General features: G+C 43.2%; 3 long non-coding RNA genes across 5 annotated transcripts; 1 reads left to right on the top strand and 2 right to left on the bottom strand.

Moving 5' to 3' along the window:
* Nucleotides 1–3,156: 3,156 nt before the first annotated feature.
* LOC120098248 (uncharacterized) lies at nucleotides 3,157–6,096 on the bottom strand. The gene is made up of 3 exons (XR_005496376.2): nucleotides 5,775–6,096; nucleotides 5,280–5,428; nucleotides 3,157–3,357 (listed from the first exon to the last, which is right to left on the bottom strand). It is a non-coding gene; the product is annotated as an uncharacterized LOC120098248 (long non-coding RNA).
* A 19,119-nt stretch (nucleotides 6,097–25,215) lies between these two features.
* LOC108348747 (uncharacterized) lies at nucleotides 25,216–35,515 on the bottom strand. Of its 2 annotated transcripts, none has more exons than XR_005496289.2 (3): nucleotides 34,933–35,515; nucleotides 31,369–31,556; nucleotides 25,216–29,331 (listed from the first exon to the last, which is right to left on the bottom strand). It is a non-coding gene; the product is annotated as an uncharacterized LOC108348747 (long non-coding RNA). The 2 variants fall into 2 exon arrangements; XR_001842041.3 differs by having other exon boundaries at nucleotides 35,288–35,513.
* Nucleotides 35,497–43,116, top strand: LOC108348847 (uncharacterized). 2 transcript variants are annotated; one of them, XR_005496288.2, is made up of 5 exons: nucleotides 35,497–35,738; nucleotides 37,306–37,483; nucleotides 38,089–38,313; nucleotides 40,356–40,497; nucleotides 42,272–43,116. It is a non-coding gene; the product is annotated as an uncharacterized LOC108348847 (long non-coding RNA). The 2 variants fall into 2 exon arrangements; XR_001842192.3 differs by lacking the exon at nucleotides 37,306–37,483 and having other exon boundaries at nucleotides 35,520–35,738.
* Nucleotides 43,117–72,089: the final 28,973 nt, after the last annotated feature.

Here is a 72,089-nt window from a genome sequence, read left to right as displayed (position 1 = left end):
GATACTAGGAACTAAACTCCTGTCTTTTGCAACAGCTGACAACTTAACTACTTGAACCATCTCTCCAGCCACTAAACATGAGACACCAGTGCTTTAATAAAATTCAGTGAGAATAAGCTATCTGCCAGTCATTTTCTATTGATGGTTTGAATAATTTTTAAAACTTCTTCATTAAATCTGTTTGACTTGTTTTTACTTGAATTGATTCAAGAAGATATTTTTGCTACATGTATAGAATCAGGGCATTGAGCAGGATTCTAGACAAAAAGTGACAGTGTTACGTCCCAACCCAGCACCAACCCATCACATGTATCAGTAGTTGGTATACAATCATGACAGAAAGGATCCTATCACCGGAGGGAAACGAAATCATCTCGTTCAGTTCCTTTCTTCTCAGAATGAGTACTCAAGGTTGTGAAGTTGGATCATCTGTCCCAGGATGTACAGCTGAGAGGAATGTCTAGTGAGGTTTGCATTTCCACACCATGAAGCAATGATGCCAAGGCCTCCTGCTGACCAAGATATGAAATATGGCCACAGTTCTCTTAATGTATACATTACAATTGAGACTGGCTTGGCTTCTTTAATGAGCCAATCCCCTCTTGTGTTCTGGAGACTCCCTAGAGATGCTAACACTTTCTTCAGCCTGTCATTGATGGTGCATGGCCTCAGCTAGCTGGTCATTTTGGTGGCCTGTCACTGGTGGCTCCAGCCTGTGTCCTTGTGTCCAGTGCAGTTGGCTTTCTGTCGATGAGGTTCTCAGTTCCTTCCCAAGCCTGTTGCTCATTCATTACATTACCTCGTGTTAGGAATGGCTCCAATCTTCCTGTTAACTTTTACATCATAAATTCTAGGGCCATCATATCATATTTTTCAATTTTTACTGAAAGTTGGAGGAAATCAGAAGGAAATCACAACATGGGAATATTAAAAGTCATTGCTAGGTGAGATTCTGTTAGGAGTGTAAGCTTCCCCAGAATATCCTTTACTGGGGATGCCCATGTCCTTTTGGTGTATCCCATTGGGAGACGTTCATTCATTCATTCATTCATTCATTCATTCATTTATCATTTGTTTCTTCTCTGGAGTGTGGGTCTTCAGACTTCACAACTATCCTCCCCCCGGATAAATATATAAATAAATAGGACACTATCTGTTGCTATTATCACGTGGGATTGCAAGGCTTTTGTTTATTCTCCATAACCCGATGGAGTAATGCTCTGTTGATGACAACATGATTTTTTTTCTGTTACTGAGCATGGAGAAACCAAGCTGGCACCCAACTAGGAGCATCACTCTTACTAGCACCCACGCATGCTACTGCAGCAGAAAAAACAATTATCAATATCATCCAGCTACAAACTCCATGACCTGCATAGCTATGTGCCTGCAAGATATACTAGTGCAGTAATGCCACGAATGTTATGGGTAGCTGGCCACTTTTGGCATGGATTTAAGGCCCACTTCATGAGCTGGAATTCATATTTGATACTGCCAAAATGACCAAGAACCTGAAACTTGCCAGGCCATGAACCCTGGGAGGAAGCTACTGTGAGTCTTCTAAAGGAGCATAGCAGTAAAGTGGCTGCTAATGCTATAATGCTGTTCACCAGAACATTTCTCAACCCTCATTGGAGACTCCTTTTCTGCAGTGGATGGTAAGTAGCACAGAGATCCAGGACAAGACAGTGTGTACAAAGTGAGAGGCTTTGGAGTGTCCTTATCTCTCCCCTCAAGGCTCAGGGATGGTTTGAGGAGGCAGAAAGGTTGTAAAAGTCAGAGGTGGTGGCTAACTCCAAGGAAACAGTGTCATACAGAAGCAGCAGGACTAGGACTGATGCCCATTTAAACTCACAGAGAGTGGGGCAGCATGCACAGAGAAAACGCCATCACAGAGCTAAAGAGGGAGACACAGAAAGCCACCCTTCACTGCGAAGTGATCTGCAGTTGATACCTGCTGGGAAAAAGAAAATCAGTTTTCTCTAGTGAAATGCCACTGGGTATATTAACCACAGTTTATTCAGGCCCAGTGCCCAGGAGTAACTGGCAAGCATAAAATGGATAACGTGTTTATTTTTGTATGCTTTTTGTTTTGTTTTGGGTATTTTTATCTTACTATGTTTTTGTTTTTAGAGTTTTTTTCTCCTTTTTAATTTTACTTTTTTTTTTGAAAGAGAGAAATAATAAGACTTTGGGTAGGTAGCATCTGAAAGGAGCAGGGGATGGGAAAGAATATCATGGAAATATACTGCATGAAAAATTGTTTTGTATGTGAGGCAGTGTCAGATCCAGGTTCTTGCAATATATTTAGTAATGTTTCTGCGCTGGGGTCAAACTCAGGGTTTTATGCATGCTAGGCAGGTGTTCTACCATTTGCACTACCACCTCAGCTTCCACGACTTACAAAGAACACCACTTGTGGTGGTTTGGATGTGAATGGCTCCCATAGGCTCATAGGTCTGAATTCTTAGTCACTGGGGATGGAACTGTTTGAGAAGGATTAGAAAAATTAGTAGGCATTTCCTTGTTGGAGGTGTGTCACTGGGAGTAGGCTTTGCGGTTTCAAAAGCCCGTACCAGACCCAGTGTCTCTGCCTGCTGCCTGTAGATAAGTCTATAAAGCACTCAGCTACCTCTCCACCACCATGCCTGTCTTCTTCACACTGTGATGACCATGGACGCCTGTCTTCTTCACACTGTGATGATCATGACGCCTGTCTCCTTCACACTGTGATGACCATGGACGCCTGTCTCCTTCACACTGTGATGACCATGGACGCCTGTCTTCTTCACACTGTGATGACCATGGACGCCTGTCTTCTTCACACTGTGATGACCATGGACGCCTGTCTTCTTCACACTGTGATGACCATGGACGCCTGTCTTCTTCACACTGTGATGACCATGGACGCCTGTCTTCTTCACACTGTGATGACCATGGACGCCTGTCTTCTTCACACTGTGATGATCATGGACGCCTGTCTTCTTCACACTGTGATGACCATGGATGCCTGTCTTCTTTACACTGTGATAATCATGGACTGACCCTCTGAACTGTAAATAAGCTGGAAGCTAACTGCTTTCATGAGAGTGGCCTTGGGCATGGTGTTATATCGCAGCAATAGGAAACTAAGACAACAACCTTATTGTTTCTGTTCATTAAGTGTTTATAATAGGGGTGGGGCATTGTCTGGAACCAGACAGATGCCCAGCAGTTAAGAATACGGTTGCTCTTGCAAAGGACTTGGGCTTGATTCCTAGCATTCACATCAAATGGCTCACAACTGCCTGGACTCGAGTCCCAGGGAAAATGATGCCCTCTTCCAACCTCTGCCAGCACTGCAGTCCACATATTACACTGAAATAAGCACAGATAAACACACACTTATACATAAAACTTAAAAAATACACATCAAAAGAAGAAGGAAGAAGAAGAGGAGGAGGAGGACCTAAACATATAAGAGATTTATTTATAAAACAAAGAATCCTAGTGGATTGTATCTGCATAAATGTGACCTTATTAGAGTAAAATTTAAAATGTAGTGTGTGTGTGTGTGTGTGTGTGTGTGTGTGTGTGTGTCTGTGTCTGTGTCTGTGTGAGTGCAATGTATATGTGTGCAGGCGACTGCAGAAACCAGAAAAGGGGGTTGGATTCCATGGAACTGGAATAAGAGGTGACTTGTGGTCCTCTATAAGAACAGTAAGTGCTCTTAACCATTGAGTCATCTCTCCAACCTACTAGGCTTACATAACATTATAAAAACTAGGGGTTCTGGTAGTTAGTTCTAAGACGCACTCATTTGCTTGAATTACTCAACATGAAATTGTAAATGAAAAGGGTTATATTCTCCAGGTTTGAAATATCTTGACATTTTCCATTTCATTTTATACTTTTACCCACAATTATTGACACAGTGCTACCTTCCTGTTTCTGAGTTCCTACTGTGTGCTGACTATTGCACTAAGTGCCTGTTGTACATATCTGTTTCATAGTCTACAATGAGCCTATGAAATACAAAGGTTAATAATAGCCTTGCTCTTTGCCCCAGACACCTTTATATGCAAATGCTCATTGCAATTAAGGATGTTTAGACAAAAGAGTATACTGTGTGACACAGTGTAGTTTGTTTGTCAAGATTTTTGTTGTAGTTTTGCTTGTATGTTTTTGTTTTCTTTTGCAGGGGAGGTCGCAAGGACGGAAGGCACTTACAAAGGAAAGAGGCAATGAGTTGGATTGGGATACCTTATGTGTAAGCCACAAGGAGTTAGTGAAAACTTTTTTCAAATGTCTTGCTTCTAAAATGAGAAGATTAAAGTTCAGAGATGCTAAGTGATTTTGACAAGGAAGCACAGCCAGGAAATTATGTGGCAAAGGTTGGAAAATAGGTCCGAGTGGACCAATGCTCTGTCTATTTCCACTATTAATATGTCATCATCACAACTGAAAATCTGCTTGTCATGACAGTTGTGGGGCTGGCCTTCATCCAGGACTGTACTGCCAGTGTACTGAGCACTTGAGATGTAGCTTGCTTGAATCAAGATATTCCGAATGTATAAAATATACACTAGCTTCCTAAGACTCCATACAAGAATTCAGAATGCAAAAACAAGACCCTCATTAGCTATGTTTTATATTGATTACTTGTTAAAATGGTGCTATTTTAGACAGATTAGATTAAATAGTACATCTTATTAAAATCCATTTTAGCTGGTTCTCTTTATCTGCCTTGATGTGCTATTAGAGAATGTAAAATTGCATAATTGGCTCACATCACAGTTTCCATTGACCTGATGTAGAGGCTTCAGCTTGAGGAGACCTGTGGAGGTGCTTCAATGCATGGGATAACTGCTTTCTTTTAATGTCAGTTTACAACTTCTAGGGACAATTCTGCACGAAAATATCAATGTGTCTAAAATGGCTTGACCGAGTGCTATAACAAGAACGCCTTGTTTTAGATTTTGGACTTTTGTAATCCCAGGCACATGCTCTTCTTGCAAATAACTACATTAGTAAGATAACCTCTGTATACTCCTGAAACCAAGACATGGAGTTGGTGCCACCCAGGACTGCTCTGGAGTGAGTGCTGGGGTAGCAATCACTTTTCTTATCGCTATAACAAAACACCTAGTGAGAACAACATAAAGGAAACAGGGTGGTTTTGAGTCCAGGCTAAAGAAAGTACAGTGTCTACCATGTCGAGCAGGCAGTGTAGTGGGAGGGTAGGGTCATGTTGCATGCCCATTAAAGATGTGGAGAGAGATGACTTCCGGTCAACTTACTTTCTCACTTTTCATTCATTCCAGGACCCCAGCCTATGGGAGGGGCAAATACTGTTCAGGGAGAGTCTTCTTGCCTCAGTTAACCTCTCTGGAAATGCCTTCTTGGATGCCCAAGGAGGTTGCCCCCTAGGTGATTCCAAACCTGAAAACTGACAAAGGAGATTAATGGTCAGACCTGGGAACCCACAAAAGCTTGCCTGGAACGACCAGATGCTGAAGTCGGGATGATGGAGGGGCAGCCCTGCTCATTGAATTTGCTTTGACTTGTTCTGTCTGTAAAGGAGACAGACAGCCTTGTAGATATTGGCATATGGAGTACTGCAAACATTGACTTTTATTATTGGTTTAACCAGTTCACTGCTAAGAAATCAAAATGTGTAGGGCTTCTATATAGCAGGCCAAGAGGAATTACAATTTTCTCTTTCTCCTAAAAGGCCAGACGTTGGAAGCCCTGTCTAATAGCACATGAAAAACATCCTTTACAATACAAGGTACCTCCTCTGCCATCAGCTTCTCCCAGCCACATCCTCCTAGCTCCACAACACAGATGCGAGGAAACAAATCTTTGGATAATGGAAGAGACTGCCTTTGCTGTGATGCTCTTGGCCCTAATAAGAGAGAAACAGCTAATGATCCCTGCAGATTCATTTTAGTCAACTTCAGTAGAGTGAACAGAGCCACCGAGGAGACAGCAGGGCTAATTCAATTAAAAGAAATAAAGAAATACAGCCTCCTGTCAGGTGTGCTGCACCCAGTTGTAATCCCAGAAGGATCTTGAAGCCCAGGTTAGCCCTACCTCAAAACAACAACCAACGAACCAAACAACAACAAACAAGTAAGAACAGTGCCTTTTTAAAAATTAATTAATCTATTTATTTATTTATTTATTTATTTATTTATTTATTATTTAGTTAGGGTTTCACTGTTGTGAAGAGACATCATGACCAAGACAACTCTTATAAAGAACAACATTATTGAAGATAACTTACAATTTAAGAGGTTCAGTCTATTGTCATGGGAGAATTGCAGCGTGCAGGCAGACACGGTGCTGGAGGAGCCGAGAGTTCTCCATCTTGATCCGAAGGCATCCAGGAGGAGTCTGGCTTCCACAAGCAGTGAGCAGGAAGGCCCCTTCCATACTGGGCAGAGATTGAGCATAGGACCTCAAAGACCACCCCCAAGTGATGCACTCCCACCAAAAGGCCACATTTCTTAATGGTGCCACTCACCATGGGCCAGGCATATTTAAACCACCACAGACAGAATGAAGAAGGGAAGGGAGAAAGGAAGGCAGGGAGTGGAAGAAAAAGGCAGCCTCCAACACTTCTCCTTTCTGGGTCTGTGGAAGTCACTCTTGGATTCCGGGTCTGAGTCTTAGGTATGTCTCTGAGTTCAAGTTACGTTGGTACTTATTTGACCAACAGGTCCACACTCTTGACTAAGAAGCTCACACTGGTCCAGACTTGTCAGCAGTGACTTTCCAAGGAGCAGGGGAGACAACACAGCTTCCCCCAACAGAGGTGAGAAGAACGCCTCCTCTGTGCTGTTCTCCTTACACCAAGGCTTGCAAAGTCTTGCCCAGTCTTTTTTCATTCCAGTGGCTGCTCAACCGTGTAATAAACTGGGCTGCATTGGAAGCTCCTGCTTGGTGTGAGGCTGGAGCTGGGTCAGGAATATATATTTTTCACAAACATTGGCAGAATGGCTGAAATGTTCAGATTTTCAGAGTCCTCACTAAGTTGCTTGTAAGTGTTTCTGTTAGGATGAGAAAAAAATATTTATGGGGGATGTATAATGAGTAAGAGGAGCCTGGCACAGAACCATAATCTTCCACAGGTCCACAAGCAGAAGAAGATGCAACTCGGCTAGGTGTATGGGCTCAGGCGAGGGGGAGAGAACTCAGGCGGGGAGTGGGGACAGCTTTTGCCGCGTCTGCTGCTGGTCCTTCTCCTTTCTGCCACTTCCATTGCTGTGGCTGGGCTGAGCCAGCAGGAGCCTTGACTACCTGGTAAGGGGTGATTTGGGGAGAGCAGATCTCTTCAGCTCTTATGACAGAGGCTCTCAGATGATGGAATAATTCCTGTACATTTTTAATCCTGAACGCGATTCTTAAATACAGTTTTTGGATGGGTCAGTGCCTGACAGCAGGTGCTTCCTATTGGTTTGACCTGAGAGCTTGGGAAGACCTCATCTACATATTTGGGGGCGTGGTCCTGTTTCTATGACTGGTCTGTCTTGAGCCTACCTGACCTGTGGTCAAGTCCTCACCTGTGGAGGAGGGGCTTGGCACTCTTCCCTAAGGACTGTTCTTTCTCAAACCTCTCTACAGAGGTCAGTTGGGGGCTGCAGCTAGTGAGGCCTTGATCTCCTGGGAGACTGGGAATGCACATGTGGATTGGACCTATTTCAACCAGGAATCAGGGTACCTTTCACAGCCAGCCATCCCACATGTGTGTATGAAGGTCCATGTATGTGTGTTTGTGCATGTGGGGACCAGAGATCAACCTCGGGTGTTGTTTCTGAGGCCGTCCACTGAGAGAGAAGGAGTAAAGGAGGAAGAGGAACAGGAGTAAGAGGAGGAGGAGAGGTGAGAGGAGGAGGAGTAAGAAGAGGACGAGGAGTAAGAAGAGGAGGAGGAGGAGAGGTGTGTGGAATGCAATGTGCACACGTGTTAGGTGTGCATGTTTTTTAACATTTGCAAAGACCTGAGGAGGATGCTGTGTGTCTTGCTGTTACACTCCACCTTGTTCCCTAAGATGGTGTCTCTCATTGACCCTGGTATTGGGTTACCATCGGTGATCCTCCTGTCTCTCTGTGCACAGCACTTGGAGTGTGGATGTGATGACTGTATATAGCTTTTGATGTGGGTTTTGTAAATTTGAGCAGAGATCCTCCTGACTGTAAAGCATGTGGTCTTACCAGCTATGCTATCTCCCCGGTCCAACTCCTTTTAAAGAGGCGGAGTCTCTCTCTCTAGAACTTGCTAAGTAGGTTCAGGGCCAGCTGAGCAGCAAACCACAGGGACTCACTGCTCTCTGGTTCCCTAGGGCTGCAATTATAAGCTGGTACCATGGTGCCTGGCTTCTGGGAAACCAAGTCAGGTTCTGGGGCTTGTGCAGAAACACTGTGTCAACTGAGCATCTCCCCAGCTCTCCATTCAACAAAAGTAACCAGATTCTAAGGGAAATCCAGTCTTGCAAGGGCTGTTACATCTGTTTATTGATTTAAAAAGTTGTCCTGTAAAAGACATTCAGAGGACCTTTGCCAGTGGTTAGATGATCTGTGTGTAGAAATTACTGTCTGTGCCTCCTGCCTTTGCGGAAAACAAACAAACAAACAAACAAACAAACGAACCCCCAACAATTAGGCAGCCAACCAACCAGGGGACTGCAGAGATGACTCAGAGTTAAAAGCACATACTTTATTATTATTATTATTATTATTATTATTACTATTATTATTATTACTATCATTATTATTACTATCATTATTGTTGTTGTTTTATTGGATATTTTAAATTTACATTTCAAATGTTGTCCCCTTTCCTGGTTTCCTGTCCATAAACTCCCATCCCATCCCCTCCTTCTGATTCTATGAGGGTGTTCCCCCACCCATCCACCCACCCCTTTCTGCCTCCCCACCCTGACGTTCCCCTACACTGGTGGATTGAGCCTTGGCAGACCAATGGCTTCTCCTCCCATTGGTGTCCAACAAGGCCACCCTTTGCTACATATGCAGCTGGAACCATGGGTCTGTCCATGTGTACTCTTTGGATGTGGTTTAGTCCCTGGGAGCTCTGGTTGGTTGGTATTGTTGTTCTTATGGGGTTGCAAACCCCTTCAGATCCTTCAATACTTTTTTTAATTCCTCCAATGGGGACCGCATTCTCAGTTCAATAGTTGGCTGCTAGTATTCGCCTCTGTATTTGTCATGCTCTGGCAGAGGCTCTCAGGAGACAGCTATATCAGGCTCCTGTCAGCATGCACAACTATGGCATCAGCAATATTGTCTGGGTTTGGTGACTGTATGTATATGGGCTGGATCTCCTGGTGGGGCAGTCTCTGAATGGCCATTCCTTCAATCTCTGCTCCAAACTTTGTCTCCATATTTCCTCCTATGAATATTTTTGGTTCCCCTTCTAAGAAGGACTGAAACATCTGCACTTTGGTCATCCTTCTTGAGCTTCATGTGGTCTGTGGATTGTATCTTGGGTAATATAAGCTTTTGGGCTAACATCCACTTATCAGTGAGTGCATGTGTGGGGTTTTGTTTTGTTTTGTTTTGTTTTTTGCGATTGGGTTTCCTCACTCAGGATGATATTTTCTAGTTCCATCCATTTGCCTATGAATTTCATGAAGTCATTGTTTTTTAGTAGCTGAGTAGTATTCCATTGTATAAATGTACCACATTTTCTGTATCCATTTCTCTGTTGAGAGACATCTGGGTTCTTTCTAGCTTCTGGCTACTATAAATAAGGCTGCTATGAACATAGTAGAGCATGTGTCCTTGTTGTATGTTGGAGCATCTTTTGTGTATCAGCTCAGGAGAGGTATAGCTGGGTCCTCAGGTAGTACAATGTCCAATTTTCTGAGGAGGCTCTAGACTGATTTCCAGAGTGATTGTACCTGATTGCAATCCCACCAACAATGGAGGAGTGTTCTTCTTTCTCCACATCCTTGCCAGCATCTGCTGTCACCTGAGCTTTATATCTTAACCATTCTGACTGGTGTGAGATAGAATCTTAGAGTTATTTTGGTTTGCATTTTTCCTGATGACTAAGGATATTGAACATTTTCCAGAGGACCTGAGTTCAGTTTCCAGCCCCCATCATTTTGAGTAGCTCATAGCCATGTACCTGTTTCCAGTTTCACGATTTTCCATGCCCTCTTCTGGCCTCTCCAGGTACCCACACTCATATGACAAACTTAGTATTCCCTCTCTTCCTCTCTCCCTCCTTCCACCTCTCTTCACAAACACACACACACACACACACACACACACACACACACACACAATGTATGCATAAATGCACACAAGCAAGATGCCAAGAAATAGAAATAAAATAACAGCAGGACTAAGGGCAATGTAGAAAACAGTCACAGAGTGAGTAGGAGGAATGCAATGTGATAAGCAGGTGAACCAGATAAAAGCACAGGTCAAAAAGAAGACATAAAGGATAGTAATAATAAAAGAAACAAGGCAGGAGATGTGGAGCGAGTGAATGAATTTTCAAGAAACGAGTTACATACAGCTGCTGAAGCATGTGGTCGTAGAATGACCAGATACCCAGATCAGGGGCTGTTGGCCCAGTGGCTTTGTCTGCCCAGTGGAGAAGCCTGTCTATACTTTGCACCCTGCCAGAGTGGGTTTCACTCAAGCTGGTTCCAGCTGGTCTGAGGCAGGGTGGTGTGCTCATGGGGAAGGAGATGTGTACTTTCCCTTTTCTAAATGTTTAGAGGAAGCTTCCTTCAGACACATTCTTACACAGACTCCTGTAGCAGGCAGAAAGAACAACCCCTCCCCCTGTCCCCCAGCTCTGCCCAGTTCAGGGAGGGGTGGCCCTCGGACTTCAGCTGTTTGCCTAGAATCCCAGGCACAGCTGTTGAGCCCACAGAGTGTAATTCACCCAGGAGGCCTCCTCTCTGTGGCCTAAGTAGGAGATGACCTCATTAGCTCAGGAACAGCTGCCACTGTCAGGACCACTCATGAGGGAGACTGCCTTCTTTCCTTTGAGTCAGAGAAGTCTATTACAGCCCCCACACTCCTTGGCACCCAGAAAGCCACATGGAGGAAACTGTCAGCAGAGGACATCTGGGCTGTAAGGCTGTCATGCACATGTGTTTGTCTACACTCTTTTCCCAGCCTCTTGCTCCTATGTGGGTCTGTACTGAATCATCAATCCCCAGGAGGGCAATGGCCATTGACCAGTTGATTTTGGTTAACTAGGCAATGACATTGTCACAACACCCATCACTCTGTTCTCTCTTCAGTGCAGGGAAAGGCTGAATCACAGAGTCACCCTTAATGGACTTTGATTTCCTTCCGCAGCCCTTTTCTGACTCCCTGCCATGACCAGGCCCTTGGTGTCTGCTTCTCTGGAGTCCTCACAAGGAAGGGCAGCAACAGCTACACTGCCTCATGACTACAGATCGGCCAGCGACGGTTGGATTCCATAGACATACTGTTGTCTGCACCAGGCAGAAGGCTAAGTTGGTCCTCAGCAGATGCCCTTGAAGATAGGTGGGACCTATAATGTGCTTCTTAAAAATTGAAGCCGTCCAACTGATGGGATGTTATTACCGTCAGTGGGCTGTGGTCTGAAGGCATTGTGAAGTGTGCTGCTGCAGAGTATGCTCTCTGTTTAGTCGACTTTCTGTTAATGAGACACTATCCTGGGTAGGTTTGATCTAATTAGATGATCCCTCTGAAAGTAAAGGGAGAGGTCAAAGGTGAAAGAAGCCAGTGAGTCTAGCACCTCCTGGCCTTGAAGATAGAAGCTATCACAAATTCTAGAGTGATGAAGAAATGAATTTTGGGCAACTACATGAGCATGGAAACCACAGCCCAGACTTCATGCCTGCCCAAACCTTAATTATAGTCAGCAGCTGAGGACACCCAGCCCAGGGGTTGTACCCAGACTCCTGACTCATAGACTGTGGGATGACACACACTAGTGTCTGTCACTAAGTAACAGGAAAAGCCAACAACAGAAAGAGCTATGCATCAACAGCAATGGAGATGACATCCTCTGAAGAAGGAAGGAAGCCATCGTCACAGTCTATAAATAGTAACAGTAGAGGAGATGGGGCCACTGCTTTGACATTATAGTTGGGGCCTCCTATATGTGATCTCTAGCTCTTACAACTACTTAAGCAGGACAGATCGTTTAAAGGGGATACAAACAGCCTTGATAACGTTCAGTGGTATTTATACTTTGTCAAATGCTGGAGGTGTGGTAGCATTGGGCAACAGAGATGCTTCCAAAGTCATTGCTTTTGTGAGAACTTTCCTTGGCAACAGCAAATGTGAGATGGACAACGTCCTAACTATGTTTATATAAAGCAGTTAATAACTATAAAACTTTCAGAATACCCCTGGCCACCTGGTCAGAAAAACATCATCAGTTACATACATGAGGTATCATACTTCTGAGTCAATGTTCTTGGTAGTGGCCATGGACAACAGCACATTATTGTATTAATTTACTTCCCTGGCAAACACAAATACAAAATCCTTACAAAGTGTGTACACTGTTCCTGCCATTGTGGTGGATGCTATTAACACAAGTGAAGGACCAAAGAAACAAAGACCTTAGCTTGGCAGAGCTTTCTCTCATGGTAGATGTGATGGCTACTCTCAGTGATCATCCTGGTGAGATCTGGAATCACCTGGAAGCCTGGCCTCCAGGCATGCCCTTGGGAGAATTATCTTGATTAGGGCGACTTAGATGGTAAGACTTGCCCACTATAGGTGGCACCATTCCCTAGGCTAGGATTCTGGACTGTTATAAGGAGAAAATGATCTGAGTGCTAACATTCATCACTGCTGGTCCAGTGTGAGCCTGCTGCCTCAAGTTCCTGCTGCCCTGATTTGTCTCCATCATGGAATATTACCTCGAATTGTAAGTCAAAAATAAACCCTTTCTTCCTGAAGGTGCTTATGTCAATGTATTAAGTATGTTACCATAACAGCCAAAAGAGTAACTAAGACACGTGTTTATAGACAGTAAAGAAAATGCATGATAGGATACCAGCATTTGTTAGTCTGCTTCCTGATCTCCTGCTGTAGATAGAGAATATGGGATCAGTGAGAACCTAGTGAGAGAGTTTGCAGTGATCCCACACAAGCAAGAAAGGATGGTGTGCTAGGTGCGTTATGTGACGATACATGAGAAACACTTATGAATGAATGAGGTAACAGCTGACTGTTGTAGCAGAAAGGAGACCCAGGTACCAGAAGGTGGACAGAGAACCAGAGACGAATAATAACAGTATACACTCCCAGAGGCCTCAGGGCAGTGCCAGCTTCCTTCCTTTGTCCCCCAAAGTGGTCTCATCCTGCACAGGTCGAGGCCACAGGCAGAGCTGGACTAATGTTAGCACACAGATGTTTGCTTGGGAGAAACTGTTTAAAGGCTTACATTCCAGTTTGAATAGAAGTGACTTCCCCAGTAGCGGAAATCACAGTTCAGGTTTCACTTCTGATCTGGAAACAGCCTGTACCTTCGGGGAAGGAAAATTTCATAATGAGTATTTTGTCAAAATGTAAAGTCACATGCTAGCATAACCAAGTCCAGGTTGGAAGTCATGTTTTGTGTGTCTAGAAGATAAAGAAGAAAGCTCACTCCAGGTCAGCTTTCAGGATGTAGGTACTTCCTTTCTTGGGTGCTTTTAGGCTGTGTGTGTGTGTGTGTGTGTGTGTGTGTGTGTGTGTGTGTGTGTGTGTGTACTTTCCTGTGTCTGTGGAGGCCAGTGATTAATGTCACATGTCTTCCTTTATTACCTTTCACTCTGTGTGTGTATCTATCTGTGTTTTGTATGAATGTGTGCATGTGTACATGAGTGGCTGTGCTTGTCCCTGCAGGCATGTGTGTGGAGGCCAGAATTTGATATCCCAGTGCAACAGGGTCTCTCTCTGAACCTGGATCAGCAATTCAATCAGATTGGTCAGCTAGCCACAGAGCTGCTTATCTCTGTCTTGCCTTCTAGAACTGAGCTACAGTGGTGTGTTCTACATGCGTGTGAGCTATATGAGTGCTGAACCTCAGAATTTAAGTCCTATGTAAGCGCTTTACCCACAGATACACTGTTGACAGATGCACCTTATTATAACCAAACCACGGATCCTTCTTTGGAAGCACCCCATATTCAGTGAGGGATCTCAGAGCTCAAGCAGCTCCACCCACCTGTGAACCCAAGTTCTCACCTGGTCCTTTCTCATATCAAGGGCGTTTGATTCACTGATAATGGATTTGATCATTAGAGCTTGTTTCCTCCCCGTGTAACCTCAACCTGCTTCTCTATCGTTTCTATTCATTCTTTTCTCTGGACAGTAACTTGGACCTTAAAAATGAAAGACTAGAAAAACAAAATATTCTGATGGACCTCGCATCTGATCTAACTTTTATTTGCAAACCAGGGAACCTTTTGAGTCTGTGCAGGGGGAGAATGATCAGAGTTGGTATTAAATACATAGGTTTTGAAATTGCCTTAGAAGTTTCATCAAGTTAAATCAAACCTGTGGTGTGAAGTGACAGCAAGAGGGTTTAGAGATGTCTGGGCGAGCTGGGATGAGATTTCCTTCTTCTCTCCCAAGGTGGTTGTCAGCTAACAACATTTCTGAGGTGAACTTAGCCAGTTTATGTTCAGGTCTCCTGAGCCAAAAATTGATATAAGAAGCCCTTCCCCTTTTGTTAAATGAAAAATAAGTAGCCGTCCCATTTAGAAGGTCTACCTCCTTCCCCAGCCTTCCTGCCATGTCAGGAGACCCTGGGAAAGCATTTACTCCACTGGATCAGTTAGACCTAGCTGAGAGAATTGCAGATTCCACAGTAATTGATGGAGATAGAGCTTTCTGGGTGTGGGTACAGAAAAATCGTCCATCCTAGGATACAAGGCAGGAGGGAGGGAAGGAACACAAAAGGGGGAGGGTAGGGAGGAGGAAGAGGAGACAGAGTAAGGAAGAGACTGGACCTCAGTAAATCCATTTCAATAGACTACGGGCAAACTAATGTTACAAATACTATGTATATGTTTATTAGCTACCATGGAGGTCGGGGTGGGTTTGCAGTCCTATGTTGAGACTTGTATTGGATTAGTTATAGGACAATAGTTTTACAAAACAAATTTTGTTTAGTTGTTCGCAAACACACACAGACACACACACACAGACACACACACAGACACACACACAGACACACACACACACACACACAAGCTTGTAAGACTGCAGGCAAGTGTGCATGCACAGGTGTTTGTATGCATGTGGCAGCAGGAGTACAACCTTGCTTGTGCTTCCCCTGGAGCTATCGAGCTATTGACATTGTTTACTGAGACAGGATTTCTTCATTGGCTGGGAGCTTGCCAATTCGTCTAGGCTGGCTGGCCATGAGGTCCTTATCTCCCTATGCTGGGGCTACACGCCGGTGTCATCGCACCTGGGCTTTTTTCTCATGGACTCAGGGATCAAACTCGGGTTCCCATACTTGTGTAGCACTTTACCAATGGTGCCATCTCTCCAACCGTAGCGTCCTCCTGTGAAGAAATTCTGGGTGTCGAGTGCATGGAGAACACTGTGGGTCTCCAAACCTGGCTAGGTGCAGAATGCAGGCTGTTTCCTTTAGTGAGGAGCGAGTGACTATGTCAACCTTCCTGTCCTGTGACCTTCATGTTAGGTAAGCCTTTTATTGCAATTTAAACAAAGATTCTCAGGACAAAACATTTTATCTTCAAGGATCTTTGGAGGAACCAGGAGGCAAAGTATTTTGCCCTCAATATAAATGAGCCTCTCTGGCGGTTTATTGGCAGATGGATCTAGGTGACAATAGATTTCTAAATTGAATATTCTGCCTTTGGAATGGCCTCTGATATGCATTAAGATCGTATTGTAATAACCACACCTCTCAATTTGTGCACATACACTATCCTGATTACATTATCCATCAATCTGCAGGACAATTGTCAGACGAGCCTGCTAGCTGAGCGGGGAGACTAAATGAATGTTTCTTGGCACAACCCTGACTAGTTAGGCAAGGAGAATCTTTTCCAGCATCCGGGAGGATGCATCTGACACTGCACCATTAGCACTTCTCTCTAAGTGCTGTACGTACTGAATTCCTTTACTCTTTCGGAGCTGCAGCTTCTAGACTTTTCCACCATATTGTTGGCATGTGTAAGGATTATTGGAAATATAGATTTCTGATGTGTACTGTCGTGTATTTCCAGGGGTCCTTCCCTCTTCTCCCCCCACTTGCTTTCTATCTCCTTCCTACCTTCTTGTCTTCTCTTCACTTTTACTTGACTTTTGCAGTACTGAGGATGGAACCCATGTCCTTGTGCTTGCCAAGTACGTGTTCAACGACTGTGCTGCACCCCAACCCCTTCTCTTTCTACCAAGGGCGGGACAAGTGCCAGTTGCTGTTAAGTAACACCAGTGCAGACTCTGCCCCCTCTGTGAACTTGCAGAGAAGTGTGACATCTGTCTGACCTCATCTTCCTCTGTCTGTACTGTCTGTAACTTAGCCACCTCTTCACGCCTTGGACCTCACAGGCACAAAACAATCTCACCTGTATCTAGGCATGGCTGGACTGTCTTATATATCCCTTTGTTATTGTGGAAATTAGCATTGTTCTTCTAGGAACCACACTGTGTGTGTGTGTGTGTGTGTGTGTGTGTGTGTGTGTGTGTGTGTGTGTGTGTGCATTCCTATGCTCATGTGTGCAGAGTCTATACAGATGTATATGGAGGCCAGATATTGAGGTTTGACGTCCTTCTCAGTTGCTTCCCACCTTATTTTAAGAACAAAGTCTGGACAGTATTTTCCTATTGGCGTGACTGTGTAGCTATGCCAGGAGCTCTGCCTCCCAGCAATGCATCTGGCTTTTTAACATGGGTGCTAGGGAACAAGACTCTGGTACTAAGCCATCTCCACAGCCCCACGCTGGTATTCTTATATGTATCAGCTGTGCTTTGAAAGTATGTGTGGACTAAATTTAGAGTATCTGGCTTACTACTGAGAGCATGGTCCTTCAGTTTGGTCCTTCAGTTCTTCATGGCCACAGTTCTTCAGGAAAGCAAACAAAACTATAGGGTCTTTCAGTGTCTGCAGTGGATTGGGTTAGGGACTCTCTCCAATGACCCCAAATCTGTCGCTAGCTGCTTATTCCTTCTAAAAATGGGTTAGTGTTTACACATAGCCTATGCGTGTTTTCTCTTGTGCTCGAATCATCTCAAGATTCCTACATAACCTAACACAATGTCAGTGCTATGGTGATAGTGATTACAGGATGCCATATAGCCAATGACGGCAAGACAAATAGACTGTGCCAGTTCAATAGATGCATCTTCTTCTGAATATTTTCATCTCGAGGTTGATTGACTCCATTGGAGGAAACAACAAATGTAGAAAGCCAGCTGTATATTCAAATCACAGCAAAACTCTTGATTACTCTTGAAATATTTTTTTATTTTATTCTCTTGCTAATTGGCTTTTAAATTATTTCCCTTTATCTCCATAATTGGGTTATTGGTCATACCTGTTTGTTTCATATATAAATGGTTGCAATAAGATGTACTTTTTCCATGTTTAATTTGCCCCAGTCTTCTTTGTACAGCATTGAAGCTCTTTATGGGTAATGGGAGAACCAAACAATAATATATCTTGCTTTCCCTTTATAGTTCTTTGAGCTATTATCATATATTTTATTTTAATCCAATTACAAGTTACATACTAATGGTTATTATCATTAGATTGCTAGTTATATATTAAACGGGCTTAAGGGTATAATTTATATTTTTATCTTTTAGGTTGACATAAATGGAATTATTTATAGGGTATGATATTGTAATTTATAGACTGGGCATGGTGGCATATGACTTTAATTCAAACACTTGGGAGCCAGAGGCAGGCAGATCTCTATGAATTTGAGGCCAGCCTGAGTTCCAGAACATCCAGGGCCATACAGTGAAATCCTGTCTTGAAACACATGCACACACACACACACACACACACACACACACACACACACACACACACATAACACACACATTATATCTATATCTATATCTATCTCTATCTCTATCTCTATCTCTATCTCTATATCTATATCTATATCTATATCTATATCTATAATCTATATATGGGGCTGGGTGTTCCCATTGTAGATTAAGACAGGTTGGAGCTGGGCATGGTGGCATGCACCTCTCATGGTAGCAGTTACAGAGGGGAGCAGGAGGATCAGGAGCTAATGATTTGTGGGTTTGTGGACCCCTCACACTTCACTGTGTGGAGAGTTTGAGTACAGCTTGTTCTGACATGGCGTAGTCTCAGAATCCTGGACAAACAAAACAAAGAATATAGAACAAGACAGGCCACCTGAAGGGGAGGAGAGTTGCTTCCTCTAGTCTGTGTTATGTTTGGGAGGAGAGGTAGGAGTAGTGAACAAATTGAAGTGAGCAGTACATGGCAATAAAGTTGATCTGAGTAATAGGTCAAGACTTGGCGAGAGAGCTTGGAGTCTGGGAGGACTCTCAATGGGCTCTACCATTGAGAGAGGTGGTTTACCACCACTTCAGAGGGTTTTGTTGTTGCTTTTGTTGTTGCTTTGTTGGTTTCCCTTTTCCGACTTCCTTGAATTTCAAGAGAGTTAGAGGAAAGGACTCAGGTCCGTTTGGGAATGTCTCTCCAACAGCACGTCTTGCTTATCCCTCTGGATTGGGACCCAGTTGCATTCAGGGCAGAAGCAGCTGGGTTTTTGTTTGTTTGTTTGTTTGTTTTGTTTTGTTTTGTTTTTTTGTAAACATGGCAAAGAGCATGGTGAGACTGGCTGGGTAACGTGTTTGAATTTTGAGTACAGGGGTGAGTGCTGTCAACTCTCCTTTCCTTGCAGATGTGGACTCTGTGGGTGTGAGAGGCCATGTTCAGTGACAGCTGAGGAGACTTTCTCCCCGTTCAAGCATAGTTTAAGATGTGTTTCCTGCAAGTGAGCTTTCACATCCCATGTTGCATTCCCACCCACCTATAAGTATAGGTAAAACTATACTTTTTGTGATCCTGTGATCACATGTGGTCCCAGTGCGATCAGTGAGAACCAATTGCAGTGAAGAATACCGGTGAATGCAGCTTGGATGGAATTCCTCACAGTTAGGCATTTGGATCAAGAGATAAGTGTCCTGCTCATGAAGCCCCATGACTAGGCTAGCAATCGGTGTGCAGGTAGCTGAAGTTGTACATGTATCATCATCAGCAACTGCATTAGAGAAGCCATCATTTTGAGGTCTCCCAAGAGAGGAAGTGATATATGGCAAGTTCAGCTTATTGTTCAGTTAATTTTGAATATGTCCTGCTTGCACACAGCTGCTACAGTGGCCTCAGGTTGAAACAACAGTCTCCTGGACAGCCAAGCTATTTCCTCTTCTTCTTTCCCAGGATAGGGAACTGTTACACTGTGTTACCCTGTGGAGCACAATCGGACACATTTGACTGGGGGAGGTCTGTTCACCTTTGCAGCATTTGGCCTCTTAGCAACTATGACTTTGTTGCATTTGTGAACTCTTGTAGGTTTACTTAAGTTTCTATTTTTACAGGGTAGTGGAAATGGCTCAACTGTCCTGACATTTGAAAGCATAGAGTCCAAAGATGTCCTCCTGGCAGGTCGCAGGAGTCAGAGTCTCTCCATCCTGGGCAGTTGATGAGCTTCAGGCATCAGATGGTCATGTGGCAGGTGATGAAGACAGGAGTGCCAATGCAGTAGAGGCAGCAATGGGGACACTTAGAGGGCAAGGAAGCCTCTCACAAGGGCTCCCTGCCTAGAGAGTTTGTGGGACCACTCGGGACCACCGGTTCCTGTAACTTTGAGTCCTGGTGTCTGGTTCCTAGGAGGTAGGGTAGACTACAGAGTGAGAGTGTGACATTATCAGGACTAAGCTTTGATGGTGCCGGGGTCTCACCAAGCTCCCTGACCCCTGATGTGTATGTTGTCAACCCTGTATCCTCTGCTCTATAAGCAACTGCCCGTTCACTTCATTGTTTATTGTTGTTTCTGAATGTTCAGTTTTTCTTCCCTTCCACACTCAAGTATTGTCTGGGCATGGCGTGTTGAATAAAGCTCTCCACATACATCCTGTTAATGAGGGGGCTTTGTTCCTTTTTTAAAAATGCTATTCAAATTACAGCCCTGAACAATAGGGCAGCATACATATACCAGGTCCCCATTAAATTATTATTTTTTAATAGTGGAAATGTTTCTGAAATTGACAGGTGCAATGTACACACCCTGTGTAGTCATACATTATTACTTTGGGGTAGTGGGAGGGGCTGAGAATATGGAATAAAACAGTTCTCAGACCTCAGCAGTCTATAGTGAGGGCTCTAAACATGTACTTATGCTTTTAAAAAAAAATCTAGAAAATGTAGTGATGATGGGGGCTGAGAAAATTCACCTTGTAACAGTGACTAAATTATTACCATTGGCAGGCTATTTGAGAGAGACACACATCCCCAAAGCTAGCAGTATGTTGGTTGCTTTTTGATCTGGAACGTGTCCTTTGTCCATCCTTTCCCACATTGCAGAATTTGCTAGGTGAAGATAATGACTTGGAAATTTGAAAATCACCCTGAATAGCTGCCCTCGGGTCAGTGGCACCTGGTTAAGATGAGAAAGAAATTGACAAAGATCAAATCCCCGACCTCAGCCTTCAAGATGAATGGCTGCGTTTCCCGGCTTGCCTTGCCTTCCCAGATTCTTCCATTGCTCCCGAGTGAGATGCTCAGTCCGATAAATCACAGGCTGCTCACCAGTCACCAGAGCAGGCAAAGAGAGCCATATGGAAGGAAGCGAGGATGGCCCTCTGTCACTTCTGGCTGATTGCCATCACCTGGACACTCAGCACTCTTTGCTGAGGGAATGTCTCTGTCTTGCTTGCATAGAGGGCTGGCCATCCCAGAGCTCTCCAAGCAGGATACAACATCGAGCCATGTTGTCATGGTTACTTAGCCATTTCCCCAGAGTTGTGACATCAGTATCTCCAAGGGGCAAGAGCTCTACCTCATGCATATGCATGTACCCGGCAGGGGCCTGGCCACATCTGAGCATCTTACAATGTTTCTAGTAAAAAATGGCGGTGAGGAGGGAGAGGTGACATGGAGAGTGGAAGCAATGTGACTGGAGCACACGTTGCTAAGTGAATAAATAAAGGTGTTTGCTGCTTGCTTTGGAGCAAGGCAGGAAAGGTTAATGTTGAGTTGGGATTTTTTTTCTTTTTCTGGTTTTAAAATAACCATCTGATGGCTCACACTGGGCCCTCGCACTTTCAAAAACCTTATAATTTCTAGGGCAATTTTCGTTCCACTCCCAACACACCTCGTGGCAAAAATATGGTTGGAGAAACCATGGTGTGTATCTGATGGGAGATGGAGCTATCCTGAGGCTCACAGTCAGTCATGAGGCTTAAATGGAGACTGCTGATCTCAGCTCCGAGCCCTACGCTTGTCCTGTTTTGAAGGGCTCCATTCTCTAGGATACCAAGAACTTACAGGCAAAAGACAGGGACTATTCACTGGAAAATGCCACATGACTGCCTTTTCTAATGGGAAGTGGTTTCTTCCCATGTGTGGAGATTGCCAGGGTGGTGCCTGCATTTACAACATCTTGAGTGTCATAGTAAATATCGAACTGAATACATTTTGCATCCTGGGGATTCAAAAGAAGGCAGACAGTCTCCGTCCTGGACACTGCAAATTTAGCAACAATAAACTGAGAAGTTAACATTTTGTCAAAACAAAACAGAGATGCTTAAAGAATGGGCACTGCGGGGGACAGTACACTCTAGGAGATGTCATGATGCTTTAAATGGGTGACATCTCCCTGGCCTGGTAGCCTGTATCCTCATGACCATGCCAGTTAGAACCACCCAACATGGGCTCATCTGACAGGAGCCGGGTGTGGGTGGTGAGGAAGGGAAGCTGAGAGCCTGGGAGCTACCGGGCCGCAGCACCACAGCATTGCCAAATAGAGCAAATCCTGCAATTGTTTCAGAGTGGTTTAGCAGCTATGGAAACAGAAACTCATAGGGAGTCAGGAACATGACCTCCAGGTCACATGTAGGTCAACTATCAGTGTCAACAGAAACAGCCCTCAGAACTTCTGTGATACCCTGCTACTGAAGCTAGCCCAATGGGAGTCTTGGCTTTTTATACTGGTTTTCTGCTGTGGCTGTAACAAATTGCAATACACTTAGCAGCTTCAAACAACAAAAGGTTAATGCTAGACAGTCCTGTACACCAAAGTACAGTGCAGGAGTTCTTTACGATAGTTGAGATCAGTGGCTTCCTGTTCTGCATTCCTGCTAGGTGATCAAGGAGACCAGCTATTTCCTCATTCATTTGGGTTTTGGGGGAAATTTGGGTCTGCAGATAGACATTCTCAGCTTGTGGAGACACCCTCTGCCTTAGCTCATAGCTTCCTTTATCCATCCTCACACATGATCCGGTAAAGTGATTCTCACATTCTGAGTGGTTTCTCTGTGCAGCCCATTCCTTCTCTAGCTCTACCTTTCACCTCTGCTGCTGCTAAAGGCTTGTGATTACTACACAGGTAACCTAGAAGGATTTTTCTATCTTAATATCTGTACCCTTAATTCCATCTGCAAAGGCCCTTTTTTAAAAAAATAAATATTGACTCTCACAAAACCTGTGGTTTTGTTTTGTTTTGTTTTTTGAAGATTTTTATTTATTTTATGTATACGAGTACACTGTTGCTATCTTCAGACATACCAGAAGAGGGCATCAGATCCCATTACAGATGGTTGTGAGCCACCATGTGGTTTCTGGGAATTGAACTCAGGACCTCTGGAAGAGCAGTCAGTGCTCTTAACCACTGAGTCATCTCTCCAGCCCACAAAGGCCCTTTTGAGCCACATGTCACTAGCATGCTCACAGGTTCTGGAGTGTCTTGGAAAGGTTGTTATTCTGTGCGCCATATAACCTTTCATTTGTGAGCAGAATGATGACACAATGGAACAGTGACCTATTGGCAATCATGACTTCACAAATGACAGAATGCAAAATAGCTTTGTCATTTATGACATCAGAAGCTGGGGGTGAGAGAAGCTGGGACATTCCCAAATGAGGATGACACTGTTGTGAAACGGGCTGGAAAAGAATGAGATGATTTTCCCCTTTCCTCTTTAAAAGGAAGCTTCCTTTTATACATGATCTTGTTATGTAGCTCAGGCTCGACTCCTGGCAATTCTCCTGCCTCAGCTACTGGAGTAGTGAGATTATAGGCATGTGCCACCACACTTGGCTAGAAGGAAGCCTTTTTGAGAAGGAAGGAAATCAACTCCAACATAAACAAAGATTGACAGAAACTGCTAGTACCCCAGTAAGTACTTGATTCTGGGAGCTTTGCCCATGTATCCAGGGACAGGATCAGATCACATGACTACAGCAACTTCTTATACACACTTTTGTGCACACATCTGGGTTCTTTTTCCTGTAGTGTTATTTAGTAGAGGCTGTACGTGTCCAAGACAAAGGTCAGTCAAAGGATGATGGATTGAGGTGAATCCAAATATGTTTCTGGGGAGAACAGTGTTCCGGAGTTCTAGCTGTTGGTAACTCACGTGGATGCTTGAACTGCAATGAGCCACATGGGAAGGGACCACATGGATGCCAAGGCCATTGTTTCAATGGAAGATGCTGCCCCCTATGGTGTACCCGACCCTGAATCAGATGATAAGATAATGCCTGTGTCTGCTCCTAAGAGGAGCATCTCAGATGGGATAGATGCACCTCAACCCAGGAAATAGGCTGAACATGGAATATAGCCAGTTCTTCTTTTGCTGCTTACATTAAATAAAATGTATATGCAGAATATTGTGCAAACAACCAGCGCAGGGCTCGTCGAATCTTCACAAATGGCACAATCTGTAGAAGCAGCAGCCGGATCAGGACAAAAAAACTTTGCCAACAAAGGGGACTATTCATTTTCCAGTGTCCACCATCACTGTTTACTCTGCCTGGGATCTGGAGTGCGTACCCTGGCCACAGTATGAGTGAGTGAGTGAGCTGGTGCTGAGGCCTTGGAAGCAAGAACACTACATCCTCCAGTTCATTGGAGGATGTTCATTGCCACCTCTGGTGGGAAGCACACACACAGTTTTCATTTCTTACGAGTCATGACTATCCCAAAATATAGCAGGGAGTAAACCAGTCAACTTCCATTTCAAATGATGCTCCAACATTCACTGTAGAATATAAGTATTAGACATGGTTCTTTAATAATAATTTACTTAGGATACACAAAATAATAGAGAACTAACATGAAACACTGTATGAAAATATACATGAAGACGTAAGCCAGAGCTTTTGATCTTGAGGTCTTTAGAGGTTTATCTGAAGTCGTTCTGGTGGTCTTGAGAAAAGTGGGGTGTGCCTGCCTTCCCCCACAGATACATGCAAAGAGGCTCTCAGTCATCTTCTCAGCATACCAGGGTCCAAAGAAGACATTATGTGGAAAGCAGGATTTGGGGTGAGTGGCACCTGGTGGCACTGGGGTTAACTGGGTGATAAAGGCAGTAACATTTCAGTGGGTTCGTTGCAGGGTTAAGCAGGGGATAGCCGAATTTAGGAAGAAGAACAGAGGAACACCTTGAAGCAGCCTATGAAGAGGGAATCTCTGAGGCCTCTGAGCGCTATGAGGACTAACTTCCCATGTTCATCCAGGCCAGGCAGGGTCATTCACAAATGACCCCAGACCGAGAACTGCAGCAGTTGAGAAGGCTGGCCCTGTTTCAAGGAGAACCTGGCATTTAGCTTCACTGCTTCTTTGATGATTTCAGCCCAAGGAAGATGGATGGATATTCAGAGAGATGCAGACTTCAGCTCACTTAGGTCAACTACCCTGATCTTTAAATACTGGCTCACTGGTTAGCATAGTCCTTGAAGGGACTAGAGGGAGAGTTGGCTTTGACTATGAGAGACATTGAGCAGTATGTCACTTGTTAGAGTGACATAGAAGCCTGCTGCACCTGGGTTCGGTGCCTCCCCTCAAATTGACACGTAAATATGTTTTGATCGGAACAAGATGGCTTGATTAACTGTGGAAAAGCACACAATAACTATTTTCTTAACAAACAATCAAAATCTGCTAAGGAAAAAACATGCCTTCTTCCCCTTCCTGATCCTGGGGTTTCTTGTATTTGTAATGGCGGTGGAGGGTAAGTGGTGTTTTCCTCTGTAACTGGGACTTGCGTTGCCAGCTCTGAACACCTACACAGCTTCCCGAGGTATTGTCGCTTTTGCTTTGTTCCACAAATGCTGACTCCCCGCTCCCCCTGGCAATGTATGAAAATGTTCCTAAGGATTACTGATAACCAAAACACTATGCCACATACCCGGTACAAAACTGATCATTCCAGTAAAAGAGGGTCAACAGTATGGTGTGGTGGTACATGCCTGTAAATCCCAGCACACCGGAGGCTAAGGCAGGAGGATTGCTGTGAGTTTACCACCAGCTTGAACTACATTGCAAGGCCCTATCTCAAGCTCCCATATTCCCAGTGACAGAATCCATGCCATCCTTTTGAGGAGTAGGGAGCAGCTGCTTGGTCTGTGCTCCCGGGCTGCAGTTTGTAGAGTCCAGTGAACTACTGAGACCCGAGCGCTAATGACCCTCCAGGAGCCCACTGTCCCGGCTGTCATCCTTTAAAGCCTGTACACACATAGACAGAGCTGCAGAAAGATACCATTTGCTTTTCCATATGAAACCAACTTGGGTTTTATCAAACATGACCCTGTCCATTATACCTGTAAGTGAACTGCACTCTAGTAGGCCTCCAGGCTTAAAAGCAACCTCCGCCAGATCCTTCCAACCTACGAACAGCAGCAGCAGCAGCAGCACTGAGAGCTGCCCTCTTCCCTCACCAAGACCCAGAAGACCTTAGGCATAGAATGAGCAGATGGGGCTGGCCTCAGATGTGCAACAGATGACTAATTTATGTTTTCTTCCTTTAACTGGAAAATAGTTCTCCATTAGAGACACACTGCAGTTCAATCTGCCTTCCTGCTTCTCCCTGGCCATGATCAGACCATGTCTTACTTACTCCTTGGCTTGCCTACTCTCTGACTAATGTCTGTGGTCACACACAATCTTAACCCCTAACAATTGTCTTCCAACACTGTTGTCTCCATTCCTCCTAACACCTACTGGGTTGGTTCATCTCTTTCCTCATTTCAGAGCACTCAGGACTGTGGAACAGGGTGGAGTGAGTCATGGTTTTTAATGACAAGAACACCTGAATGCTGGGAAAGGAAAAGCTGTGCACTCATATTTAGTTTTAATAAACTTCTACAATTAGTGGAAATTTGATAGAAAGGGACAGCTTGCGATACATAAAAGACGTCCAGCTGACAAAGACAGAGCCGATGCCCATTACACTAATGTCTGTCTCCTCACCAACATTGGATTCTTCACTGTTTTGGCATTTCAATTACAATACACAATGGTTTTATAAAATTTACACATCTGTGTGGTTCTTTCTTGTTCTTCTGAAAGCTTGAAGCTTTTCACACGCATCCCTTGTTTCCCCAACATGCACACGTGCTATGATTTCACCAGATTTTCGAAGAGTTATGTGTTTGAGTGCCTGTACTGGATCATAGCATCTAAGGATGGATGTATTTCTAAACTGGGTAGTAGACAAAATAGATGATGTTGGTTGGGAGATCATAGATAAACTCTGTGAGAATAAAGGCCTAGTTGATCTTGTTACAACAATCTCCATCTGAAACAGCACAAGTTTTGATAAAATTGAATAAATGAACACATTAAAGATCACTTACAGAGACAGTAGTCTGGTGGTGATGACCTCTGTAGAAATGTCCATATCTAAATCCTTCAAATCTGCTACTATGATCTCAGTTGGAAAAGATGTCTATGCATATGCCATTAACTTAAGGATCTGAAACTGAGAGCAGCCTAGATTATCTGGGTGGACGCTGAATCTAATGACATGTATCTTTCAGAAGGCGTCGTGGAGCATTAGACTGAAGTTGAAAGAAGGTGCTACAAATGCAGGCACCAGCCAAGCACTGCTTGGAAGCTAGTGGAAGACAGACTCTTTCCCAGAATCCCCACTGACATCTTGATTTCATAATTCTGATCTCCATAACTGTGCGAGGATACATCTCTGTGGCTGTAAGCCGCAGGCCATGGTAATTCCTTATGGTAGCCGCAGGAAACTGAAGCATGAGGCAGGGAGTGCTCTGGAAGATGGTCCTGGCAGGACTGAACACCGTCTGGTGGATTTCCGGTGAGATCGTGCGTTCCCGCATCCCTTTCCAGTCGAAGCAAGGAACGGCAGAGGCATCTTTGAAGTGTCCTAAAGGAGTAGCTGTTTAGGCGTGGGCACACAGGCTGGTGGTGTATAACTGTAACTCCAGAACTGGGCAGGCAGGAGCTAAGAGACCTCCAGTTTGAGTCCAGGCTTGGCTGCATAGAAAGTGCCTGCCTCAGAGGACCAAACAAAACCAAGGAACCAAAAAACACATAAAAGAAAGGGGGAAAAAAGAAAAACGGAAAGGAACACGGAGTCGGGGGGAAAAAACCTAACTCTTGACTCTGGTAAGTCACGCAATGCTCAGGTCTGGGCCGAGAGCTGGCACTGTGTGCAGAGGGACCTGACCCTCCCAGCCCTTGGTAAATATGGAACGCCTTTAATTTCTAGAGCTCTGAGAAGGGTAGAGTCGAAGAATCCCTTTTTCAGTTGGAAGGGAGACTCACGATCATTTTCAAAGCTAGATAAATACGATGGACTAAACGCACACTCCTTTCCAGAGGAAACACTGGAAGGAGGCAAGACTGCCCCAGCCAGGCGGCCACACAAGACAGCTTCACCGGAAGTGAGAAGGATGTCTTCCTGACAAAGGCCTCTTCATCATAGTTTGTGTGCAACCCCAGATACCTGGATGCTATCACCGGAATCTTTCCTCACTCCTCGATAATGGTAGCGTTTGGAGAGAAGACAAAGGGAAACAGACAGACCCGGCTTGGCTTTGTCACCTGAGGCAGCCAAATGGTGCAGGCATTGGCTTGTGACCAGCGCTGCGGAGCCCGTGGTGTGCTTCTGGTCCAGCGGGACTGGCTGTGCTCTAGAGAGAGGCTGTGAGGCGCTTGTTTTTCACAGGGGCTTTAGCCTACAGTTAAGTGCAAACACCTGCTGAAGTACTGGTAATTAGTAGGTAATTAGTAGTTAATGTTCTTAGAATTTAAAAAGAAAGCTTACATAAGTAATTACTTAGTATTTCTTATAATGTGCTGCTTTTCTTGAGATTTCATATCCCCAGAACATTTGCCAACTTCCTAGGTTCCTCAACACACTAAATTGTTTATTAATTACACACGTATATTGCTTTCAGGGAAAAAAAAAGAAGAGAAAAAAATACATTAAATGTTGGAAATAGGAATGAGTTATCTTTTGAATTACAGGGAAAAAAACCGCTCATTTAAAATTATAGAATTTGTGATGGGTAATGACTCTGGAAAGTGGCCTTGATTTAAAAGAAAAAAAAAAGGTTGACTGTGTCTGGGAAAGAAGAGATATGTAGAGAAAAAAATCCCAGACCATTTAATAAAACACCGAGTGTTCAACACAGTTCACAGAAGGGATCTTTCATGTCTGCAGAAGTATGTCTCTGTTTTAGCTTGTCAGAAAGACCACCAGGGCTCCATTCTGAGGGGCGAGGACTGCCAAGCCAGGCTAAGTGGCAGTAACAATTTTAGACTCTCGAGGTGACTGAAGTGGAGGGATGTCGGAACACGTTAATTAGTGCGCTGTAACTATATTTTTGAAAGGGTTTTTTTTTTTCTTTAGAGAATTTAAAGCTGCAGACTCTCAACCTTGGAGCCTCTCTGTGCCAACTTGAAGTGGGCATTCAGTCACTGGTTTTGTTTAGAGGCCCGGGCTTTGTGGATTATATCCGAAGTCTGTTCTTCACTTCGGGCAGACTTGGAGAGCTCAGTTAAGCAATCTGACAATTTAAGTTTCCTTGTCCGTAAGTAGAACCAGCAGGCCTTGCTTCCCTTTCTCTTTTCCTGTAGCTTCTCTATACACAAATAAATCATAAATCCCTCTTATAGAAATATCTAAGTGCATAATGTCTTCAAATCGTGGCGAGGAGTTATGGGGAGGGGCTCCCACCGCATCTCTCTACTTACTATCACCGTGCCTAACGGTAGACTTGTATCCAAACAAGCTGGTAAAATGTACGTGCTGCTCATTGTTTATTCCAAACAATGTGTGTGTGGCTTCATCAGATTTCAGCTGTTTTTCTCTATAAAAAAACCCAAGTGAAAACAATCTTCTGAGAAATTAGGAAGATGGGGTATCAGAATGAAATAGAAATGATGAAAAATATATTAACAATTCTAAAGCCCAGATCTGAGGGGGTAGTTCAGTCTGTAAAGTGTTTGCTGTTCAGACATGATCTGATTGTCAGTTCTAGAGTCCATATAAAAGCTGGTACATGTTGTAAACCCAGTACTGGGACAGCAGAGGCAGGAGGACTCCTGGGACTCAATGGTCAGCTTAGCCCAGTCACTACCCTGGCTCCCAGTGTGAGACTTTGTCTCAGACAACAAAGTGGCTAGCTCCTGTGGGGTGAAGCCAGAGGTGGACCTCACATGCAGAGACTCCCACACAAAGCCACAAATGTGCGGGTGTGCATGCGTGGACACACACCTAAACCTCTACCCAGAGATTCTGAGTGCAGAAAGGCAAGCATATCAAGTCCTTGTCCACTTGATGCTGTAACGGGCCTTTTTTTTTTCCTGTTAAGGGCCTTCTTGTAATTGTTTAAGGGGACATAGGGAGAGAAGGAAAATAAGCAAGAGGGGAGATTTAGGGAAATAAATAGGTCCTGAACAGGCAGACACTTTAAGAATGATGTTTGTGTTGGCATCTGAGAAAATAAGCCAAAGAAAAGACAATCTCTCCTTAATAACAACTACCAGAGGAGAGGTATTTAACTCTGGCCTTTTATGAATGTACACCTTAAAATACTTGACTAACAAATTTTACACAGTACTAATCTCTCTCTCTCTCTCTCTCTCTCTCTCTCTCTCTCTCCCTCCCTCCCTCCCTCCCTCCCTCTCTCCCTCCCTCCCTCTCTCTTTCTCTCTCTCTCTCTCCCCTCCCTCTCTCTCTCCCTCCTGTATGAACATGCACACATGTAGGAGTGTGTGCCTATGTGTGCTGTGCATACAGTTAAGACTTTTTTTTTACTGCATTCTCCCCTGCCAATCATTATCATTTGTTTGCTGTTCATTGCTGTTCTAACTCGTACTAGATACCAATCCTCGGTGCTAATGAGAACAGTATCTCCTGGCAGATTCTATCTAGTAATAGTCAAAAGCAGAGTCTTCTGCATCGGTAGAGTTTTGGGCATATTGTAATCAGTTAAATGACATAATTCGTGGAATAGGATCGAGACTACGACGGAGTCCTGGATGCATCACAGACACTGCTGAACTTCTGTAGCCAATGTTTGCTCATAGACTAATGAAGAGCATTCAAGATCAGTCCGACAGGACAATGGCTTTCACACTGTTCTTCACTAGGTACCGAGTCAACTCCATATCCAAGTGCCCCAGTGGCTTTCACAGACACTGTACTTAGCCTATGCTGTGGCTTCTGTTGTCTTACAGCAATCCATGGAATGGAAGACACAGGTCAGGCCCTGCAGGCTGGCTTGGTCCTATCTTCCTGCCAAGCACATCCTCTCCAGCCTTCCATGTCTAATTTCTCTGATAATATAACCTTTGAGGCACGTGTTCTCATTTTATAATAAATATGCAGAATTATCAGCATCAGCTATTGTATATAAAGTTATACTAAGTATATATATATATAATGTATATATTTATTTATATTAAAGGAGGCAATGAGATTGTATTTTTAAAAGCTTATAACTAAGCCATCAGGTAGAGATTTCCCAATCACAGTAAATACTGCAACCTTCGCTATATGCTGTTATCAAACATATTGACAAGGAAATACTTGGAAGAATAAGCATGAGTGAAATATTTTGAAGAAGAGAAGATTGGGAAGCAATTAAGAAGTAAGATTGGTACTTAGAAAAAAATATTTCTTCTAGTGATCAATTAATGCAAATTGGAATGATTTGAGGCAATTTTGCTAATCCACTTGGCAAAGTTGTGAAGATTTACTGATTTTTTTTCAGTATCAGAAGACCTTCTGATTTATATCTGTTCTTGTTTTCATTTGAGTTTTCAACTTCTTTGGGAGTTTATCTTTCTTAAATTTATTCACCCTCCTTTCTAACACTTTATCATAGCTATTTCTTTTTTACCTTCAAAACCGATGACTCTCTTGTGGGTTGCATTAATACTCATCACCCAGGACATTTTTAGGAGCATTTGGCTGCATGCCTGTGGTTCATTTATCCCTTACATATTCTGCGTTCTGTTTTCGCCTCATGCTGGACATCTGAATTTGGAGTGAACTTCTCAAGAAGTTTCGAGCGTATGTGCATTTGTTCTAGAAAGGGAGACAGACAGATGCAATTTGACTTTTAATGTGTTGTGTGGAGAGGGACTTGGCACATTCACTTGAACCAGAAGACTCAGTGTCGTCCAAGTGGAAAACGCCTAGTTTTTGAGCCTCAGTGCTGTGCAGACATGCTTGGAGGAGCCCCATTTCACAACCAGAAGAGGGACAAATGTGCCCTATCTGTCTTCAACTCATGCTAAACTGTAGTGGCACTGCTCCAAGTTGCAAAGAAGTACCCTAAGCCTGTGGTTCTGTTGGAATGTAGCTGTCTGTGGCTTTTATGGTGCTGAGATTGCCTGAGCTTATGATTCTCTAGAGTGTAACAAGGACCCGAGGAGTTTCACGCTGTGGCTAGCGCTGTTTGCTCAAAGCCATCTTGGAAGTTCATGGAAATGGGGGCCAGATCTTTCTATCCTGGCTGCCTAGGAGTGGGGGAGGGGGATTGCTCACAAACACTAATTGAAACGAACGACTCAGAGACAGTCGATATAGATACAGTTTTAGAGCAAAGTGCTGCATCATGTTCAGGATGAAATTAGTGCATGAGGCTTCATTTACTACTTTTAATAAAGAACAATAGCAGCTTTTTCTGCTGCCTGTTCCCAGTGAAATAGTCCATGTATAGAGTTTCCCTTTTCAACAGCAGTTGTGTCTACAAATGCTATTCTCAAAACGACAGCTATTCTCAAAGCCACCAGGCGTGCTATTGCCCGAACAAAGAGGTGCATTAAAAGAGTCTTGACAATTTCAGCTCCTAGAAACACAGGGGTCACAAATCTGCCAAGTTGAAAGAAAACAAATCACTAGGGCAAGACATTTTATTTAGTTCTAAACAGCACCTAGCACACGGATAGCATTCAAAAGCATTAATGCAGCCATAATGCAAATCAACACGGGCCTGCAGACCAGGAGCTGAAAGAAGTTAGATTAAACCCTAAAGAAATCAGACCATGGGTAAAGAGGAATTTCAATAAAATGATCAAGCGTTACTCACTAGAGTGGCAGCCAGTCGAGCATGTATGGCTTGTATACTGGGGTGAGTTACAAAGGAAGTCCATGCTCATGGCTAGAGACTTAGACTGTAATGAATACAGGACAAACAAATAAACAGAAACAAAAGAGGGGTGGAAACACTACACCATGAATAATTTCAGCTCTATAGAACCAGGGAGAATTCTGAGTATTTATGGAAGTAGGAAGGTTGCTGCTGAGTTAAAAAGGAGACTTCTGCATGAGGGTGTGAGGTGTACTTCTGTTATTAAACAATCATAGTGTACCTCTGTCATTAAAGTAGATAACGCACACACACACACACACACACACACACACACACACACACACACACACACACACACACACACTGTGTGCACATGATGTCAGACAAAGCTTCAAGTACGCAGAAAGCACCCGCAAATTCTAAGACTGACTCGGGGATTAGGCTAATAGGACCTAGAGCTTACTTTTTCTGATTTCTTATTTCCTTTACTATTAAAAAATGACCCATTTTGTCTATTATAAATTATGCTAGGCACTGAGGAGGTACAGAAAAAGGAGTCATGCTCAAAGTCCTTAGGAAATGTAGTCCAACAGTTGAGAGTCACAAGGAAAGCAACTCCAGGGCTGAGCACTCCAAAATGGGGGGAGGAGGATGTCAAGGGCTTGGTGGTATCCAGCAGTGGAGGTAGGTCCCCATGGCCATCCAGAGCCTAAGGCTCAGAGAGAAAGGGAGACAGTGACAACCTGTGAAGGACGCTAAAAGCTCAGCTCCCTGTCTTAGAAATCTCTCTGCTGGGTACCCAGCTAAAGGAAATAAGCCCAGCACTTCTGAGAGATCTTTGAGCTCCCATGCTCTCTACAGTATCCCTCACGATGGCTGTGATATGACGTCAGTGTATGCATCTGTCAGTGGATGAATAGATAAAAAAGTTATGTACAGCGGCCAAAGGTTCCTCAGTGGCAAAGCACACGATCAGTATGCAGAAGGCCTTGGGCACAACTCCTAGCTCCAAACAAAACAAAACAAGGAGTTGCTACAATAAAATAGGAGCATTCCCCTCAGTGAAGTATTTATGACCCAGCCTTCAAAAGATGATGTCATTCATAACAATGGAGTTGAACCTAAAAAAAAATTCTCTGCAGTTTTATTTTAATGCATAATCTAATGAGAAGTAGGGAGAGTTTGAAGCAGGGTAGAACAGTGTTTTCTGGAGGTGGAAATGAGAGAGACAGTGAAAGTGTGGATCAAAGGAGAGACGTTTGTCATAGACAGGAGGGATGATGGGTAATCTTCAGCCTGTCTGCGGTCAATATTGAACAGATTTAAGTGCTTTGACCAAGATACCTGTTAACTTGATTGACACTTTAAATACTTTGACACTTTTTGACATTTAATTTGACACACTTTATATTTACAATATAAAGTTACAATATAAAGCAAAGCTTGCCTACAGTCTCTGGTCCTGGTAATATAGGCCATTAGAAGGCTTAGGAGAACAAAGAGAAGACCAAGAGCAGATCGGGGCAATCCAGAAATGTTCAGGGACATTGCACTTGAATGGCATGTCTTTATATTTGTGAATGTTTTAAAATTATTAGACTTCCTTTTTATGCATTGTTTCCTCTAGATTTCAGTTTTATTTCTTTCTGCTCATGCCTAGCCATGTTTGTCTGAATTATGGATGTGTGAATGTCTAGGGAGCTGTGCCAGGTGCATTGAGGAACCAACTCCTGTCCTTGGATTTGGTTCCCTCCATTTGTCTAATTTGTGGCCTCTCTGTTTTGATGGGAGCTGCCTTCTTTGGATTTCGTGGAGCCACGTCTACCCTGGGAGTATTCTGTCTCTCATGCCCTAGTGTTTCTGTTTTGTGCTTGTATGGGTAGAAGGAAATGCTGCATTCATGGAGAGCTAACTGCCCACCATTGCTCTGTATTCTGTACAGCAGGAGCTTTGGTTTATGTAAGGACAGATGATGGTCGCTCTTCTAGTCACCAAATAATGCAAAACAGAGATGTTATGCTTGTACATGAACTTCTAAGTTCTTCGATCTTTAACTCTTCTCTGTAAGGGTAACAGTTGACTTGATCCTCATAAGGACACAGAGGTATAGAGAGGCTTAAAGTACCAGGTACTGTAGTGAACATTCCTCATTGTTGTGACCAAATCCCTGACAAGAACCAACCTAAGGGAGAAGGATTTATTGTTGCTTTGTAGTCTGAGGGAGTACAGTCCATCACAATGGGGAAAGCATGGCGGGGTTGCTGTATATTAGAGGGAGGAAGGGAGGGAGGGAAGGAGGGAGGGAGGTAAGGGAGGGAGATGAGGGACGAAGGGAGGGAGGGAGGGAGAATGTGGCAGCTTGCTTACATTTCCGTGGTCCAGGAGAGAGAAAACTGCATGTAAGCGGTGGTGCTCCGTATTGTCTATGCTCTTCCTATCAGTAACCTACCTCTTCTAGGTAGTAGGTTTTTGCCCATAAGGCTTCACAATCTTCCAGGGTGGCACCATGACACATGGGACTAAGTGGTAAAATACACAACATTCATATTCATAGCATAACACATCCAATGTATGTGTGGACAGAGTAGAATCCAGGCTCAGAGAAAACAGATTGAAAGTTTGGACTTATTGACTCTGCAAGGCATTAGATTTCAGTCTGTCGGGACATATATTGCCACTTTAAAAAATCTTGGACTGATTTGATCTTAACCATATCACACACCTTTCCAACATAACATTCCAGCATTGGGCAGCATAAAAAACGCTGAGGTGTTTTTTTCTTGTAGAAAACAGTGGTCCACTTCTTTGAAGTACCAGTCTATTCCATTGACTTCAAGCTTTGAGGCCAGCTGTCGAAGCTTGTCTGACCCTTTCCCAGGATAACAGGCCTTTGGGATGTGAAGGATGCTCTCACAGTGTGAGCTTGCAGAACTCTACATCCACTTTCTACATTATGACCTCACCTCCAAGTGACCACCTGCTTTTTCCAATCCCCTCTTAAGAATGTTCTTCCTGGAATGGAATATGACTTCTTAAGTGTGGTTTGGCCAAAAGAGACTATGTATCTGTCACGGCGGTTTTCTTCTTGTAATAGACATTAAGATCCTTTAAGAATCCCTGGCCTTTGTTGAACTCAGTGCTCTGGTTTTGTTGGCCCAAGGAGATACCAAGAGGTGGGATATAAATGAATCCAATGCAGGGGTTGTGGGCGGTGAGATGAGAGGGCGTGGTGGACTTTAGAGCTTATGTGAGTAGATTGAGAAGAGGCTGAAGTGTTCTGAGAAAGGGAGTGACCCCAAGCAGAGTCGTTTTGGGGTTCTCTGGGCATGTGGTGTTGGCTCCCTTCACCCCATCAACATTCAGGATGGGAACAATAGAGAAGGCCCAAGAGTCTTCTGTGGGCCCATAAAAGGGTTTTGGCTGATAGGTTTACTGTATCCTATCTGTGAGAGGCTCATAAATAAATGATGATGAGACAGATTTGGAAAAGTGTGCTGGAGCTTGAGGCCAGGTACTAGGCTGAGAGTCAGCCATTGTGAATTCTTTTCTAGACATGGTCTGATATGTGGTTTTGGGGTATGTCTACTTGCCCTTCCCATCTCTTCCATCAGACTCACCTCTTTGCACAGTACTTTGCCCTCTTTAAATAAAATATGTTGTAAAACATTTAAAGATTTATTTGCCAAAGATTTTAAACTAAAAAGATAATACAGAATTCAGCATTTGTGAGGTAAAGGTAAACTGATTCACCATGTCAAGTACAATCTCACCAAAAATTTTTAAGCAGTAAACTCTCGAAGGAGGAAGAGGAAGAGGAAGAGGAAGAAAAGGGAACAGAATTATGGTGACAATGATGGTGACAAAGCCATGGCTGAACTTTATGTCATGTGCTGAGTATTTGGGGAAGACTCTTCTCATTTAACTGCCACCACAATCCCACAAGGAAGGCTCCTTTGTTTCCCTTGCTCTACAAGAGGAAACCTGAAGCTTGAGGATACCCAGAGTAGTAGAATTAGAGATGGAGGTGTAAGACAGAAATCCAAAGCTGGAAGGCTGTTAAAATGGAGCTTTGAAAAGTGGACAGTTCTTAAGCTTGTCTAAATCCAAGGGCAACCTATAGTCATTATTAAAGCCCATGTCACTCCCTGGAATTTCTATTTCTTGGGGCTGGAACTTAGAAATACATTCATTTAGAAACTCTCTTCATTCATTCTTCATTTGTTTAGAATAAGGCACGTAGGAGTTAGCATACTGGACAGAAGAGGTAGGCAAAGAATTTTCTTCAAGGAGCAAATGGCAAATATTTTAGATCCTGGGAGACATGTGGTCCTGGTCGTAGCCATTTTCCCCCAATTCTACCTTAGATGACACAGAAGTGAATGAACACAACTGTGCTGTGTGTGCTTTATTAAAGAAGACAGTAGCAGTTTGGCTTTGTCCTGTATTACTGGCTGCTCTGTGCTGTCTTAATTTTCTCTTAAATAATCCTCTGGTACATTCCTGAATACTGTCTGAATACTTTGCATGGGTGAACTGTATATGGTTCCATTCAGAATGAAGATGACTTTATGGGTACAATTTTATCCCATCCCCTTATTATTTCTTTAGATTTAGTGTTTTCTAGAGAACTGGAGATAAACTCTGGTCCAAGGGACCTCATTCTCTGGTTGGTCAAGGGCTCACACTGAATTATATACAATCAACAGAGTTAATACTTATTAAATGTTCATTATTTACCAGGCATCATATTGGACTGAGTTTGAGGTTGAGATGGCCAACAAAGTCTTGGAAATGCCTATATAGAAAAGCTAAAAAAGGAATCAAGAATGAAGACCTGGGATCACAGAGGGCTAGATTGATCCATTAGAAGAAGATTGTGGGGAGAACTTTGGAGAAAGGCAAAACCAGAGCAGTACAGGTAAAGTTCTGCTATGTAGAGTCCCAAAAGGAAGCCTCTCATTAGATGCTAGAAACTGCATGGAGACCTAATTTCAAGAGAAATGGACTGCTCTGCAATGGCAAGTACAGAGAATCCCAACAGGACAGGCATCAACCATGAGGAATAATTTTCAGAATGTTATTTAGAAACATAGACCCATGACCCAGGTCCTCTGCACCAGAGTCAGAGTACAGAAACAGAGAGTTAGCCAAGGTGGTAGATTACAAGGTGGTAGAGTTCTTGGTCATGATGGAGTTCAGGGTGGTGTGTATGACATAAAGTGAAGGGAGATGACGTTGGTTGGAAGTAAGGGGATGAATAGAGGATAGAGCACAGTGAACAAAATGGCAACCCAATGATTAGTTTCTTCCAGAGGGAGAAAAGTGTTCGGAATGTGAAGGGAGCACATAGGGAAATCGCATCACCAAAGTCATCCCAGGCTTCTGAAGAGAAGGTCTGTGAAATGCTGTGTCAGCACAGGGACCAGGAAGGGTGGCCTTTCATAAACTTTTATGGATGAGACCTGAGCTTAACGATAAAGTTTGAGGTGTGTTTTTTATTTATCTTATTTTCATCTGCCTTAGTTTCTGGCTAGGTGACCCACCACTTTCAAGAGGAAAACAACACAACACGACACAACACACAAACGTCCGCTTCCACCTCTCACAAGCAGACGTTGCTTCATGGAGACCCTGTTGTTTTCAACAGACCACGCTGTGCTGGAGATGAACTTTCTGTTATTTGAATGAAAATCTTGGTACTTGAAGAGATCAAGAAAATGGAAATACAAGCATAGCCACATTGTATAGGTAAGCATCAGGTCAAATGCCTTGCTCAGTAAAGTCAAGAAGAAGGGCTAAGGCAAAGACTGAAACCTCTGGAGTGAGTGGGAGGAGACACACAGATGTTAATGTAACATCTGCAAGAGACAGGTCTACAGAGAGCTGTATGCTCAGGTGAGGCTTTGCATAGTCTCTCTCTCTCTCTCATATATATATATCACTATATATATATATATATATATATATATATATATATATATATAATACATGTCCTCTTATCTATCCTGTCTTCTAACATCTATATCTATCATCTACATATCTATTCTCTATCACCTATTACTTACTTTTATTATCTTTGTACCTTATAATTAATCCATCAACCAATCTGTTGTATATGACTTATCTAGCTATTATCATTCTACCTGCTACTTAAGTATTGAAGAAGATGCTATCTAGTTATCAGCCTCAGAAAGCAGTCAGAAGATGGATGGATTGACCAGGGTAGGGCACAGGAAGAGAGAAAGACTGAGAGAAAAAGTAGAGAAAGACTGGAGAATTCTGGTTCCTTCTACACAAGATGGCAGATGTGTGCAAGGGTCCAGTGAATACTCTGTTTCTGAGAGGAGTGGTACACAGCCTGGCCCAGGTTTCAGCAGCCATTGTGATGACGGTGAAGTGATCAGGTAGGCATAGCACCTTGCCAGAAGTTTTCAATGCTCTCTATGTGCTAGAAACCTGCACCCACAGCCTTTGCAACTTGGAGGCATACATACTTCCTGCAAAACTTTATTGAAATGATTTTCTTTTTTTACTCAATAATTTATTTATTTTATTTAGTTTACACTCCAATTGTAACCTCTTTCCTCTCCTCCCAGTCCTCCCCCCACTTACAAATCCCTCCAACCACTACCCCTTCTTCTCAAAGAAGGGGAAACACCCTTTGGGTACTGTCTTACCATGGAACATTAATGATAACCCCAGTAACTGTGAAAATCTTTAATTTCCACTAGAATCGTAGTGGAGTTGGAGAGGTTGCTCAGTTAAGAGCTCTTGCTGGCAGAGGACTAGGGTTCAGTTCTTAGCACCCATGTGAGACAGACACCAGTTCTAGGAGATCTGATGCCATCTTCTGGCCTCTTAAAGCACTCACATGCATTCTCACGGACATTGTATAATAAGTATTATACATAAATATTATTGTATAAATAAATATTATAAATAAATATTATATATATATATATTTTATATGTTTACCATCACTTCTCCTTTAACCAAGTGACAATGTTTAGAGCAATAGAAGTCACATAGTGCAAGCAGAACATATTTCTATACCTCATGCTCCAGCAACCAGTGCGTGATAAAGAATTCCTGCTGCATATAAAAGAGATGCACATAGACAAAGAAAACTAAGTTTCAACCCAGTACAGCTCCATGAAAGCAAGTAACCAACCAAAGCAGTTGTTTGTATTCAGAGGAACTTCATGAACACATAATACAGGACCTGCAAAAGATTCAGGGGTCCATGTCAAAGAAGGCCAGGCAGGGAAAACAGACCCAAGGCAGGATCAACTGGTTGGTGGTTGGGTAGGAAGAGGTAGAAATGTCTCAGAGATTTTCTTCATACAACAGCTGTTATAATTTTGAACACCAGTGAAAATTTATTTGAATCGACTTATCTGAATGTATGGTAAATATCAATAAAATGTAAAGAATTGTTTTGATAAAACGCACCAAATTTTCTCCACTATCTTTAATAGTTGCAATCATTTTATTCCTTACAAACTAGTTGGCTTTCCCCATCCCCAGTGTAACCTTTCCTCACACTTCTGGAACTTTCCATGTCGAGAAGAGTTTTGTGAGGTGATGGGTCTGGATTATCTACCTCTGTGACTTGAATCCTTGGTCTTCTCTCTGAGCTGTCTGGAGTGAACAGTGTAAGTGTATCTTCCATGCAAGGTGTTTTGGAGGCAATGGTTATCTGAACAGCTTCATATCTAGCAGTGCTGAGCTCTTAGGAGGCACTGGGTACGCTGGTGGCCAATTGCACTCTCCTTTCCTGCTGTTACCAGGCAAGGAGAAGACTTCACTCAGGTCTCCAAAACGAATCATAGGCTCATCCTTCTTGAGGAAGCAGAAGTAGAGACTCCCACATCGAGAGCTTGGTGATGAACGAGCACAGCCCAGAAGTGCACGTCTCAAGTCTGGTAGCTCGTAAGTTGTTATTATCCGTCCTACAATTTCTGAAGCACTGCTTATTGCTTTAGCTGTTTGATTCCCATTGACTTCCAGCTATTGCACATTCCCATAATGGAAGCAGTTTGTCCACATGAATAAAATGCCAATCAGGTGTATGTATAAGTACCATTTAGGAGGAAAAAAAACAGACACGGTAAAGCCTACTTGTATGCAAAAACAGGGAGGCAAAGGGAACAATTTTCCCGTTAACAAAAGGTTCTCACCTAAGTAATGTCTCAAATCATCCCCCTGTATCAAGCTCAAATGGGGACATTGTACCCGACATGCTCAACAAAAAGCACAGTTACCCATTTGGAAAGTGTGAACCCCCTAGATAGTATTTTTGTTATAATGAGGTTTTCATGTTTTTCCTTTTTAAAATTGATTTTGAAGAAGGGCATGGCTGCCGGAACCTCTGGACGACCTCTCTAACCCCTGAGCAGGAGCTAACAGCTGGCAGCCACAGCTGGCTTTCCTTCCATCCCTAACAGCTCTGGCTGAAATGAACTCGGCTGAAACACGGGCCGGGGCTGCCAGTAGTCCAAAGACAAATGATTGGTTTTAAGAAAAATCCCAGCCTCATACAATGAACATTTGGATTTGGATTTCAACTTCGCCCAACAAGCAAACAAAACAAAGAACTGTTGGAGAGATGACGTTTGAGGCTGCCAATGTGCCACTCATTATAGAAGCCCCCGTGTCCATGGCACTAGAGTGTGCAGCCTGGAAGAGAGGAGAGGCAGAAGAGGTGACACTAGCATACAGGCATGGTGACATGCAAAATGGTGACTTGGAAAATGCAGTGCAGACTTAATGTGCTTCCCTGGCGTATGTGCTGGACATGGCTCATGTGCTCAGATTCTGAGCAGTTATTAGCGTCTATAAAACACAACTTCTGTTCTCAGGAGCTTAATATCTACCTAGAGAGCCAATGAGGTCGCTCAGCAGGTAAAGACACTTGCTATCAAGTCCTCCAAGAAGGATACCACCAACTCCGCAGTTGTCTTCTGAGCTCCACCCCTGGGTTTAAGCACACAGCACACAGCACAGACATGCACATACATACCCAGACATGCACACGCGCACACACACACACACACACACACACACACACACACACACGCACGCACACAGAAAGAGGGAGAGAGAGACAGAGACAAAGAGACAGAGACAGACAGAGAGATGGAGAGAGAGTGTAAAATGAAAATTTAACTTAAATCTACCTAAGAAAGCAAGGCTTAAATACATAAGAAACAACATTAAATTAAAATTCAATATTATTTTTTAAAAAGGTGTTTTTTGGCTGTTTTGCCTCAGTGTATGCCTGTGCACCTCATGTGTGAAGTACACATGAAGACCAGAAGGAGGGGTAGAATCTTCCAGAACTGAAGTTACAGCCAGTTGTGAGCTGCCATGTGGGTGCTGGGACTGAACCCTGGTCCCCTGTAAAAACAATGTTCTTAACTGCTGAGTCATCGCTCCAGTTCCAAATTCATTTTTATAAAGTCCTGGCTATGTTATACTACCTGGTATGTTTAAAAATGAACACATAAGTATTTACATTGCACACACAGGAAATCCAGCAAATCCAGCAGCAACCACAAACCAGTCATCTCGTTTCGCCTGGTATTTCCTTCTAAGTCATTGTTCAGAGTTAGAGTCTGAATATTTGCAGGCTTAAACAATTCTGTTTGTTTGCTATCCATCGCCAGATAGGAGAACCACTTACCCATATCAAAAATTGTTTCAGGTAAGCTGTCTAGGCAGTCAGTAATGCCTAGGAAGAAGTCTATCCACTGGCCATAGAAGACTTTCTGGAGGGGAGGTGGAAGAGTCACGTGGGCAGCCGCTCAACCTGTAGACTGGAGGTTACAGACAAGTCACAGAGCTGGACTCAGCGGAAATGCTGAAACTGGAGCGTTTGAATCCTCGGGTGCTCAGACTCTGACCCCGCCCTTATGTCACGCAAGGGGCAGAAAGGCATTCATTACATTTGTCTTCTCATTGCCATGACAGGAACACTTGTCTTCTCATTGCCATGACAGGAACACTTGACAGAAGTGACTTAAAGGGATGGCAATTTTAGCAAATGGCTTCAGGGGAAGTCGCCCATCATGGAGGGAAGAGGGGACTCCTTCCTGGTCAGTGGGAGCATGACGGCGGCTGATCTGGGAGCAGAGAGCTGGACCAGAACTTGAAATGAAGTCTAAATGGTTTATGGGTTCCCAAAAGACCATCACTGGGTGGGGACATGGACGTCTTTGGGCACCATTCTGATTTAAGTCACAACAGATAGGATGGTTGGAATGAACAGAGCTCTGAACCTTGGCCCCTGTGTAAACCTAAAAAGTCGGAGTTTTTTTGGGGATGACATTAAGTGAAGGACAGCTGCCATCTTCTGTCATCCTCTGTCCATGCCAGTCAGGAGCAACATAACTGTAGGACAGACCACTACTCTCTTTGCAGTGACAGCAGAGCAACTTCCCCCAAACGTACGCTTACCCCAATATTTGTGGTAAGAGAACAAATGGAGCCCCACGGGCTAGAGTGTAAATGTTGAATGCATCGTTAAATAAAATATGCCCTGGCCACTTACTTAGTCAACTCTTCTTTCCTAATGACTTTGTAGATCAGGTTTGAGTATATGTGTTTGGATTTCAGGAAGCTCTACAAAGGATTTCCCACAGGCACCCTGTGCCAGCCGCACCCCCCTTTTTTCATCTCCCTGAGTTTTGTCCTGCTCCACCAGAGGCTATGCAAGGGCGCCTGACATCACGTATCTAGTTCCATCTCTAGCTCAGGCAAATGGTGGCTGCTTGGCTATCCTAGAGTCTAGGGACTCCTGTGTGTGCTAGCTATTCAGAATTTTGCAAAGCTGCACAGTGTGTGTGGACTCTGGGTCCTCATTATTGAAGAGAGAGCCAGCCTCAGAGCCTTGCTATACCTCATGGTGTTTGCTCACCAGCAGAGGCAGCAACTCTGTCTGAATCATGACTATGCCCTTCATCACCTATCCTTGACTCTGATAGGAACAGCTTAGAACTTACCTTTGCACAAATGAGGAAACCGAAGCCCAGATTAAAGTGATGGCCAAAGCACATAGCTACTGGGTGCTGGCATCAGAATGGTATTCAGTACTGTGTGGCCCAAAGTCCAAGGTATTTTCACTGCTCTATGCTCATCCTTTTCGTTATAGAAGGCCTCCCACAATCTAGACTTGTGTTTAACTTCCACCTGAGAGATGACAGCATTTTGCTTACATGTTACAAAGTCTTGTGTTGTCCTTTCTAGATTATTTTCTTCTGAAGAGAAACACTGTTAGAAAAATAAATCTAAAGTAAGTCAGCCAATGCCAGTGTCAACCACTGTGCTGTTTGTTTGTTTGTTTGTTTGTTTATTGTCAACCTGAAACAAGCTAGGGTCATCTAGGAAGAGGTAGCCTCAATTGAGAAAATGCCTCAACCAGCTTGGCCTGTAGGCAAGCCTTTGAAGCACTATCTTGATCAATGATTGATGGAGGAGGATCCAGGCAAATGTGGACAGTTGCCACCACTGGGAAAGAGGTTCTGGGTTCTATAAGAAAGAAGTTGAGTGGTCCACGAGGAGCAAACCAGTAAGCACACTCCTTTATGGCGCTGCTTCTGTTCGTGCCTCCAGGCTTCTTCTTGAGTGCCTGCTCTGACTTCCCCCTCCTTTTGGACTGTAAACTATATGATGAATCAAACCCTCCCTTTTCCTTTCCTCCTTCACCAGTCGCATTTGGTGATGATATTCGACCCAGCCAAGAAAGCAAACTAGGAAAGCTGCTCATAGAAGCATCCTATTTCAGTTTCAGTGGCATGGAGGGCCAGGTAGGTCCTCCACATAGGAGGTCCTATGTGGAGCAGCTCAGTCCAGTGGGGCCCAACTACAGCTGAGTGGTCAGGTTAAAGGTCACAAGAATGCTGGAAGTGTCCTGGAGGAGGGGCTTAGTAATGAAGGGTGAGGTTGTTTGGGCTGAATCTGTGATTTTTAGCTGACATTCTGAGAGTAAACCAGGTGGTCTTTTTTCATTGGAGTCATTTAGGAAAACAAACAAAACAAAACAAAACAAAATCATCTTTTTAAAGTAAATTGTCTCTAAGTTAGACAAATAGGATTTCTATGCATTGAAATGGAGCATTGAATTCACAAGAAACTTCATGTTTATCATTGGTGGGTGTAATCACACACACACACAAATGAGAGACTCGAGCACAGTAAATGTTAAGTGCTTTTAGTTAAAGGCCACAGAGCAGTGGAATACCCAATAGATGCAAACAGTAGGTTAGGCCGTGTGAGGAGCATGATTAGAATTACGGCCAGAGTCGGGGATTCCCATAATGCGTTCTGGAGAATGTGATGAGAAGGTAGTTTCGGCCCCTTCTACGGGAGGTGCAGAGCTGTGCTGTGTGACTATGAGATGTGCAACCATTGCACACACTTGAGGTAGAGGAACCGACTCTCAGGTAGCCTAAGCAGTTACATAGATTGATAGACGTTGTGTATTGTGCCGTGCAGTTGGAGCCATAGAGCAGCCAACAACACACTTCAGAGTTGGCTCCATACAGAACACAGATTTTTGCCTAACATATCATTATAATTTGACTGAAAACGACACAAGGGCTCTGTACCGAGGTGGCAGCAAGAATACCCTAAAAGTGAGTGGAGTGCAATGCTGATTGATGATTCTGTATCAATTTACTAACAATAACTGAATACACTTACCCAGGTTAATTTAACAGTGTTCAGATGACTTCTGATAATATTGTTAAAATGCAATTATGCTACATACTTAACATCAGTAGTCAAAAACCTCATACTCTAGAAATGAAAACAAATCATTTCACTAAGTAATTCACAGGTCCCGAAGCAAACGGTGACACTATTAAAAGGAATACTTAAGGTTTGCACAATCATGGAAGCAAGCTCGCCCCACAGCGGGATTTGGGTGAATGTCTCACTTAGAGAACGAGTAGGCTGATAAGGAGCTGCATTCGGAGAAGGGAATTAGAGTGGGACAGAGAAGGCAACAAAGCCACAGAAGGCAAGAGAAGAGGTGGAGCTGGGAGAGAACCGGGAGGACCCAGGTACAGTGCTTGGATCAACGTGGCAGTTCTCAAAAGCACAGGGAAACTGAAATCACTGGCAAAACTTATAAGAAAAGGGAGAGCAGCCCCGAGAACTGTGGCAATAGAAGTTCCCCACCTCATAAGCAGAGTTTATCGCCTCAGCTCAGGCCTCAGGTTAAGATTACAAAGGGTGTTCAGAATAACCATGACAACTAAGGGTTAAAAATTAGATGAAATCAACACGTTCTGGAAAAGAAAAAGTCAAACAGAAAACCAGGATAGTTCTGTAATTATTGAAGACTTTTCACTAAATGTCAAGTAGCAGTTCCAGGCGAGCCGTAGTGAGGTTCAATCATGAAGTCAATGGAAAGAGGACCTGACGGTTCATCGCTTTGTGTGGAAAGAGTCTGTCTACGCTGTCCCGGCTAGCCTGGGCTCTCTACGGAGGTTATAAATGGCTTTACTGTGGATGGAGAGGATCTAATTCTATTTTGCTTGAGACCCCAGTGAATTACTTTGCGAGTAGGCGAACAGACCCAGTAGAACTGAGGAAGAGTTTGAAGCCCTTAGGTTAAGAGGCCACGAGGAAGAGTCTGTGGCTAGACATATTTTTGATGGCATCTAAGAAAAGTTCTGAATGATGCATGAGAATATGAGCCTGGGAGTCTTCCAAGCTGTGCCACCAGGACAGCGTGCTCAGATCAAATGGCACTGTGGGCAACTTAATCCAGAGGCCTTTCAACTCACAAAGCAACTTTGAATCTTTTATGATTTGTCAACAGCTACATCATAAACAGCCTGGAAACTGTCTTGCTCAGTGTAAGTAAGCGTGTTTATGGGTTCCGTTATTTAAAAATCAGAATCAGGCATTTCCTTTCAAGATGGTGAGAAAAACAGAACACACAGCCATAGAAGGATTTATCTTCTGTGGCAATGTTTTGCAGCTTATGAAGCACCATCCTTGGGCTGCTCCTGTTTCCTTCCAGAACCATCCACTGAGTACATTTGTTCCACTCACTAACACTGAGGTCCTGTCAGCACAGTCTCCTCTGTCATATCTGTACCTCATACCTATGATTTGGTTATTCGTCTCCGAGATCATGACATTAGATGTGCTAACTTTTTTCACACCACAGTAACATAGCAGTTCAAAATTACAAGCAAACTAATTATCCAAAGGTGAAGAAGCAGAGTTCCTGCATACCACATGCACAATGCACTGTTACAAAGTGTATCCCATTGGATAAAACCCCTCCTTACGTACAATTTTGAATAGTAGAAGTATTTAGAGTGTATGTTTATACATAAAAGTCGTACAAATTACTTTTCCATAGTGGTATTAGGAGTCACTTCAACTGTATTTCTGGATATTTGTCATACGTTTATAATGTTAAAATTATTAGAAAAACATGCTCCATATGTTTATTTTATTTTATCTACCTGTTTATTTTTCTATTTATTTAATGTGCATAAGGTGTACAGGTGCTGTGTGTACGTGTGTGCACCCTGTGTGTGCCTGGTACAGACAGTGGGTGTAAGGAGACATCACAGCCCCTGGAACTAGGTGGTTTAAGCTGCCATATGGGTGCTAGAAATTGGACCTGGTCCTTTGGGAAAGCAACCAGTGCCCTTATGTCATCATTATGGGCCCTAGATAAATACTTTTAAAATATCTTCACCCTGGGAGATGGCTCAGACCTGATTTCAGATCCTCAGCTCTTCTGGAAAAGCTGGCACAGCAATGAGCATCTTTCACCCAGGGCCATGGTGAAGTTGGAAAGACAGAAGCATGCTGGGGGTTTGTTCACCAGCTAGTCTTGCCAAAATAGCAAACTCTAGGCTCAGTTAGGGAACCTGTCTCAAAAACTAAGGTAGAGGGTGATAGAGAAAGATACTGGACATCAACCTCGGACTTCAGCGCACAACCATGAGAAAGTATATGCATATTCACACTCAGACACGGAGACACAAATGTGTAGATGGATGGACAGACAGACAGACATACACACCACACACACTCTCTCTCTCTCTCTCTCTCTCTCTCTCTCTCTCTCTCCATCTAAACATCAGTGAAACAGTCTTGATAAGTACCCATCAGTTTCCTCCCAAACACGTTCACACTCTGAATTGTTACTATGTTGAGAAGGGTTGAGATTGTATTAACTACCTACCACACTGTCAGAAGAGCAGTTCAGTGGACTATAAAAGGGTATCTGTCTATCTGTCCATTCATCCGTCCATCCATCCATCCATCCGTCCATCCGTCCATCCGTCCATCCATCCATCCGTCCATCCGTCCATCTGTCCATCCATCCATCCATCCATCCATCCATCCATCCATCATCCATCCATCTGTCCGTCCATCTGTTTGTCCATCCATCCATCAATTCATCCATCCATCTATCTATCTATCTATCTATCTATCTATCTATCTATCTATCTATCTATCTATCTATCTATTTTACTGTATCTTAAGTAAAACACATGGGCAGATCAGTGAGCAGTACTCCATGAAACTTGGGGCCATATCTCTCATCTACACCTGTCTGAGCTTCAGCCCCTCAACTACCTTTTGAAAATAAGTCCTAGGCTTGTTTCCATTGTTGTGAATTCCAATACGCTCCATTGACTTTTGCGAGACCTTTATGATTTAATAAACTCAAGTGGCCTGATAAAAAACCAGTGTAAATTCAAGCCAGGAAGAAATTTGAGCTGAGATATTTACACAGAAATGATGTGTATTGAAATCGCCTCAGCGTGAGGAAGAGGAAGCCGTGTGCTTCCTTCCTCCAAGGGAGCAGTTGAAACACACATTCAGCCAGACCATAATACTTAGAGTCAGGAAGACACCTTGTGCCCCTCAGATGCTGCTCCTGCAGCCTGGGTATCAGCCAGTGTCAAAGATAACCAGGGCCTGTTTCCAAAGACTTGTTTTTATCTCCAGTTGAACAACATTTAAAATCCTGAATTTTCACAAACGAATCCAGGCCTGGGTCTTGACCCAGTCTTCTTTGGGCTCCAAAGTTGGGGCAGCAGGCACTGTGCTCTTTGGGGGACTCTGTTTTAGAGGCATGTCCATATCTGTGGCCTACAAGTTTTTAAAAATTAAAAAAAAATTAATTGACTCACAAGTTTTAGAAACTCTTATAGCTTTTCAAAGAAAGTGTGCTTCAGTGATTTCTCACCCTACACCCTACCCTTCCTCCATCACCCCTACCCCCAATCCTCCCCACCCCACTCCCCACCCTTCCTCCATCACCCCTACCCCCAATCCTCCCCACCCCACTCCCCACCTTTCCTCTATCACCCCTACCCCTAATCCTCATTTCCTTCTCTTTTTCTCTGCCATGTCCTCTTTCCTCATCACCTCCTTTCACCCCCTGTTGCTCTCTTGCAGCTTTTAAGGCTTCACCTACACTAATATTTGTCTCTGTGTATATGTATGTATGTTAGATGTTTGTTAGATGTATGTATGTGGGTTAGATGTATGTATGTTGTATGTATGTATGTGTGTTAGATGTATGTATATATGTGTGTGTGTGTATACATGCATACATCTATCTGACCTATCATCTACACATGGATACCATAGTGGGATCTACATGTGAGAGAGAAGATACCAGTTTTCTCTTTCAGACTTTGGATCCCTTTGCTTAATATTGTATTGTTCAGATCCATTATCCTTATTTTTCTTGAAAGTGTCATGATCTCATTGTTCTTTAAGCAGAATAACATGCCATTGTGTACATATACCTCATTTTCATCCATCTGTTGATAAGCCCAAGGTGGAGCTGCAGTTTTTTAGATCTATTTAGTTTATGTGTATGAGTGTTTCCCCATGTGTATATGTGTACCACATGCATTCCTGGGGCCCTCTGAGGTTAGAGGAAGATGTCAGATTCCTGAGAAGGACATTACAGACAGGGTAGGCCATTGTGTGGGTGCAGGGAACCAAACCTTTGCAAGAATGACAAGGCTCTTACCTGCTGAGCATCCTCCTAACCCCCCGAGATGTCACTCCGACATCTTTTGTTGTTCCCCTTGCTTCCTATCCCATGCACTCTCTCCTTTTCTGAAGCAAGCTTTCTATGCCTGCTTCTTCCTGATCCTGTCTTTCAGCAGTCTCTGGTTTGACAGGAGCTCTCTGTCCCAGCTCTTTAGCTCACACTTATCTGTATGAGTCCAGCCCATTTGAAGCTGCTGCCCTCTCCTCAGCCTCTTGGCGGATCTGGTTATCTTCTGGCTTTCAGCAGAGCATTTTCTCTTATAATAAATTATGGAATCAGTGTTTTAACATGCATCTTTCCTGCTAGGATTGAAGCTCTAATGAGGTGGGAACCACCCCAGTGTGGTGCACAGTGTAGTGAGCCATCCGTGGGCTTGATGGGAAGCACTCTTACCCAATTTCACAAGAAACAGATGTCAGAAGGTGAAAGGGCTCAGGCAAGTGCCCAGGGTGCCTAGGATAGAATCTTTACAGAAAGCTGTAGGGCAGGCAAGGGCGGGGTGGTCTGTCCATCAGAGCCCCACCTTCTCAGGATGACTTACAAACATTTTATCCAGACAGAGTCTTGCTTTGCAGTCATGACTGACTTGAAACACCCATAAATCCACCTGCCTCTGCCTCCCAAGCTTTGATATTAAATGTGTGAGGCACCATGCCTAGCCAGTTCATAGTTTCTTAACATTCTCCTATCTAGATTTGATCTTTTTTTTTTTTTTTACAATCTCACATTAACTGTGTTAGTCTTTGTCCTTTTGGGCCCCCCTTTTTACTTTTCTTTTTGAGTGAGAATGTCTGGGACCACAAACCACTCTGTTCTTAACAGAGCCAAAGTCTACAACCAGGACCTTAGTCCTTTCCCTCTGCGTTGCTGTCACCTTGAGTGACCAGTAGAAGGATTGACCAGACTACTAAGAAAGTATCTGCCCAAAAAGCATGAAAAAAAGGCCAGGCAGTAGCACCTGTCCTCCTATACACTTCTAGTTCCATTCACTCAGAAACCAGAGGCCTCTGTGCAGGCAGCAATGACGTCTCCGTCTCCACAGGAAATACCAGATTCTTTATTGCACTGTTTGTACAAAAGCCCTTGTAACCCCACAAACATGCCTCATTAAAAATTTGCATTCACATTATCTTCATAATGATGTGTGGGCAGAAAGTCCACGGGTATTTTGAGTGACCTTGTCTGAGAAGCCATATTGGGTTTTTACCCAGTTAGGGCACAGCTATGAAGAAACAAGACAGTGTGGGATGACTGGTTGTTATTGGAGCTCTAAATCAGTTCAAGATTCAATAAAACTTGGACAAATCTGCAACGACGGTAGACAAGTATTCAAAGACAGACATCTGCAGGTAAGATAAATTTGATCAAATATGAATTTTGAAAAATTGCTACAGAGAAATGAAATGCAACCAAGAACAAAAGATTATTGAATACCTGTGAGAATGAGCAACTTTTCTTAATTCAAAATGCTTGAAAATCAGTCAGATTCTGAGAGACCACAACAGGTAATTCGCATATATGATAATACAAATAGCAAATACTTATATAAAATACATTCAAACAGATAGAAATGAGATACTGATAAATTCATTTGGGAATACAAAATCTGTTATAATACATGCAGCATTCACGAAGAGCTGCTGGAGATTCGGCTCACACACTGCTCTTACAGAGGACCTGACTTGAAGTCCCAGCACCCATGTTAGGCATCTCACAACTGTGTGTAATTTCAGCTCCAAGGCTTCTAAAGTCTCTGGCCTCCACAGGCACTGCAGTCACATTCAGAGACACCAAGCCCCATAATTGACAATAACAATGAATGTCTAAAAGAGCGCATGGGAGCACAGGCCCTTCATGCTCTTTGGTCGGCTGTATCGACTGGCGCTTTTTATAGGAGCAAAACACCATTTGTTAAGTATATATAAGAACTCAAAATCTATACACCTTTCTTGACTAATTTTACTTCTTGGCCCTTCCTTGAAAGACATGCTTAGAACTAAACACAGATGTGCACGTGAACGTGGTTGCTATTTCAACAGAATAGAAAACTTAAAATAACAAGAGGCTAGGGGAAAAAGCCAAAGTGCTCATCTTTGGAGGTTAGTCAAGTAAATTATGCAGCCTGTAACCTTAAACTAGTAAGCAAATACCATGTAGCCATTAAAAATAATGAGATCTGTATTGACTTGAAAAGTCACCTACAATGTTATAAATGGGAAAACACAGATTAGTGGACTGGATTGCTATTTAAGTTATGTAAAGAAAAGGGGTAGACAGGGGTTGAAACGCACAGGAAACATTAGAAGTTTGAACAATCGAAAGGCAGTGATGTGAAGTGTGGGACGGAAAGAGGAGGCCTGCTTTCAGTTTCAATTTACTAATTTTGTGTTAAAATAATTTATCTCTTCATTCCCATATCAAACTCACCTTAAATGAACAAACAAAAAGTTATCAATGAGACAAATTTACATTGTAAGCCATTAAAAAGTAGGGACACTTTTCTAGTCTAGCGTAGTTAAAAGTTTAATTGGACAGTTTTTGGGTGCCCAGTAGTTCTCATGAAGTATCCTGGGAATTTCCCAGGACAAAACCAGAATAAAAACAGGAATGGAGCCCTCTCCCTTACTCCCAGCAATGATGTTCATGCTTTGTGGCTGTGTTCCTCCAAATAATACTAAAGATGTTGAATGCAGTAAGAGGGACCAAGGGTGGCCATGTTCAAAGGATGCAGCAATAGGCTGGGCTTGACAAAATCATAATGGATGTTTGCTTTGAATCTTATGGAGGAGTAAGAGGGTCATTCTCTCCTGTTTTTATAGACTCTAATCAGTTGCCTCATGTCTCATAGGTAGATGCAGAAGGCACAAGTCTCCTGCGTGGGAAACAAAGGACTACATTTGACAAGCTGAGTATGAGCATGGGCGTGCATATCTCGTATTCCCTGATCATTGAGCCAGTGCCAGAAGTTTAGACCAGTTTGTACGGCAGCCAAGGAGGAGTGGTATTAGCGACTCTCCTATCTTGTAATATAAAATAAGCAAGTATGCTTGCTGGTCCGGAGGGCAATCTCTTACATCTGAAGGTTGCTCTCTGCAACTCTGAGAAAAGCCTAGACAGAGTCTGAGAGCGTTGTAACCCAGCCATCTACAGTCTGAAGAGCAAAGGAAGCTGGTGGACACGCACACCTCCAAAGCTGTGACAGGAAATGGACCACTAGCCTGTCACTACAGGAACAAGAGCAAAGGGAGGGAGGCTGGCAAGGCAGCCAGAGAGGAACCAGAGCAGGTCAGCAAGGATCAATCCCCCTGCACTCTCAGACTTGTCTACTCTGCATAGCTTTGGCATCTATCAAAGATTTTTTTAAAAATTGTTGTTGTTTATTTGGTCAAACTATACAACATTGCTATTTTTGCAGCTCATAATGAGTAGAATGATAACAATTCCATTCTTTCATCGTAATACATTTCCTTAGCACAATATGGCACATAAATTATGATGTATAAGCCCACTGATGCCCTCAGTCCGTGGTAATAGCTAGCAGTGTCTAGGGAATAAGAGAACGCATGCTGAAAGGATGGATACATAAAAATTGAGATATTTTTCCTGCAAGTTGATGATTGCGTTCTAATAATAAACAAACAACCCAAGGATACTGTGGTAAGTCTTTCAGTTCTGTTGAAGGTCACTGATGCCAATCAGGTGAGGCTGGAGGAAAACATTATGTTGTTTCAAATTCATTGCATCTCTCTGTGTGGTGTACACCATGCTTTTGGAAACAGAGTTAGTCAAAGGTAGTAGCTCAGTATAGGAACTCTTGGAAGGTGTCAGCTGGTGCTAGTCCTCCAGTGTGACTCTCACCATCTATAAAATGATGAGAATTTACCCATCTCCTGCATCATGGGGATTCCAGGAAACAGACCATGTAGTCAGCTAAGATAGTGTTTGGAATCGAGTGCCACCTCTTCATCAGTAACATCTGCTTAAGACAGTAGACAGCCAGCACTAGCTGCTTCCTGTGAAGTCTCACTGCAAAGTGGCCTAGAAGCTGACGAGTCTGTCAGGGACTGAGAGTTGGACACACTTCAGTGCTGAGTTGTCCGAGGATGTGGATATGTTGATGAATCTTAGTTATCTGAGAACACAAATGAATCATTGTCCGTCAAAGTCAATGAGACCAGAAAGTGTTACAATGCAGAGAGACGAGGAGAGATTGTTTGGGAAGACTCACAGGAGCCTGTGTGCCAACTTCAACTGTTCCTAAGGTTGCTGTTGGGTCTCCAAAATTTGTTTCTCTTAAATTAAAAAAATTCTGTATTTGTATACAGTATATCTTAATCATATCTGACCCTCAAATTCCTCCAATTCTTCCTGAGTTCCCCTGACACATCTTCTAACTTTGTGTGTTTTCAAAAGACCCTAACCCACTGAGAATAGTTATACTGCGTACATGTGCGTGGCACAGAACCAGCCACTAGGGCACAGGCCACATACTGATGGGCATACTCCCAAGGAAAGTGTTTGTTTCTCCCCCAGCAGTCATCGGGGTGCTATTGTGAAAGATCAATAAATGCACCTAGACATGGCTTCTTCTAGGGTGAGTTTCAGAACCCTACTGAGACGTAATCCATCGTGACTCTAGAAAGCTGACCTCCTTTATGTTATCTGTCGATGTTTGCATATGGGCCAGGCAGATCCTCTCCTGTGTACTTTTATCTCTAGGTGATTTTCAGTATCAACATATTACTTCTTACTGCTTTACGCAGGTTCAGCATGATACTCAGAGTACAGGAAATTCAAATTTCTTTGGGAATTTCTGGAATTATTTTCAGTCATTAGTTGTATGAATTTGAGGCTGGGGGATCCGATGAAGGGTCTTAGGAAGTGGCCTGCTAACTGAAAGGCACACGTGTGCCCACCTGCAGAGTTATAATTAGGCTATTTTCTATGCTCAGAAAAAAAAATGAGAGTGATCTTTTAAGATCGAATTTACTTGATCAAAGTGAAAAAGACATTTAGGCATGTGCCAGGCTTCCAAACTAGGTAAGTCCAGTTTGCTGCTTCTGCCTGGGTTAGAATGCAAGACTGCTAGGGTAGCTTAAGCCAGCAGACATCACCCAGCCCTTCCCTTGGGCTCCTTTGTAAGGTATTTATGGACTCCATGAGTTTGTTTTTGTGGTTTATTGTAGATCATTCCTGAAGGTTGCATTGCTAATCATCCTCCGTGCCTCAAACACTCTTCCTGCCAACCGTACATGTCACCCCTGCCCTTCCACGATGAAATTTGGCTATGCTTTGTCACCTTACACCTTGCCCCTAAGCCAGTCCTCCGTCCTTCTTGGTGGCTTTTCACACATCCCGGTCCCTTCTGCACACACTTTGGGAGGGCTTGATGGAAGATTGGGCTAGAAATGTTGCTATGCCCACAACAGCCTGAAAATAGCCACAGTCTGAAAGGTATGTTTGTGTGTGGGGTACAACTCAGCCATGAGGTAGCAGAGGTTTATGCAGACTGTATCATGCCTCATGCACCCCGAAAAGATCCTTTGCAAGGAGATGAAAACGGAGGCCTTTGGGCTGAGTTGAAACAAAGAACAAAACCCAAGGCAAGTCAGAAAGAGGCTATTTTTGAGCCACAGAATTTCAACCGAGGCTAAAAGAGATGATTTCCAAGGCTCAGCACTGCTCTTGGCCTCTCGCAATGTTAATAGTAGGCTTCAATGCCAAGGCCAAGAAAGGGGGTGATGTCACTTTAACCAAAGGAGGGAAGCATGCGGATTTAGTGCTGGCCAAGAGTAAAGTGGAAAGCCTAGCAAAAAATAATTGAAGCCCCTGCGAAATATTTCAATTTTTTTATTGATTGAAGGCAATTATCCCTTAATTGCATATTTAAATGAGGTATTAGGAGGTTTAACTAAGCAATGCCTCTTAATTGCTGCCGCACGCTAGGTGTCACAGGCTGTGTTTATTTCATATGTTAATTAAAGAGAAAGGGGTATTTTATTTTATTGACTACAAGGTTCTCCAAGGCTGTGTTGTTTAGGACAAAGTACGTCTCAGGTGTTTATCGCACGCTGGGTATTAATATAATCATTAGCAAGAGGTTAAAGTTTTTAATGAAGAGGTGCGTCTGTCTTATCGGCTTCTAGCCACATAGGTATCTCCAAGGTGGGGGAGGGAGAAAATCCCCCAAATCCCAAGAAAACAATTATCTTTATGAAAGAAATATAGAGCCCCCTTCTCAGCCATAATAAAGCAAAGTTCTGATACAAACAGAAAAACGGCACCAAATTATTTCAGAATTAGGGTTGTGACAGGGAAGCTGATGGCTGCAGGGGCTCTGTTGTCTACAGCTTGAGCAGTAGCAGCTCCTGTGTGAGCATTCATGAGCTGCTGCAAGACTTCACCACAGGGAAGGCTGGCTAGGAACAACAGGCTCCACTGAGGTCTTCTGTAGGAGTCCCACCTTCCCCTTTGAAACAGTGTATGGGTGCTCACTTACTGAGAAAGGTGCCTGAGTTTGGGGTATTTGGATGAGGTCTGGTATCCCGAGAGGTCATAGAGGGAAGCAAGAAAGAAATGAATAGCACTGTCTACCATGCTTGTCTACTTCTTTGTGCCATGCAACGATTTATATACTCAATCAGTTAGTGTGTGTGTGTGTGTGTGTGTGTGTGTGTGTGTGTGTGTGCATGATGTGCACAGGAGTACTTGTGCTATGGAACAAGTGTATGGAGCTCTGAGAAAAACGTTTGGATTCAGTTTTTTTCTTCTACCTCCATGTGGTTTCTGAGGGCTCAGTTACATATCAAGTCCTTCACCCATGGAGCGGTCTCCCGGTCTAATAGTCTTATTTATAAGTAAGGTTAACACCTACCACTAGCTCAGGCTGACTCCCCTGCCTCCTCAGATAATAAGGTGAAGGCAGGGGACAAGAAACACGAGGGACTGTATTAAAGGGCCTTGGCATTAGGTAGGTTGAGAAGCACCGACTTAGAATAACAGATGCAGGAAAGGAATATGTGCTTTTCTGTTGCCTGTTTGTGTAGTCACACACCTGGCAGACATTTACTGATCCTCCTGAAGTAGCCTGCAGTGGGAAGATGAGGACAGATAGGGCAACATGATGGTCCTACTGTCATGGAGCCTTTAGATGACGAATCAACAGGGACACGAGAGAAGTGGGCACACAAATTGCTCCAGCGTACATAGTGAAGGGCATAAGGAAGCTGACCTATATGGAGGGATAGACTGATAAGTTTAAGCTGACGTTTCAAGAACATGGACTTAGGAGTGGCTTATCAGACACTCTCACTCCATAAACATTTCCAAACACAGTGATTCTTTCACAAAACCCCAGTGACACGATTTATGGGATCTTGTGCGGATGCTAATATTTTCCCTACATCTGAAGAAAGAATAATAAGGGTAATAGCTTATTATATTGAAATATGCTAATGTCCATCAGAATCTAGAATTTTTATGAGAAAATTTAGCCAGAGGATAGCTTCTATGTTTTCTACAACCAAACTGCTATCTGCTGCCCTGTGCTCCCACTACCTGCTCCTTGAACAGTCTGTGAATAAGTAAGATTCAAGCAACAGAAGAGGTTCGAGCCAATGAAAAATGCCGTAAGAGAAAACTTCTGTTTGGCTTTGAAGAAAAAACTCTCTGGACTTGTGGGATGCTTTGTGTGGTGAAGGATAGTGCCAGTTTGCAGGCTCTCAGCTCCCGAAGAGCTTGAGTCCATCCTTATCTTTACAGTACAGCGACGGCAAACATGATGGGTCTCTGCCGGCAGGATTTTGAAAAAGTAATTTTAATGCTGTGAATATAAGAAAGTGCTATCAAGAAAAAATATTTTCCCTTCCCTGGAATAGAAACCATTATTTAAACTCTTAGGTGCCTCAGGGTTCTATTCATACTGAATCCATCTCCACAGTCAAAATATATTCTTTTCTAAAGATTTCATATGTGTGTGTAGATTGTACATTTGTGTGTGCATTATTGGTGGTGGGAAGTTCTCTGAGACCATGGGGTTTTTTTTTGAATATTTATACAATGAAAGAGATACATTTTATTTCATTACAAGTCTCAGTAAAGTTGTTTTTATTATTATTATTATTATTATTATTATTATTTGTGTGTGTGTGTGTGTGTGTGTGTGTGTAAACTTGTGCAAGTGAGACAATGCATGTAGTGAAGGCCAGAGAACATTCTCAGTATCTTTTCTCAAGCACTGTCCCCTTTTTAACTCCCTTTATTTGAGACAGGGTCTCTTACCCTGAATATGCTAAACAGGTTAGGCTGTCTGGCTGGGGAACTAAACTTAGGTCTTTGAGCTTATAAGACAAATCCTTTACTAAATGAGCTAACCCCAGCCCTGTATATCCTTAAAAATAAGTATGTTAGTTCTTTGGTTACTTGCAAAGACTGATTTTGGATTACGCATCTGAAAGAGCCCCTCTGCTGGTTTTATTATCAAGAGAAGATGTGTGTCCATGAGGAACAAGCTCTGAAAAGTTCCTTCAGCATCATCCAGAGAACACTTACCTGGGAAGAGTCTAGTTACGTAACACGGGGACAATAACAAGGTGGGGATCCCCAGTTAGAAGAAGTCACTTGTGGACTGTGAGATCAAGATTAGGGCCATGCAAACCTTCAAGGATGAAAAATGTTATCCTTCGGATGTGGCATGGCTGTCACAAACATTCACAGTAGATGTGGCTACCTACACAGGGCCTGCATAAGACTAAGACATGTAATGATGTCAGCATGGAAAGGGGAAGGGCTCGATAGACCTCACCCCTGGCTGAGATGGTATTTATACTTGATGGCTGCTGGGAGAGGTGAGGTGGTAACGGGTTGACCATGCCTCAGCGGATGATCTCATACCCATGAACATATGGACAGAAGGAACTCGGGGAGGTCCAAAATCCAAATCACAGGCTATTCAATCCATAAGTAAAATGGCTTATAGCAGCTTATGTGTACTTTCCTGTCCTCTGTAGGTAATTATAATATCTGATAGAGTGTAAAGATGTCCCAATAGTCTTTATTTTGCATTGCTTAGGAACTGATAACAAGGAAAAACAGTGCACCTATCCGGTACTGATGCAATGTTTTTTTCTCTTTCTCAATAGTCTTTTCTATGGTTGGTTGAAACCATGGACACAACCCATAGATGTGTATAGACCACTGTAGAAGATTAAATTTAAGGTGTTTTTTTTTAAACCTAGATTTCTAAGGAAAGTTTCTTAGGAAATAAGATAAAAGTATTAAAGTATGTTTAAGGAAGATTAAAAGGAAAAGAGAAAACAAACAAACATGCACACATTATATGTAGCTGGACCCAAGCCTGGGAGCATGACCTGTTGGTATTTCCTGAAGACTTTGCATCACCACTGTCTATGCAGCTGCTACAGACCCAAATCCAGATGTTGAACAAATCCTACATTTCAAGCAGCTCTTTGATAAGCACAGGAAAACACACTCTTGAATGTTACCCCATGGATGCTGCGTTCCCACAGCTTCTGAATACCATCAATATCTTTTTTTCTTTTGAAAATTTTGGAAAATGAGCAAACACAAACTGAGCAGAGGGCACGTCTGGAGGCATCACCTCCCGAGTGTGAACTGAAGCACCCAGAAGAAAACCACGCCTGCAGATTCTTTAGGTCTGACCGATTAGAACTCTGTGGTGGTGGAATGTTGCACGTTCCAAGCCAAAATATCATGACCTATTCCTTTTTCCCTTGGTGGCATTCATTGGGCTGATCAAACATTTCTTCAACTAAAGGATAAAATTTCTAAAATATTCAACAGACACTGGTTCCTACCAATCCTAAAGCTACTAAAACAGCTAACATAAACAGCCTCACTTTGACCTGCCTGCTTGCTGTCCCCACAAAGTACTTAAAAACACCTTGATTTGTGACTTTCATTTGCTCTGTGACTATAAAAGTTTATGTAACTATTTCTACATTGGGACAAATTATTCCCAGCCTCCTGAACTCATGTTCTCAGGCAATGGCTACTCATGTGCTGCTCAGAAAGTATCATCAATATATTATGCCATTTGAGGTGAGAACCATGCTTTGCTTCAACACAAAGATCTTTTAAAACATTGTTTGTGTTTGTGTGTGCGCATGTGTACATGTGTGTTTGTGTAAACATATGTGGAGACAAAAAGTCAACCCCAGGTGTCTTTTCTCAATTGCTCTTCGGGTAACTATTTTGAGTTAGGAACTCACACTGAACTTGTAACTTGATGGGATGGCCTCAAGCCTTGAGAATCCTTCTCTTTTCAGCTTTGGGGTTGCAAGTGCACATAGCTACCCCTGACGTTTTATTTTGATGCTGAGGATCTGAAATTAGGACCTCGTGTTTCCATAATAAGCACATGACTAGCTCAACTATCTCTCTTATTAAGTCAAGAATCTTAAAGTGGTGGGTTCTTGGCTAGGAGGAGCCATGCACAGATGACAGCATATTCAAGGGACAGAGCCTAACATTGGGACCAACCAAAACACCAGCGATGTGGAGAATTCTAGTGTGTGTATCACTGGAGCTAGTCCATCCGTGAAGATCCCAGGCATCAAATAAATGACAACGAGCCATAGGGTACTGTGTTGCGAATCATCTTGCTTAATAATGTCACAATTCTGTTCTTAATGGAAAGAGCTGAACAAGTCAGCTTTCCATACAACTGGCAGGGTCAACCAGTAAACAGAAATACGTATTCCTCCTTCCACGGAAAATACAGCGGTAACCCAATCACATCAGGCTGCTTCCTTCACAGGTCAGATAAATACTAACAAGCAACCAACTGTGACAAATGCCAATCAGCCAGGGGGCCCTGAGAATGTACTATTTGAGCCTGGAGGTTTTAGAATTTCTGTGCTTGTGGTAGGTCATTAAAGCTCCCTAACTCCTCTTTTAAGTTTCTTCCCCATCGGAACCATCAGAAAAACGGTCTCAGATGAATGATCCCCAAGGTCTTGCTCTGTTTCTGGCCAGAGAGCACAGGTATACTTGGAGATTCAGCCAGAAGTATTCTTCAGGCCCAGGCTTTTAGAAATCTTCTGAGCTATTTGAGGTGCTTCAGTCCCAGTCAGTGTCCCAGTCAGGCTACCTGGCTGCAGAACAGGAGAGATGTTCTAGAAGCTGCTATTTCCAGTCTGGAATAAGGTATATGTGGAGAAATCCCCCTTCTGCACACCGCCTCCTCAGAAATGTGTCAGCCAGCAATTGGGGCCATGATCTGGGGAGTCAGAATGAGTTTGATTTTTATTATTTTTATTTTTTCAGTGTTTTTTCCTCTGTGGACATTAGTGCTCTGAAAGTAAGCTCTGAGAATTAGGAATAGAAAAGCCCTGGCCACTGCATGGGAATTGCTTGGGGGCCTTGAGCCGTTCACACTCATTTAAACGCATTTCTTTCTGTTTTGAAGCTCTGTCATCTACAGTGTGTTGGCTTTTGTCCCCAGAGGGGCAAAATGGCTGCTATAGAGCCAGACATTTCATCCTCATAGTTTGGCAGTGAAAGGTTGGTGTGCAGCACCATTTCATTAGAGTGTGTGTTCCTCCCGGGCAAAGCTTTGAAGGTCACAGTCATTGCTGCGATGGCCAGCAGGTCTGTATCTGGAACCTGGCTCATGGCTCACTCTTGATTCTTATTTGTACAATGAGTGAATGAATGAATGAATGAATGAATGAGTGAGCCTCTTCCTTTGTGATTTGATACTATTTGATTTTGAAACAAAACTTCTGGTGTACAAAAAAAAATGCAGTTCTCCTTTACCCAGAGCACTAGACAGACTAAGGATATATATCATCAACTCAGAAATAAATATTTCCATCAGCCATGTAACAAACATGTTACCACTGATCACTTCTATCAGTCACATAACAATCATGTTGCCTCCTAACACATTAGTCAGCCGTGTATGTAGCAAACATGTTGCCACCTATCACCTCTGTCAGCCACATAACAAACATGTTGCCACCTATCACCTCCATCAGTCACATAACAAACATGTTGTAACAAACATGTTACCAGCTATCACCTACTCTCCCTATCCCTTCCTGAGGTTCCTAAAAATGGTTGTTTATGAGGCTGGAGCGATAGAACTGAACAGAGATGCTCTCCCAGAGGACCGGAGTTCAGTTCCCAGCACTGGATTGGGTGACTCTCAGTGTTTCTAGGAATCTGGTGCCTTCTTCTGACATTTTAGGACATCCACACACATGGGTGGCATGTGTCCCTATATATGCAAATATATTTAAAAATTAAATACTTTTCTCTTAAAAATGGTTGTTTATTTGAAAAAGTCTTAAATGGCCAAATGAACTATAAGTAAGATATTAAGTCTCAGTGGAAAAGAGAGAAGCTAATGACAAAAACCAGGAGAAAAAAATCACAGCATTATATTTTTATTTGCTTGTTTGTTTTATGTGTATGCATACTCTGTCTTCAAGCATACCAGAGGCATCAGATTCCAATACAGATGGTTGTGAGACACCATGTGGACCTCTGGAAGAGCATGCAGTGCTCTTATCTGCTGAGCATCTCTCCAGCCCCTACAACATTCTTAAAGACAGCCATTGAGGAAGAAGTCTTAGTGAACAAATAGGAAATAGGTTTCTTTTTCTTTTTTTTTTTTTTTTTTGGTTCTTTTTTTCGGAGCTGGGGACCGAACCCAGGGCCTTGCGCTTCCTAGGCAAGTGCTCTAACCACTGAGCTAAATCCCCAGCCCCAGGAAATAGGTTTCTTACGTTGGGCTCAGTAAATTAAATGAACACTGCCAGTTAAGAATAGAGACACTGTTTTAAGGCCAAGCAATTCACAGAATCTTTAAAATCTTAGAGACATCAGAGTCCAGAAAGAGACAGAGCACTGCTAAATTGCTTTTGAATTTGGTTTCTAAATTTATAGCTACATTTTAGAGAGTGGTGTGTGTGTGTGTGTGTGTGTGTGTGTGTATGTGTGTGTGTACTGGTATGTGCATGCTAGGTGGACAAGTAAGAGAACAACTTTGGGTCTTAAGCAAAATGCCTTTCAATGTACTTTTTGAAACATTTATCGATGCACTGGAATATTTTTCTGATGTGTGTAGATGCATGTATACTTGTGTGTGGAGGTCAGAGGTCACTCATTTTTCTGATGTGTATAGATGAGGGTATGCTTGTGTGTGCAAATCAGAGGTTAACTTCTGTGTCACTCCTCAGGAACTCTCTACCTTGTTTTGGAGACAGGTTTGCTCAGTGTCCTGGCTTGTCAGTGAGTCCCAGGGGTCTGTCTGTCACCTCATTCATGGGACTCAGATAGTAAGTGTTTTCCATCATAATCAGCTCCATTTATTTATTTTTCTGTGAGTTGTAGGGGTCCAGGTCAGGGCTACACGGCTGCATGGCAAGCCATGTTGATTCAGCTATTCTCCAGCCCCTAGGGGACTCTCCTGTGTGCAAATAAAGTCTTTCCTGTTTCATTCACTGAAAATAAATATTAATGTTTAATTCATATTAATAAATTATTTTGTTGATGGTAACCAAATAACAACTTAGCTATTTAAAAGATGTTGAATAATTAGCAAAACTTAAATCAAACCCACACTGAGATATTACATCACATCCATTAGGGTGGCTAAAATCAAAGTATAGCAAGGTTGGGAAGAAATTGGAATTCTCACATATCCTTAGTAATGGGATGAAGACACTACAGTTGCTATGGAAAACAGCTCAACACTTCTTTAAACTGTTCCTTTTGCAGTTACCATGTGGCCCCTACTTCTACTTGTATTCGTATGTGACTGTTTGAATAAGAATGGCCCCAAAGACTCATATATTTGAATGCTTAGTCAACAGGAATTAAACTCTTTGAAAGGATTAGAAGGACTAGGAAGGATGTCCTCGTTGAAGGAAGTGTGTCACTGGAAATGTGCTTTGAGATTTTGAAAGCTCACACCAGCCCCAGTGTCTCTCTCCCTGCCTGCTGATTAGGATTTAAAGGTCTCAGATAATGTCTGTGTGCTGCCTTGTTTCCCACCATGATAATAATGTACTAAGACACTAAAACCATAAGCAAGACCCAACCCCCAATGAAATGGTTCTTTTATAACAGTTGCCTTGATCATGGAGTTTCTTCGCATAAATAGAACGGTGACTAGGATAGCATATCTATAAGAGAAATACAAGCATGGAAGGGTGTACATAAATGTTAGCAGCAGAATTATTCACAATGACCACGTGGTCAGAAGAATACAGATGTGTGTTACTTTACTGATGAGCAGGTCAACCATTTACATAACACGGAGTATTAATTGACCATAAAAGGAAGTGGACATTGATACATATAATTTATATCTTGGACAAACCTCAAAAACAATATGCTGAGGTGGAAAATGGCCACATGTTGTATAATTTTTTTATATGAAATATTCAGAATAGTGAAGTCTATAGAGACAGATGATAGATTGTAGTTGCCAGAGTCTCAGAGCAGGGAAAAATGGGTAAGAATTGTTCGGGAACAAGGTGCCAACCACTAAGATGAGTCTTGTAAAGGAGAGCTTATTTAAATAGCCAGGGATGGAAACAAAAGAGCAAGCATTGGCAGAACGAGCATGTGCTACCACGCCCAGCTTTCCCGGTGACTTCAGGAGGGGCAGTCTCAGGTATCATGATTGTACTTGACTGACTGAGCCACTTTCCCGGCACTGGGAGAGTTTTAGTGTGCGTTCTTTGTTACCTCCTGCAATCTTTGCTCAGCATGTGCGTCCTCATTGTATTCCACAGAGCATACAGTGCACCACTTAAAAATCTTTCTATGATGGAATTAGAACTAGACCCAGTGACCCTGATGTCCTCTTTCATCAACCAAGTTGCTTAAAAAGATGCCAGAGGCCAAAAGACAAACCACATTCCATTGGAATTGGTCTGTGTTTTGCCTACATGACCATATGTGCACATACATGATTCTGGCATATGTTAAAGATAAAAGAGAACTTTCATGCTCATAAGAGAGATACACTTGTTTACTTGGTTTTAAAATGTCATCATTGAGATTGTCATTTTGCATAAATACATAGTATAAAACAGAAGTAAGTCTAGAGTAATTTCAGAAATGGTTGAAAATTCTGTTCTGATTTTAAACCAAAATTCATTCAATGAGTTTTTTAAACTAAGACTCAAGTTAACAACTCCATTTTAAAAACGCAAGCATTTTAACACAATGTAGTAATTTGACACTTAGCTCCGAGAGATAGGAAAATATGAGAAGTGTTTGGTTTTACAGTTAAACCATTCTATACCTGTAAAAGCAGAAAGTTTTGTACGTGTAGTAAAGACACTGTTTTCTCACATACTGCAGTTTCAAATCTGAGCTGTTCCAGACCGCAGCCAACAAAGGACATGGCCGCACAGTGCACACCGTGTGAGAGTTCCATGATGTATCTTCCGAATCAAGACAGCGGTGAGGTCATGTGACACCGATGGGAGTACAACCCATCGCTTTCATGTAGGAATCCAGGGCTTCAAGCTGCTTCAGCCCAACGTTCTCCTAATCAATCATTTTAACGTTATTTAAGATGAGAAACGGGTGCTTGTTTTACAACGGCAGACTCGGGGAAAATACTTTCACATTAATTAAGTTGGAATGTTATTGATACTACTTTATATATTATACATTCCGTGTAATGAGAGTTTCTTATTGACTTTGGTATATTAATCATATCAATGTTTTATGACAATATGGAAGGCATATCTTCTGCCACTAAGCCCATTCTTTAGACTTCCTGTCCATATGCTCCTTCTCTCATATCTTGCTTGTTTTCCTCACTGTCCTTCCTTTTTACATCAGTGACTCCCAGTTTCTCTGACACATTCCTTTATCCTTTCTATAAGCCTGGGTTATCTGTAACGAGCCTGCCGCCTCTAGTTCTACTCATTTCTCCCTAGCACTTAAGTCTCATCATTGGATGACAAACGGGCAATATCTCTGTAGAAAATGTTCCTCAGTTGGGTATTTTGGAGAACCAAGTTTCTGCCTCCACAGTACAGTCAACATTACAATGCCAACTATTGAGTACAGAACAAAAAGGAATAGACAGAGGAAGAAACATTCAATGTGCAGAAATGAACAACCTGGTAGGCAAGGGAGGGTGACACAGGGACCCCGCCTTCTGGACCTATCTCTGGGGAAAGCCCTAAGAGAAGCAATCTCATCAATCTTGTATCACACAGACATAGAGCTGAGACAGATTTTATAGATGCCATAGGAAGGCTGGTCTACTCTATCCACTTAATTTCCAGTCTTGCTTGGAGGATGTTTCTACGAGCAGAAAATACACTCCAACCAAGGCTTCCGAAGCCTTGATCTTTGCAGCTCCAAAGGCCATCACTGCATTAGAAAAAAGAGAAACAATGCTTTAAGTCGTGATTAGTGTATATTTGTTATAGAAGATGAAGGGTTTTATTATGACACATTTGTCCACTCATCTCTTGTACTCCACTAAGCAAACCATGTGTTAGAAGATATCCTGAACTGAGGCACTTTACGCTGGTGGGAGCTTTCAGCTCTAGGGCTGCAGTTACTACTGACGGGCAGCCATGTGACCCTCGGAGATCCTTATGGGTTTATAGTTTTCTGATGATTTCCCATGCTACACCAAACAATGCATTGATGTTGATAGTGGGGCATGAAAACTGAGACTAGGGTCACTAACTGGCCCTAAACTTACATTTCGAGAATAGCTCTCTAGTACTTTTTTCTGCCAGCATCTTTGGGACGAAGCTCCACTGATGTGTGCATGGCTCTCAACACCATTGAGGCAGGCAGTCTCTGAGGCCATTTTTCCCATGCTAGTGGAGTATGAGACTCTGTATGTATGTCACTTGGGTGTCAGCAGAGAACACTGTGACTCCTCTTGCTTTAGTGGGGGCTAGTTTTTCCCCCTCTGTCTCAGCATGGACCCTGCGACAGAGCTGAACCATCCCAGCATCACTTCCAGGCAGCCCCTGCCTTTCTTGTACTGAACAGATCACCCCAGATACCCTCATTTTTATCTACGTTCATTTTAAACCTTGCTATTGATTATTAATTTATTAATTGCTTCCTGACTTTGGCCTCCTTGTTATTAACTACCGCATACTTTAATGGTATCTGGCTCCCTCATTGCTGGTATTTTATTGCTTTGCCATCAATTCCCTATTCCCAGCTGCTGTTTGGATCCGTGTTCTCCATTACTGTGTTTCTTGGTTCCCTCTTCTCTCTGTCACAGCTGACTGCCTGTTTACCTCTGCCTCTGTAGACTTTCTTACTCCGCTCTCCCTATCAGAGCTGCTACAAATACTTTGTATCACTTCCCTTTGGCAAGTCCTTCCATGCCCCTCTACCTCCCTTCCTGGTGCCTTGGGAAGCATTGCTTTTATGTTTATATTCCGTAAACACAGGATCCTCGTCCCTCCTACTCCCTCTTTTTGAAAGGTCTCCACTATGATGCATTCCCCAGCTTTAGCGGCTGTCTCCCAGGGTGGCCATTTGTGTTCTTCTTTCTCTGCCACACACAGACTTTAGGGCTGGTTCCCACCTCACTGCTCCACCACTTACACTTCCTTTGAATGTATTGATCTTTTATAGGCTGGTGACTCATCCAGCCATGGCTTTGCTGCTCTATGTACAATATTCCTTCCCCCACCCCCTGACAAAATCGACCCTGTGTATACCATTCCCCTAAAACTGATGCATCTGAGAACTGGGTAATTGCTTTATATCCAGACCCATACTTAAGGAACCCTTGGAGGAGAGACCCTGTATGCGTGCTGTCTTGCACCATCAGTAAGAATACTGGCAGTCCACAGGGTGGTGTCACTGTCTTGCAGATGGGACTCTGAACCTGGGAGAGATGGCATTCTGTCCCCTTTAGTTGTTAGTGAAGGTGGGCTGGGAGGCTCCGCCAGCGCCGCTCCAGAGCACAATATTTGACCCCGGTGCTCTGCCAAGCCTGTGAACAACTGCTGTCCAGACTGCGTGGAGGCGGCCTCTCCGTGTCCTTGGCCTTCATCGAAAGCCACTTCCTTTTCCTAATGAAAGAGTTTAACCCTCGTTTTTTTTCCCTAGCAGTTTAGCTGGCATTTTCTCTCGTTACAGTGCTTTGTTAAGAGCATTCCATCTGTTCTTACCCCTCCGTAGGGAGGATGGCTGTCTGGCAGCAGACGATAGGTGCAGATGCAGGCAGGCAGGTGGGCAGGCTGGCGGCAGGTGGCCCAGGGAATCTGTCACCAAGCAGCAGGAAGTCACAGGACTGGTGATCAGGCAAATCTCTGAATGGACTCAGGGACACAAGGACCCAGTCCTGAGGGACCTGAAGGCCAGGGATTGAGCAGGAAATAAGGCTGTGGAGAAACGCTAAGGCAGCTATTCGAAACAGGGCACGCTGGGAGATTTTGGTACAAAATGGTGAGACAAAGCCCGGGGTTTGGGCTGTGGCCGGGTCTCCGTTAGTAGATTGCTTATCTAGCGTGTGTGAGGCAGAACTGTGTCAAACCAGGAATGCTAGCACACAGCTCAGGTGCCAGCACTTAGTAGATGCAAGTGGAAGCTCAAAGTCAGTTTTGACTACACAGCGAGCTTGGGGCCAACCTGGGCTACAAGAGGCCCTGTCTCAAAACAAAACAAGGACAAACATAAAAACCAGCCAAACAAATATCTACGCAGGATCCAAGGTCGGGGTGAGAGGAGGTAACACTACCACGTGGGATTCACCTAGAGTCAGGCGCAGGAGAGTCTGTGCCCTCCACGTGAAGTGATAAGGCGTTATCATGGTCCTAGACAAGTGTGTCTGGGTACAAGCGATGCTGTGCAAGAAGGCAGAGAATAGGTAATGTTTGTAAGTACCTTGAGGTCTTCCTAATGAATTCCTGACAGGACCCAAACTTTATTTCTATTTTGTGTTCATTTTTCTAGACTTGGACCAATTCATCTTCTTTTAGCTCTCTCTCTTTTTTTTTTTTTTTTTTTTTCCCCCGGAGCTGGGGACCGAACCCAGGGCCTTGCGCTCGCTAGGCAAGCGCTCTACCGCTGAGCTAAATCCCCAACCCCCCAATTCATCTTCTTACTTAGGGACATAAATTTGCTTTAAAGGGCTTAGGAAGTCTCTAAAAGAGATCCTGCTTTCTGAACGCCAAATAACCAGTAGCTTGGATGTGTATTTGTAGAAAACATTTTGCTTCTTGAAGTGGAAGAAATAATTTTTTCAAGCAAGGGTAAAAATGATATTGAATGAGTCAGATTTTTTTTTTGTGATTTCCCCTGTGGCTAAGTGCTGGCTGGAGTTTCAGGTTTAGTCTGTGTCTCTGAGATCAGAAGCCTTGCTGATCTACCCACACGGAGAAGTTTTCTGCTGCTGCCATTCCATCTACTTCTTGGTTATGTGAAAATAGCAAATGCCCACAGAGAAAGAGCTGTAGGCCCCACCTGCACCCCAGTAGCAGCCAGTGCAGTCTCCCCCTTGATTGCTTAAGGTAACAAGTTACCTTGCTCACCTCATGCAGCCTGCAGCCACAGCCTAAAGTGACACATGTACAGGAAAGGTTTAGGGTGGGGTTAATTTTCTGCTATAACTCAGTGCAGTTCACTGTCAGACTCCCTCATAACCTTCTAAAGAAAAACAAAAACAAAAACCCCAAAACAAACAAACAAACAAAACTGTCCTCCACTGACGGGCCATGAGCACCCAAATTTCTGAGGACCATGCAAGTTCCAAGGGTTGATGTACCAGCCATGCATAAAACAAAGTCAAGAGGGTTGACTATCACCCTCTGTAGATATCAGATCTGTTGGTGCTAACACCATGCCAACCTCATGTTACCATTGTGGCTAGATCTGAACTATCCACACACCCCCAGGCAAACTGGGCTGAAATTCAACCACTTTGTAATCTATGAGTTGAAGTTTTGAATAGTCATGACAGAGATAAAATGCCATAGTTACTAGAAGCCTAATAATAAGATAATAAAAATAACAGCTACCTTGAATAGCCAACGTGTATTGGTTGAAGGCTTAATTATTTATCTCCATAATGCCTTTAACTTCCAGGATAACCCGACTGGGTGAGTGTAGTGGGGACTGCTGGTGCCCACCCAAATGCCCAATCTGATTTCAGAGTCATGCAGTGGAGTAAGACATCTGGATAAAGACTACACTTCCCAATCTCTTCCAGCTGGGTGACATCCATTGCTAAGGTAGGACCCATCTGGACCTTAATCCCTTTCTGCCTGTGGCAGTGAAGCTTCAGTGGAGCAGACAGGGACAGTACCCTGGGAATTCCAGTGAACTGGGTTGGAGAGAAACTCACTTTCTGAAAGAGCGGGGGTGGCAGAGTCGTCCTGCAGCGAAGGCTGCTTTGTGAAGTAAGATGCTTTTGTTCAGTTTGTCCTTGTGTTGTTTCTTCAGAGGAGGGGATCTCCCTTTTCCAGTAGTTTGTTCTCATTCTCCTAATATTTATTAATAACACTATTGCTTTGGGGTTATAAACAAAGGGGCTGATGTACGGCAAAGCTAAATGATTTTGAATGCAGTGACCTCAACCAAGATGGAGATTGACAAATTTCCTTTGGAAGGACAATTTGAGAATTAGTTTATAAAAGGAAATGAGTCCTTTAAATTTTAGAACCCAAAGTGTTTGTAGAGAAACCAGAGTACCATTCGGAGCTGACACCACAGGGTGATTCTGAGAAGCCAGGGTGGGGTATTCTGGAGTGTGCCTCCAGTCTGGGCTCCATCAGAGGTCACTCGAAGTCATGGGAGCTTCATCCTACTATTTGTGCCCACCAATTGTGCCCTGAAAGAAATACCTCAACATCTCTTCTCTGCAGGGACCACAGGAAGATCTTAGTAAAACGTAGATTCAAATCCAAGAAATCTGGATTTCTAGTTCACAGACGGAACCCGAACCCTGCAGACCAGAGGAACACACTTAGAATAACAGGGGTCTGCATGACTTCCTGCTACTAGCAGCAGAATCTTATAGCTTAAGAGCCAACTGCATCGAGAGCTCGGGATATTGAAAGGAACACACTATATGTTAGCTGTCAACAACTACAATTCCAAGGATGAGGTGACTGTCCGGAAGAACACCTGGACTGTGCCTTCTGTCTGCTTTGAATGACTGGACGCACAGATTTTGCATTGCTGTTTTGTGGCTGATAGGGTTTTATAGTCACGAGATGTAGGGGTAGGCTATAGATCAAAATATATTTTACTTGTTTGACTGGAATCTATGGGGAAGGGGCGAAATGGCCAATTGATTATAATGCAGAATATAAAAAGATCAAGGTCCTACAGCACACAGCCACAGCGCTGTCCATAGACCGGGAGCTGGTGCTCACGGGAAAATGTTCGTGTAATATATGAGGCATTAAAAATTCTGTTACATTATCCTTGCCACCAAGATTGTAATGAAAACGGGGAATGGCCCCAACTTAACCCGTTCCCATTACAATCATTAGATTGTAATCTTGTGTTCTTTCCTCAAGAGAATGCTAAATGAGATTTTAAACAAAAGAGAGGACAGAGAAGTATGGAGAACAAAGCAGCAAATAGAAATTGGAAAGTTTAAAAAAATGATGCATGATAGACTTTTCTGTGTTCGTGGGAGGCATTCCCTTCACTTTAGAAATATGAACAGAGCAAGGAATGGTATAAAGGTTGAACAGCTGTTCTGTAACCCAAACATGGTAACTATTTTAAACAAAAAAAGGTCATGTACTAATTTGGTCTTACCCTTTATAGCTTAGTCCACGTTAGAGAAACGTAAATGAAATTGACAACCTGTCCCTTCAAAATACCAAGAACACTTTAAAAGACAAAAATAACCAAAAGCCACTGAGAGGATGAATTTTGATGGGAAGGCTGTTTATCTATACGTAGTTCATTTCCTAACTCCTTCCATTTGTGCCCCACCACACATAGACTTAAGTCCTATGACCCCTTGCTTCATTTGTTTTTATGTTACCTTCTGGGAAGGAAAGCTCTCTCGATGTGACACACAATTATGTGTAAATTAGTATTCTCATGAATAGAAATTTTCTGAAAGATACGTCCTCTGGAACTGATGGGAGACCATGGAATCCTAGCAAGCCTTGGCAGCTTTTCAGAGCCATATATACTAATCAAACTGTTTATTAAGCACTTTATAGGTCCAAGTATTAGAATGATGTCTATGAGCCTGCAATCCAGGCTCAGTTGCCCTTGATTGCAAGCATACTTACAGGTCATCTACATATGGGATGGGTATGGTAGCAAGAGTCAGGGAAATAAGTTTATCTTGGTTACTTTTCTGTTCCAGAGTAAAACCCCATGAAAAAGACAACTTATAAAAGAAAGAATTTTATGGGGTGCTTGCTTCACTTCCAGTTTTGGAGGATGAGTCATTGATCATCCTAGCAAGGAGCATGATGGCAGACAGGCAGGCAGGCAG

This window comes from Rattus norvegicus, chromosome 18 (assembly GCF_036323735.1).
Source record: "Rattus norvegicus strain BN/NHsdMcwi chromosome 18, GRCr8, whole genome shotgun sequence".
Lineage (NCBI taxonomy): Eukaryota > Metazoa > Chordata > Mammalia > Rodentia > Muridae > Rattus > Rattus norvegicus.
This window is presented reverse-complemented; position numbering and strand designations above follow the sequence as displayed.